Source organism: Gymnodraco acuticeps, unplaced genomic scaffold, assembly GCF_902827175.1.
Source record: "Gymnodraco acuticeps unplaced genomic scaffold, fGymAcu1.1, whole genome shotgun sequence".
Classification (NCBI taxonomy): Eukaryota; Metazoa; Chordata; class Actinopteri; order Perciformes; family Bathydraconidae; genus Gymnodraco; species Gymnodraco acuticeps.
Genome location: NW_022992126.1, coordinates 1,910,351 through 1,974,381, shown reverse-complemented (window position 1 = coordinate 1,974,381; position 64,031 = coordinate 1,910,351). Strand labels below are relative to the sequence as shown.

The window sequence follows — 64,031 nt, the reverse complement described above, 5'->3', positions numbered from 1 at the left end:
CTGCATCAAAATGTGCCTGCGGAGTGACTTGAGGTTACTTCACACACAGAACAACTGTGTCTGAATCTTGTCTGCCCACATACATATTCCATAGTGGTTGAATACACAGTATTAGGAAACACTTTATACTTACTGGACATGTTATACTCATTACACTGTATATAAAATATGACCAAGAATGTGAGACAACTTTATAGAAATTCATATCACATCTGTTACTGATGCCATTTGTCATACTTTGTTAAACTCACAAATAATAAAGTTCCATAACTTCAGTTGGGAACAAAGACCACACCTTATCTCCCCAAGGCAATTTCCCATCCAATAGGTGTGCTATATAGGTGTGTATAACCCTTTCTCCTGTCTGTTTATCCCTCTTTCAGATCAAGAACCAGAGGGGGATTCAATGGAGCCTGAATACCTGCACTGAGACCCTCACCCTGCACCCTGAGTCTCAACTCTGTGTTTTTCAAGCCTTTCCCTGTTTTTTTGTATTAACAAAACATTAAGCTTTCCCAATGGTGTGGTTTTCGTTTTTGTGAAAAAGTGCAAATGCAGTGTTTGTATATAATTACCTCACATCTTTTTTTTGCTGTTGGTCGTGAAATTGCTCCTGCTGACTTGAGCCAGCCATTTTTTCCTCCGCTCTGTGTCAGTGGGGAAGCCGTACATTCATACTCCTTTCTCGGAGCGATTTGAGCATCCCCAGGCAGTACAGCAAACCATGGTGGCGACTAGGAGGCAGCACAGCAAACCAGGACAACACGGAGGAAAAGGCACAGACAAACTGCATGATATGCTATTCAATGTTTATTGAATTCCATGTATTTGCAATGGATGTTCCTAAAACAACACATTTAACATCATCATCATCATGCTGCTGCTGCTAGTCCTTTGATAGTCACCTGTCGGTCTCCTGTCCTTTCTGAAAGCCATAAAGATGGCATTAGTCATTTAGATAACTTGTGTCCTCAATTACCATGGGATTACTGAAACTACCATGAATTTAAGAAAATGGTAGACATGAATCTAATCTGAATTTTAAAGCATTACTTTAGATCCCCTCCCTCTAAATATATCAATAAACATTAGAAAGTGATGCTCCTGACTACCATACAAGTTTAAGAAGATAATATTGGTTTTAAAGAATTCAAAGCTATAAATAAACAGCAACAGGCTCTTTAACCAAGGCACTGTTAGCCTAACATGTAAACTAGTTGTTCACACTAATCCTAATATTATCACTTAATATTAGCAAATTCTATTTTATTTTTTAAAACATATTGATGTTGTGAGAGAATATTTTAATCCGATCTTGATTGTATAGTTTCTCAGCTTTTCTGAGAATCTGTGTTATTGCAAACATGCTTTTCGTTAAAGTCATATGATCCTCTCTGTAAATTGAGGTCACAGTTCAAGAAGCTTCTCTGCTTTTCCTGTGGGGGAGGGTTTCCTGTCCCCATGCATTTGCGAGACAAACAGACCTTTGTCCCGACATCTGGCATTGATTAGGTAAAGCGCGGGTTTCTGTGGTTCCGCCTCTTCTCATGTTGGTTCGCTGTGTCTCCCCTTTGTGTTCAGAGATGGCTTGGTGGCTGCACGGAAACTGTGAAACCATGTAATCTCTCCGGCTGTATTTTCGTACTCTTTAATAAACTCTCAGTGCTTTGGCTAACGACGACCCAGACTCCATCATTTCACCTCAACATTGCTACACAGAAGTTTTCCTCACAGATGTAAATACATACACATATCGATTTGTTGTATAGATATTGCAAATCAAAACCTTTATTCACTAATAATTACCAAAAATCGTAGTTCTATCTCCTGTTATCAATGCATTCACATTGCCCGCCATGAACTTCCGGGGAACGATCCTTGTCTACATGAACCACGTGACGATAACCGTTTTTGGACTTCCGTTGTCGTAACTCTTCTATTATATGGCTCTGCTCTGAGTGAAACGTCACGGGGTTAAGGGATAGTGGATAGGAGAATACAAAAGGATTTAGGAGAAGAGACTGCGGTGCTTTAGAGAATCCGATTGCACTTTCACTATCCGACGTGTTTATGATGCGCCAGCGGACGTCATTTTGTGCGTCTGCTGCTGTGGGGAAACTATGGAAACTACAGTTTTCTATACAGCGGATTACAACATGGATGTTTAATAAGAACGAGGGACTACTGTAAACTCATCTCGAGACTCTGCACCGTGCTCTGATGCTGTTGTGTTATGCTTTATGAACGTGGACAACAGAGAAACATATTCTTCATGACCAAAGTTGGAATTGAAATAAAAAAGGAAAGTGAAACTTATGCTCGTCTGTCACCCTCTCCCTCCGGTCTACATTAATTAAAAAAATTATCCCAGTATGATTGTATGAACTATGAAAATATCTTAAAATCAATACAAATGTATTTATTATAAACGTTAGTCTTTAACACCTATCACTGTGTACATCACCATTCAAACATCTTTTAAAAGTTGAACAAACCCCACACAGCTCAGTGAAATGTTGACTTTATTTGATCATTTCAGTAAAAACTAACGTTCATATTTCTCTTTTTGATTATGATACTGATGAACGTTCAAAACAAAGCACTTTGGCAACTTACCACATACATTTTAAAAAGCTTAATAAGCACCGTAACTTTCATGATATCATTACTCCGTCATAATCGATTGTTTCCGTGAACGGCCGACTGTTGTGTGACGTCAAATGCTGCGGCTGCAAGGCATTGTGGGGCAGCATTTTCTCCTCTCCTTTCGGTTAGGGAGGTCCAGTGGTTCCTAAGCTAAAGGAGGTTATAAAGAAAGTTTGAAACCTCCTTTCCTATCATTCTAGAGAATTCGAACGGCACTTATCATGGCTGCCGGGTCATTTCACTCCGTTAGGAAGGTTCCTAAGCTAAATGGACTATTCGACTACAGCCCCGGAGACAGGGGAATTTAAGCACAGGGTGACAAGACACAGGTGGGACCAATCAGGGGCAGGGCTGACACTGATGAGCACAGGAGACACAGGATGGATGACAGGTGCAAACAATCAAGAAGCCTGGAATGAGAGAAAGCAAACAAACAACATGAACCTCTCTAGCATTTCTGTCGGTGCACAACAGTACCCCCCTCCTCTAGGGCCAACTCCTGATGGCCAAGGCTGATTGTAAAAGTCGTGGATAAGAGTCTTGTCTACGATAAATTAAGCAGCTACCCAGCTTCTAGCTTCAGGACCATAACCCTTCCAGTCTACCAGGAATTGCTTCCCCCTCCCCCTATTACAGACCTCCAGTAGCTTACGGACCTTGTAAACCTCACCCCCTTCAAAGAACTGGGGCGGTGGAGGGGGCTTGGAGGCGGGGAACAAGTGTGCTCTCACACACACCGGCTTGATTTTACTGACGTGAAATGTTGGATGCACTCTCATAGTCCTGGGGAGTTGCAAGCGTACAGAGACCGGGTTGATGACTCTGGACACCGGAAAAGGACCCACAAATCTCGGAGCCAGTTTCTTTGAGGCGACATGGAGTGGTAAGTCCTTAGTGGAAAGCCAAACCTTTTTGGCCTGGACTGTAGGAGTGAGCGACCCTGCGATGGACATCTGCAACAGTCTTCATCCGAGCTGAACTTCGGAGAAGAGACTGGCGAGCACCAGCCCAAACTCGGCGACAACGTCTGATCATGGCATGAGCCGATGGAACCATCACCTCTTCCTCGTTGTTAGGGAAAAGCGGAGGCTGGAAACCATTGACACAATGGAATGGAGAGAGACCTGTGGCTGCCGTAGGAAGAGTATTGTGGGCAAACTCGACCCAGGTGGTCTGGTTCCGGGAAACGAGACAATGTAGCGTAGTCTCTAGTTCTTGGTTCAGACACTCCAACTGTCCATTTGACTGAGGGTGATATCCTGATGACAAGCTGACGGTGGCACCTATGAGTCGACAAAACTCCTTCCAGAAAACGGAAATGAATTGTGGACCCCTGTCGGAAACAATGTCATCAGGGAATCCATGGATCCTGAATACGTTATTCATCATGACCTCTGCGGTGACTTTGGCAGAGGGAAGCTTGGTCAATGGGATGAAGTGAGCCATTTTTGAAAACCGATCCACCACTGTTAGGACCGTAGTCTTGCCTCTGGATGAAGGAAATCCTGTCACAAAATCCATCGAAATGTGTGACTAACGACGTTGGGGAATCGGCAGCGGCTGGAGCAAGCCCATCTTGACTTGAGATGAGGTCTTATTACACGCACACACCGGACAAGCTGCTACGTACTCCGCCACATCCTTCCTCATGGCTGGCCACCAGAAACGTTGTTGAATCCTGAACATTGTCCTTATTACTCCCGGATGGCACGAAAGCACAGATGAGTGAGCCCAGTGGATGACCTTGGAGCGAAGAGCCTCAGGAACAAACAGCAGATTGTTGGGACACTCGCTCGGTGCTGGATTCATGCCATTCGCCTTTTTAACGTCCGACTCCACTTGCCAGTAAAAGGCTCCGATCACACGGTTAAGTGGAAGGATGGTCTTGGGCTCTACCGCAAGTGGTTCTGGATCGTAAAGACGAGACAAAGCATCAGGTTTTTGATTCTGAGACCCGGGACGAAAGGAGAGTATGAAGTTGAACCTACTAAAGAATAGTGTCCACCTGGCCTGACGGGAGTTGAGTCGTTTAGCCTTTCTTATATATTCCAGATTCTTGTGATCTGTCCAGACTAAAAACGGCTGCTCTGCACCCTCTAGCCAGTGTCAGTGTCATTCCTCGAGGGCAGCTTTTACAGCTAACAGTTCCTTGTTTCCCACGTCATAATTCCGCTCTGCCGTTGTCAACTTCCGCGATAGGTAAGCACATGGATGCATTTTGTTGTCTTCTGCAGAACGTTGAGACAGTACTCCTCCAATTCCCTCATTGGAAGCATCAACCTCGACCATAAACTGGCGCTGGGGATCTGGAATGGTGAGTATTACATTACATTACATTGCATTTAGCAATGGGAGTATGGGAGCTGATGTGAATCTCTCTCTGAGGCGTTGGAAAGCGAAGTCCGCCTGGGGAGTCCACTTGAAGGGAACCTTAGGAGAAGTCAGAACATGCAGAGGGGCAGCAACAGAACTGAAATTCCTAATAAACTTCCTATAGAAGTTAGCAAACCCTAAAAACTGCTGAACCTTCTTCCTGGAGTCTGGCATGGGCCACTGCACTGATTTTAGCAGGTCCATTTGCATATGATTAGGTGAGATTATGTATCCTAAGAAAGACACCTCTTCTGTGTGGAACTCACACTTCTCTGCCTTAACATATAGCTGATTCTCCAGCAGTTTCTGCAAAACCTGGCGGACATGGTTAACATGAGATTTTGCATCTGGGGAGAAAATCAGAATATCATCCAGATACACAAACACTGAAATATTCAAAAATTCCCGCAGAACTTCCTTCGCAAAAGCTTGAAACACAGCCGGTGCATTGCATAGTCCAAAAGGCATTACTAGGAACTGATAGTGACCACTCTGAGTGTTGAATCCTGTCTTCCACTCATCCCCTTTTCTTATTCTAACCAAGTGATATGCATTTCTTAAATCTAACTTGGTGAATATCTTGGCAGTTTGAAGCAGTTCAAAAGCAGATGACATGAGTGGCAGAGGATAGCGGTTCTTCACCGTAATGTCATTTAGTGGACTGTAGTCTATGCAAGGTCTCAGAGAGCCGTCTTTCTTTCCCACAAAGAAAAATCCCGCTCCGGCTGGAGAAGATGAAGGACGGATAATCCCTGATTTGAGTGAAGAGGAGATGTATTTGTCCATTGCTGCTCTCTCAGGTCTCGAAATCGAGTAAAGTCTCCCCTTGGGAATGGGGGCTCCCGGTAAGAGATCAATGGGACAGTCAAAATCTTGGTGAGGAGGTAGCGACAGGGCTTTGGACTTGTTAAAGGCTTCCTTTAAATCATGGTAACAGGGAGGTACCTTCTGCAGATCAGGATAGTCAGAGTGATCTGTAATGATTCTACTAGAGTCTGTTGGTGCATTAACAGGTTCCGAAAGTTTACACCTGCCCATACAATCCTCTCCCCATTCCTTAATTTTCCCTGAACGCCAGTCAATGTGAGGATTGTGGGTCTTCAGCCATGGAAACCCCAAAATAATCGGGTGCTGAGCCGACTCAAAAATATGAAATTGCATGCTCTCGGTATGGTCCTTGTTCACAGTAATCTGAATGGGCTCAGTACAATGGGTAACTGTGAAGAACAAGCGGCCGTCTAAGGCACTGGCATTAATAGGATGAGATAGCGGAACAGTCTTTATTTCTAGCTGATTTACTAAGCCCCAGTCCATAAGGCTTTCGTCAGCCCCTGAGTCTATTAACACACCCTGGTCAATGGTCTGATTGTTAATACAAATGTTTACCTGAGTAACAGGTCGAGGAGGGAAGTCTGCGGGAAACTTGCTCACCAGCTCCCTTCTTTTGACTGGTGAGCACGATCTTTTCCCGGGCATGAAGCGAGTTGATGATCCGGTTGGCCGCAGTAGAAACAACAACCCTCCCGCAGACGGCGCTGTCTCTCCTCCAGAGAAAGCCTGGTTCTTCCCAGCTGCATGGGTTCACCGGAGTCATTCGGAAGTGTCCTCTGACGGTCCGGTAACATGGGCTGGAAATCCTCAGCTGGCGGCGTGACCCTCCGAGACGAATTCTGGAAGCTGGGAATAACATCTCGGTTGCGTCGACGCTCCCTCTCTCTTTCCCGAAGACGGTTATCGATCCGGATGGCCACAGCGATGAGGGATTCCAGATCCCGGGGTGTCTCCAGTGGAGCCAGCTGGTCCTTTATCGGTTCCGAAAGTCCCGTCATGAAGGCGTCACGAAGAGCCAGAACATTCTAGCTGTACGAAACTCGATGGCATAATCAACCACCTGATGGTTGAGCTGACGTATTTGAAACAGTCTTCTGCTGGCCTCTGTAGCAGGCGATGAGTGGTCAAAAATGCGACTCATAGTCTCTATGAAATCGGCCAATGAGTAACATAGTTCGGTGTCTCTAGACCATTCTGCAGTAGCCCAGGCTGCAGCTCTTCCCATTAAATGTGACACAATAAATGCCACTTTACCATGGTCAGATGAAAAAGCTCCTGGGTTGTGTTGAAAATGCAGATCGCACTGCACCAGAAAGGCTCTGCAATTCGAGGAATCTCCGGAAAATCTCTCCGGAAGAGCCAACCGTAAAGGGGAAGAAACAGCCTGACTTGGGTAGTCAGCTGGAGTATTGACAGGCAACCTCTCAGCTGTGGATGACGTCACCGGAGGAGCAGTCTGTTCGTGAGTGAAAAAATGATTCATTTGGGCAACCAGTTGTTGCATCTGTGTAGATAAGTCTTCCTGAATCCCGGCCTGGCGTCCTCTCAGCTCTTGCATTTCCTGGCTGACTATGCCTAGCTGTTCCTCGTAATGAAAAATCTTCACGCCATGTGCTGACAGAGCGGCGTGAAGCTTTCTTGGGTCGGCTGGGTCAATAATGGTCAGTTCGTTCTGTTACGAACTCAGACACTTAGGATGTAGGACCCAATTGCACGACCCGGGAGACAGAGGTCAAGTATTTGTAAGATACTTTATTTTCCAATACAGCAGTGAACAACAAAAAGGGTAACTATCAATCTCTAGCCGAGATGACAAAAATAGCAAACAAAAAATGAAAGCGCTCACGTAGTGAGGAATGGAACTTTTCACGAGCACAAGAAACATCGACCTGACCATAGCATAAGACAATACGAACTGACAAAGAACACTGGGGTTGCGTTCGGATAGTTTAAAAATCAGCTCCTAAATTCTAACCCTATCTCCTATTCCTTGACCTCTGAGTCAGAGCCATATAATAGAAGAGTTACGACATCTCCGTTCACTCCAATGGACCACTTTTTTACAGCAATGGCGGATCGTGGAGCCTCTCAATCGTTCCCCAGAAGTTAGCGAACAAAAAATGAAAGCGCTCACGTAGTGAGGAATGAAACTTTTCACGAGCACAAGAAACATCGACCTGACCATAGCATAAGACAATACGAACTGACAAAGAACACTGGGAGACAGGGGAATTTAAGCACAGGGTGACAAGACACAGGTGGGACCAATCAGGGGCAGGGCTGACACTGATGAGCACAGGAGACACAGGATGGATGACAGGTGCAAACAATCAAGAAGCCTGGAATGAGAGAAAGCAAACATAAACAACATGAACCTCTCTAGCATTTCTGTCGGTGCACAACAACTAGCTACATTTCAAAAGCTTGTTTTTTGTTGCTAAAGGTAAGATTCAAGCCATTTCAGAATTATAATGCTTACATAACATTTCCTTTATTACATTTAACCTGTTTTGAAAAAAATATTTGATCATATTGATATGAAACAAATAAGATAAATAAATGAACCTCACAGTTTCTCAGAAAATCTGGAGTGACATATATGCATAATTAGAAATATGATTATGATCTGCTCAGTTCATTTAGCTGATTCAATTATATGTAATTAATATATTCTTTATTCTTCAATTCAAAGAATGTTAAAACAAATGTAAACTAAAAAAGCATCTTCATTAATTAAGTTATAAACAAGAGTTACTTTACCATTAAAGCCCAATGTGACATATATGTCACATTTCAGATCATTGACACTAGGGGGGGTTACTTGTCAGAAATGGGTTCTGCATGATCTATTTTGTCTAAATTAGGTTCCCCATAATTTCCCCAAAAGTAGAAATGGGTCCAGTTTCTTATGGGTATCAAAATGTTTCAAAATTTAAAAAATGATAAAAGTCAACTCACCATAAAGGACGTTTATTATTCACAATTAATGTGAAATTAAAGACTTACACAAAATGATATCAACATTTCAATTTCTTTAGCATTCTGAGTTCATTGATAGGTGTCGAAAAAATATAGTAACACCTGTCAGTATATTTCTGTATAATGAAATACAATTTAACCTCCCCACAAATGACCAAAAACTGATCAACATTATATCATCATCATCATCAGCTTTTATTTGAAGAGACTCTTGGTCCATTATTAAAAGACATACAACACTCAAATATAAATTAAAAAAGGCAGTTATACCAATGTTTCCACAGAGGTGACTGGTATCGTACAGTACTGAGTCACGGATTTGAAAGCAGCATAATGACAGTTATGAGAAACATTCAATCGACAGATGAATTTGTACATCAGATTTCTCAAGAGAGCATGGAACGTGTTGACTCGTGCATTACAAAACATTTCACTTGCACTGCACCACCTTGGTTTTCCAAGCAGTATACGCAGACAGTCATTATATGCAACCTGGAGCTTCTTGAGGCTCGCCTTCTTAAACTTGACCCACAAGGGGGCAGTATAGAGAGGAGTACAATAAGCTCTAAAGAGGTTCACCTTAACCTTATCCGAACACCAAGAGAATTTTCTAGCCAACATGTTAGCTTGTATAATATAAGACACGCCGCTGTCTATACATGTCATCATCAATGATATATATCGATACTTTCCGATGTGTTGATACAGTTTTGAGACCATAATTCATAGTGTTATAAAGCACATCATATTTAAACGCTTGTTGTCACGCTTGTGACCAACAGTCTTCATATTTGCGTGTGGACAGACCAAGCTTTTCCTGCACAACAAAGATGGATACATGTTTCATTGTCTTAATCATGGATGGCCTTAATGCACAATACGTGCACATGGGAAAGTAATGATATGAAAGGAATACATTCAGACAATAAGGTAAAAAGGGGAACATAAGAACACTATTCATCATACTTTGCAAAAATGTACCCTATGCTTTTTAAAATGTTATCTAACACAAGGTGTTGAACAACATGCGAGTTTGTTACAATACTATAAATGCGTTTATTGTAGTCCACCTGTGCAACAACATGTTGTAAGGATGTCTGTCCAATAGATGGCAGGATTGAGATGAATTCAGATTCTCATTAGCTGACTTTCACTTTCATTTGAAATCTTAAACAAATGTTTATATCATAAAGTTTGATATATATTGTATTCATTCAAATTGTATCATATTATACATTATTTAAAACCACATACTGTAAGTACAATAGTTGATTCAGTCAATTTTGATTACAAAAAAAGTCAGAAAGTGCAGGTTTGAAAGTTACAGAGTAACTCATTGCATGCCGATGATCAATTATCTGTTACAAGAACATGATGATAATGGTTTTGATTCCTTCATTTATTTTAAATGTTCAATAGAAAGTGAAATGAAAGAGGAACAAGGAAATAACGCTGGGAACGGCTCTTGTATACCTCTCTGTAGCCAAATGAGCTCATCAAGAAACCATGTTATATCCGGAGATTTAAATGTGTTGCATACACAGCCAACGTAACTTGAAAATCCCCCTAGGAATAACCAGAAAGTGATTTTGGTTTCTATGTCCGTACACATTTGAGAGAAATCCTTCAAAAATAAATGCTATGTCTGAAATATAATCTACAAGTCCATGGCAAAAGTTAACACAATAAAATAATTCACATTCAATATCTTTTTCAATTTGACTTTTATTGCATGTAAAAAAATCACAACAGCAGTTAAAGGTTAGTCCTATCATTGTTTTGACTGAATGAAGTAATATTGACAGTGCTTTCCTATGGCATAATGTATGAGGTTGTGGAAAAACAAATTAACACACAGACACACAGAATTACAATATTCACAGATGGATCAAAACAGTATTCACACAGTGCTCAAAAAAGCGTTACATTTTTAAGTTGAATTGTTCATGTTAGAGTTTCAAATAAAAAAAACTTCAAACTTTAATAACGACGTTTTTTTCCTATCAAACACAAAATGATTAACGCCGATATCTACAATTAGAACAAAGCTTTTACGTACAATAGTGAGCTGCTCCATACAGAGCAGGGCTCAGAACAAAAACCACGTTCCCTGAAAATATTGTTGCATCAAAGAAAGCCAGTATCAGATTGAAGAATGAAACCAAAAACAGGCCTGAGAGGATTAAGATAAGTGTCCACTGTGAAAAAACGTCCGCACATTGCTGCCAAAAGTTACACAACATCCTCATGACCGACAATAAAGAGGAACACATTTTTGGTTTATAAACACAACACACTTTTGTATAGAGTAAATAAGTGATACGTGGAAATCATGTGACATGGGGAAGCGCCACCAAAATTGTTCTAGAGATCTTTGTTCCTGGTTAGAATAAGGATATGAAATTAGCTGGGCCTGAATGTTCCGCAGCAGCAAGGGCTAAAATCGGATTTAAAGATAAGTCAAGGTCGCGATAACTGAGATCGCCTGGCACATTTCTGCTTTTGAATGGTTCATATTTACCGTAAGAAACATACAGTATATTTTCTAACACACTCTTGTACTTCACACATGTTACGCTACTTATCAAGTCATGATCGTAGAAAAATAAAAATCTTTACCTTCAGACATTGCCTGCTTTTCGTTGGGCACACACACACACACACACACACACACACACACACACACACACACACACACACACACACACACACCACACACACACACACACACACACACACACACACACACACACACACACACACACAGACACACACCATTCCTAGAAATATAATTCAACGTTTTTCTTTGTAACGTTGACATAATTTGACAAATAACAGAGAGAGAACAAGGGTCAAAGCTGCCAAAAGCTACATTCACTGCGTGGGCACAATTTAGAAAAATGTCCCTCCAATAACCAAACTCCATCAGAGACTTATGGCGCGTTTCCACTGCAGCGGGGTAGCCCCGTTTAAGCGTCCCTAAGCGTCCTCGCTCAGGCCTCGGGCTGCCTCGCTGGCCGGCCCAGGCCGTGGCGCATTTCCATTACAGTTTAGGACCTGGGGTAGTAACGCAGTGTAGGCGGGGCGATCAGCTTTGTTTTTGTTCACATTTCTCGTTGTTCCGTCGAGCTCCCGCTGGATTTTATCATCCCCAATGAGATGAAGGAACGTCGTCACCTCCTCGGTCGACCACGGTGTGCTTTTCTTAGAAGTAGCCATTTTTGTAGCTCCTCCGTTTACAAAATGCTGTGTATAAAAATGCTGCAAGCTTGCTTCTAGATATATATGCGACGCTAGGGATGAACTCGCACGCAATCTTGTGACGATTCTCTCTGACCAATCAGCAGTCGAGAGTGTTGACGTCACTAGTTCAGCCCTGGCTGAGGGAACCACGATTTTATGAGGCCGGAAAAAGAGGGAAAAAGTACCCGCTGGCCGGTACTAGGCTATATGGAAACGCCACCAAAAACCGGCCTGGCCGCTTGAGGACGGTTAAGGACGCTTAAACGGGGCTACCCGCTGCAGTGGAAACGCGCCATAAGTCCTCATTAGTTATTATTTCCTGGTGATTCTACACATCCTCAGATCCTCATGGGGTTTTACAGGTCACAGGGCCTTACGTGACCCCATGCCTTTTAGTTGTCCGTCACTGATTCAAAAATATATCCTGATCTTTCTTTAGATTTAGACTTGATTTTGGAGTGTTCACCTATTTAGCTAAGGTAAATAAAGCTCAAACAAATCCTCTGAGAACATCACAGTAGTACAAGTTAATTCTGGTTATAGTTGTTTGCAGTAAGGAAAACAGTGAGATTAGCAAACAAGGAAGTGTTGATTTCAAAGGTTGCCAGTGCATTTCCACATGTCATGTGACAGGCACTATCTTCTGCAGAGAGAGGGGGGAGGGAGAGAGTGGAAGAGCTATTAGATTATGTAATATTGTTTTGTAGGAACTAATCTTCTTTATTAGGATGTTTGGAGCATTATAATTACCTCAGGCCGGACTGTCTGGGCATGATTGATCCTCTCCTGAAGATAAACAGCAAAAATATTTAATATCGAAGCCGGGATGAAATCTCATAGAGTGCATTCAAAATAAAAGTTGTATAATACACTGTTTTAGAGTCAAAATACTGTAATTTAGACATACCTTGCTCAACAGGTGAGTCACATGTGTCAACCGGCTGATGGTCACCTGGAAAAAATAAAAACATTTAACTGTGAGTTACATTGGGGTGGGTGTAAAACCATAATAAGAGTGTTGTTGACGTAAGCATAGGCAGATTCCCAGCAGTGAGTTTCCAAACATGAGTCAGGTTTTATCATGAGTGGAAAAACTGATTGGTACCCAAGCTGAGTTTAGCACAAACCATGGAAAACCTACTAAATACATGTATTTACGTATATACATTATATAAATACATTACACATCTGAAAGCCAGAGGAAAGCAAGAGAGTGAATTAGACATGAAAATACAAAGTTCATGCAGAGACAGGAAACGTTCTTGGTTACTGATAAACATGTCCTCAAGCAGAACAATGAGCAAGGTTAAAAGCTCAGCGGGAGACAACCTTCCCTAGCTTGGAATTTGACCGGTCTGTGGTGGTGAGTGACTTTGGTTTGATGTTTGGCTCAAAATATGCAGTCCAGGAGGCTACTGAACACTTATTAATCAGATAAATATAATAAATACAAACCAAGGTCATTTAAAAACAATGTTTAATATATTTTAGCTCACTAAACCACTCACTTATCTGTCTGAATTTCTGTTGCAGATATTTAGTGATTCAGGCAGCTCAAATATGCTGATAGATAGAAAAATCAACAGAGATGATTAGAACCTCTAAAGTAAGTCAAGATAAGTATACCCATAATAAGGGGTCGTGTAGAGAACCTCCGGACCACTGTCAAGGAAATGATGAATGAATTAAAATCAGATCTATTTGAATCACAACACTTACGCAAGACCCTTTAGTACAATGTGAACAATGGAAAATACTCGACCAGTTTAGACTAATGACAGGTTTGCAGTTGCTACACAGTTGGATTCAAGCCAACAATAAAAGAGTGTACTTTCCCATCCTGATTAACTTGTCTACTTTTACAGGTTTTTCCACCTCCAACCATTGTGGCGTTAACTTTCATATATTTTAAGACTATTTCCTGTCAGCTCTTTATTGTTTACAGAAAGCCACTGAGGAAATCTGACCCAACATTACAGAATGGTAGCATTATATGGTCACATTGAAAATATAAATATATACCTCGATCAAATATCACAGTAAAGGGGCTGGAGTGTTTGTATAGTCTCTATCAGTAATACTGCAACTACTCACACCTGCTTATCACAAATTAAAGGACATTCTGAATGATAAAGCAAGCAAAACGATCAATGTTCAATCGTTATCCAAATTGATCACCAGTTAATCGTTTTATTTCCATAGTGTTAGATAACGTTATATACTTTTAGGGATGCACGGTATGTTCTTTCAGCTGACAAGGATTTCTTAATGATACATACTTATACGAATGTACTACTTTTGGTCAACACTTATCATACATCTGTAATACATTTAGCAGACACTTTGTTCAAAGTGGCTTACACTACGTAGTGCATACTTCTGTATTATTTGTGGCTGTCTCGTGTAGACTAACATGGGATGTGGTACATTTGTTTGCTTCTTGTTTTATTAAAGGAAGCAGGAAATCCTACATTTAACTGGCAAGGTTTGTTTGTCTACCCTGTACTTTTTCATATGCGTCATGTTAATCCTCAATAATGGTTCATATTAACCGAAAGACAAGCAAGTGCCTGTGACTGTACTCACGTTGAGATCGCCTTTTGTAAAGCAGCAGCATCAGCAGCAGCAACCCTACGATCAGGGATCCGATGACCACCAGAGGAGCGACTACTTTGGTGGTGCCATCCATCTTATTCCCCTGGGCACGTCCTGAATAAAACCAAGAAAGATTAAATGTGTTAATACTTTAACTCATGAACAAAAACAGTGAGCTTCTATTGGTAAAATCAGACTGGTTGGATGTTCACCCTATATTACTCTTGCAAACTACTTTCACTTGCACTTTAATTTCCAATGCGGTCTGCACAATTTGGCCATAGGAAAATGACGTCAGCTCTTTTGAAAGGGTTTTCAGTTAATGATAATAAATAAAACTGAAGAAAAGCTGTAGTTCAACAACACAAAAAGCATTAACCGGTAGCCTGGACTGTCAAGCATAGCTTTCTTTGTTTGTGAGGAGCAATATTTTGGAGTTTTCCGTAACATGACAGTTCAAAAACAACTGAAGCAGAGATGTGTTGTCATAAATAAATACAACTGTATGACCTGCCAATAACAAGCCTATTAAAACTACATTTGACACGTTTTGTTGCTGTGGGATAATTCAGTCCTCTGTCACGCTCTGCAGCAAAACAAATAAGATAAGATAAGATGGACCTTTATTAATCCCCGTGGGGAAATTCAGTAGTTTAAGAGCAACAGGTAGGATTGAAAACAGGACAGCACAGATTCACACAATTAAGGATAGAATCAAAGATACAAATGATAAAATAACTATAAAATAAGAAATGAATTAAAATGAACATATATACATATTGGTCATGTGTACATAATATTTACGTGTGTGTGAAAACAGTATGTATTTTATGTTATTAAATAATGCACCAAGTTGGCTTGGGGTTCAAAGTCTTTTTTAGTTGTGCAATCAATAATGAAGGTCTGTTTATGCAACTCCAGTTATAGTCATTGCTTTCAGACTTCAAGTAAATCGAGACCTCAGATGTAACAGTGGCTGAAATGTTTGTATGGCATTTCCTTGTGTGAAGAACAAGTGAACCAAAAGGCCTAAAAGTTATCAAGCGAAGTAATCAGCAACAAATACCTGTCTTTTCTGGCTCTTGTACTGTATATGTGGCCTCTTCCTCGTTTCCTCCACTGACATTAAACACTTTGCAAGTGTAGCTGGAGAAAGTAGATCCGTCCATCAAAGTCAGCTTACTGGAGAGGTTAAACAGACCACTTTCAGTCTTCTTCGCCTCCATTTGAGAGCTTTTGGTCCACTCTGTGCCGAACTCATCAAACCAGCAAAGTTGACCTTCTGGATAGCCACTGTCGGAATCGCACATCAGGGTACTTGTCTGAGGGTCTAATTTTATAGCTGGTTTGTTGTACTTGGCTGTAAAGGATAGAGGGAGGAAAAACATGACCATAAAGCCGAACCTTGCCCCATCATAAAATGACACAAATGAAATATCAAGAAAATGTTTGTTGATCCTTATATTCTAAAAGAAGTATAAAGTGCAATATGTGGTAAGCAGCAATGCATAACTGACTTATGTAACATTGAAACTGAAAGTAACTAAACACAGCAAGGGGAATACCAATCAGATAAGCAAGGAAAATCCCCTGGATCTCTGAATTGTCTCAAGTATCAAGACAGCAATTACGTATTATAAATGCATGTTCAGTTAGCAAGCAGAATAAACAAATGTTTAGAGAAACAACTGTACTTGCAGTGAAGATATTAAATTAGTTAGCAGAATAGCATTTGACTCAAAATGGTCACCTATTGTTGTGACAAATAGTTCCAGTGCAGTGGTCAACCACGGCTGGAGGGTCTCACCTGTTACTCTAAGCCGGGTGTTTTTGAATCCATCTCCACTTTCTGTCATCACGTTACATGTATATTCTCCCTGGTCCTTTACAGAAGTGCTGGTAATGAGCAGGGAGACGTTCCTGTTTGTGGTGTTCCAGGACGGCTCAGCAAATGAATAGCCTGACTCTGCTGTAGTGCTACCTTTGTGAAAAGACAGTAATGCTTCTTCAACTCCCTCTTTTTTCCACTCGACCCAGACGAGTTTTCCACCCTCTGCTTCTGGTGAGTGTATGTAAACACATTCCAGCAATGACTGCTGGCCATATTTTCCCACATTTTCAGCACGGACTTCCAGATCTACAAAAGCTGTAGCAGAAAATATTTTGTTATAGAGACACAAAGCTACATCAGTAGCAAACAGCATTTCATACGTGAAATTCTAAGATTACAGCAAAATGTACCTGTATGTCCAATGCTGAGATGGATGAAAGTGAACAAAAGAAGGACACCATTTGAGGCCATGTTGATTTATCTGAAATGACAAAACAAACACATACTCGTTTTAATATCTAAAGTACAAAAGGGTAGTCAAGTTCGCTATGCACCAAGTTAACAACTCCTACACTTCTCGCCCTTGTGACATCACTATTGTTAAACTTATTTACACAATGATAACCAATGATGTTCTGCTGCATTGTTCTTCTGAAAGCACTCTTTTCATTATACCCTGAACAATGACACATGGAAGCACAAAGAGCAATATGCAGCTCATCAAAATGAATTGGTCAGTTCTTTTTTTTTTACATTAACATTGTTTAGCAACACTTTGAAGATGGTTCTAGTTGTGTCACAAGGGACTATTTGTTCTCTCTTGAAGCATGCACTCATAGCAGTTAGTGTTTTAATGTGAACTTGCTAAAGACCAACATTCTCAGAGTTCAGGTACTACACAGCGTGTATTGACTGCCAAACCATGGCGGTTCCTTTGGATATTTTCTTCTGCCCTCCAGCTATTTGGAAAATATATCTCACGATCTGATTTCAATTTAGGTTTGCACGTTTGTTCCTTAGTTGCCATAGATACCTTGCATTCATGGGCTCTTTGGTTGAATACACCTGGCAGACAAAAAGAGCTTAAAATGGGGGGCGTTGGGGATGAGATGATAGAATGTGTTACTCCGTTATTAAGTTATAAATTGAGTTTATTGTTGCTTGCCTAAGTTCTCCCAATAGCATAGTATACATGCATGCCTAGACACAGGTGTTCCTAAACAGACCAAAGACAGGTCAGCATGTCTGTTTGTGTGTGTTTGTGTGTATTTGTGTGTGTCTCTCCCCTCTTCCCCTGATTGTCTCTCTGTACCTACATAAAAGGCCTGAGGAAAGCTACAGTCTCTCTCTTACACTTCCCCTCCACACATGGCCCTGTTTTTGTGTGCCCAAGTTTTCTTTGTTGAAGAAAAAAGAAACGCAGGGTTAGAGTGAATAAACTACAGATTTGATTACGGGATGGGGATCACCTGAAGGAGAGGCGGCACCTGCAGGGAGACAATCAGGGAAAGAAGGGAGAGACACACCCAAACACACCCAAGCAGACAAACTGACATGTAACACAGGTAAAAGGAAGCAAGATAATTCATTTTCTCTACATATTCATTCATATTTATAGAAACAGATACATGAGCCTTAGATTGCCAAAGCCTGCTAATTTGCAATACTTGTCCTTTAAGGGCCTAAAAACTGTAGAAAAAAACACGGAAAGAACTCAGTTTAAACTTGGGTTTGAAATGATTCTGGTTTCTGTTTGAACCGTCTACTTTTGATTTATAAAGAATGTGCCAACAGCGAGATCTTATTAGCGACGCCATCTTCTGTAAAATGTTTGTTCACAGGCTACACATTTTTCAAGAAGGTTGGGTATTAGATTCAGACCTGCACAGTACCATAAATGCAACCAAAGCAGTTGCTCGATGGTAAATGGGTATCTTAAAGGTGACATGTCATGCTTTTCCGGTTAGTACCCGTCCCCTTGTGTGTTATGAAGGTTTTTATGCATGTAAACGGTGTGCAGAGTCAAAACCCTCAAAGTACACCATGTAGGGAGTACAACTCTAAGAAAATAGTAATACCTCCCCAAAACGCCTCGTTGGAGATACGTCACTGTCCATTTGATTCTTCCGAGGACATCATGATGTCATGTGGGAGGCGTGTGGCGCAGTGGATAGAGCCTTGGTGTTGGGTTCAGGGGGTCACAGGTTCGAACCCCACTGCAGTCAGCATGTCGTTGTGTCCCTGGGCAAGACACTTCACCCCAAATTTCTCCTGTAGGGATTGCCCACAGTATTGAGTATGGAAGTCGCTTTGGATAAAAGCGTCTAACAAGTGACATGTAATGTAATAATAATGTCGTCCCCGGAACGAAATGGACCAATCCGTGGAGCCGTTACGTTACGTCACGTCCGCGGAGCCGTTACGTTAAGCCCCCGCTGATTGGTCCAAATTGACCAATCCACGGACTTCCTCACACACTCAGTGCAGGCAGCTATCTCTCCTCCCTGGCTGCAGGCTGATAACAGACAGTTGGGATCGCGGCGAAATTCTCTCAGCAGACCCATTCTCACAGCGTTTATCAACCTTTTTCTTACTCAATATCAAGCCACACTTATTGTTTTTACTTCGGCTGTTACTTTGTGTGTGCTCAGGGTGAGTTTGGCTGTGTTTCGCTGTTTATCGCTAAACAAGGAAATCACACCTCCACGGAGCTCAGCGCGATTCACAACGTCCCGACCAATCGGAGCACACTGGGCTCGCAGTGGCGTTTTCTCCCGGAGGCCAAGGGAAGCCAGGCTTCCCTTGTTTTTTCGGATTGTAGTTATAATTTAAATAAATAAATAAAAACACTTTGTTTTGTTTCGATAATTCTCCTTTGCTGTGTGTTGCTGCCGGCCCGTCGCTCCCCCATTCTCATTGAGTATTTTACAAAGAGTGAAACAAACAGCGCCCCTCTAGATGTTATGGTGAAACAGTAGATTGCACTCTCTGTTGTGAGAGGAGGCCAGCCGAATCTAGCTTCCCTTGGTGAAAAAAAATGGAGGGATTGACCAATCAGATGAGGCCCACGTGATGCCCCTGCCAACCTGTGATTGGTCAAGGCCATGCCAAGGGAAGCCAGCCGCCTCTTGCTTCCCTTCAGAGGCGGCTGGCGGCTGGCGATTTGATTGGACACTGCCATCCAATCAAATCACATCAACATCAGTTTTAATACTGTAACTGTCATCACCGCCGTCAGAAATTATCAAGCAAATGAAGCATTATGGAGGGTGGAGATTTGGCGTACTTAATCAAACATAACTTTACTAAACTTCTGCTACAGCAGCAACTGAAAATTAAATCAGATGACAGGCCAATGCCCGCACTCGAGCTGTGTGTACACAGAGGAAAAAGGGAGAGAATCGGACGTTCAATGAGGACAATTATGTCCGCACGGAGTGGCTAACTGGAAGCGCTAAACTTCAGCGTCTATTTTGCTGGCCATGTCTTCTTTTTGACAAGGATTCGTGCTCCCTGAACAATCCTTGGGCAACTTCAGGATTCATCGACCTTGCCAACCTGTCACGGGCAATTGAGAGGCACGGTAAATCCAAAAATCACATAGATTGTGTTATTGTCTGCATACATTAATAAGTAAAATGCTTAAATTAATAAGGAGAGTTTCAGCTGGAGAGTGCGTGCGGACCTTTCGGTTAGATAACAGGCGAGTGCAAGTCCTGCATCTGTGTGATACAAATGTGTGTAAAATGATACCGGGTGCTGTAATCACTCATCTGGTTACGTTATTGACCACCCCCCCCGACCCAAAAAATGGGCTTCCCCTACATTTTTCCCCACGCCACGCTACTGAGGGAGGGGGGGGGGGGCAAGAGCTGCAACGAGCCGTTTAGTGGAGAGAGTGAATACACGTAGTTTACAGAGATGCTGTATGCGAAACCAATGTGAATTTGGAAGATTGCACAGTATACATCTATTCTAGTAGACCTCAACAATGGAATTTTGATCAGTGGAAATGGCCATGACATGTGACCTTTAATGTATTTAATGTATATTTTGTTTTTGCAATACTGCTCTTTGTTCCTAGACGTTTCTCATATTGTAACTGGATATTGAACATCAAACACCTGCTTGACCAGCTTTCCACTTTCACTTTTTCAGTGTTTGTATTTACTTTCACTTGAACTGCCACTTAACTCTGCAAGAAATAAAACAGGGGAGAAAAAAGCGAAGTGATAGTGAAAGAGATATCCACTTTAAAATGAAAAACTTGAAAGCTCAAGAGTTGACACATATTAAGCAATTTCTTCTTCACTTCAGAGAGCTGAGGAACACATTTCTGTGATAATCCCTGTGCTCTTTTTTTATTTGCTTTCATAAAGTTAAGTGTTAGACCCAAGGATTGTAGCTCACTCTGTCTCTCTGCACTTGCAACAAAATTGACAAAATGTACTTTATTTTGAACTCACTCAAGTTTGAGACTTCCCACCTTGTGCCCAAACCATCCTTAAAAGGCATAGGAATACATTGTGCTGTTTTGTTGGACTCAGGTACAGCTTGTTCATCCACATGATCAAAACGGAACAGGCTTTTGCAAAAAGAAATGTGTCTATTTCCCATAACACAAAGGTGCAGGGGCAGCCTCCCATCACCAAAGCAACTTTTTTGTATATTTTAACTCAGTCAGTCAGAGAATTCTTACTCAATCACAGCGCAAAAAAAACACAAAAGAAATATCCTAACCAAAAGCATAATTAACTGCAGCTGTTATGTGGCGGAAGCCTTTCTAAAAATCTTGGACAGGGTGAATAAACATCTGCATTCCCACACAACCGCTTGAGGATTGAATCCAAGAATGTATCCTCTGATTGATACACACAGGTCACATACAGCACATCCCATATGTCAGTCCAACACTGAGTTATGGATATGCACTGCATGTGGGTTAACATCTAGCACATTGTGGTTTTCAACAGCAATACAGTTTATGACAGAGTGTTCTCCTGGGAGTACTGTCATAATTGTTTTCCTTATTTAAAAACATGGATAATATGACCCGAGTGGCCTGGCCTTTTTATTCACTTCCTATTTGGACACTGTGTCAACGTCCTGAAGGCGTTGACCTGAAGGCAAGAGAACTTGAAATGATACACACCTGAACCGTTTTCTATTCTAAACAATGGTATATGATCCTAAGTTTAAAAAAAACAAGAGGTAACCATGAAGTTGTTCAAATCAGTATGACAATATTAATAATAATACTTTTTATTATTATCAGGGGAAAGACAGGGCTGTGAAAACAATATGGTTATATGTTCTATGCCTTAGCCATGTACCAGAACAGATCCAATATTCAGAATGTTGACCTCTTAATAAAAAAGTATATTTTCCTATTCCATCAACAACCCCTCTTCTTACTGAAGAGCGTTTTAAAGTCAGGAAATATTTATAAACAGTGATCTAGAATTCAGTTCTCACTTTCATCATTTCCTGAATGTGTGCAACGTTACCTCTGTCAAAACAGCAAAAACCATGGTGATGATCACTTTTGATGACTTTTTGATAGCCCATGCAACACTCACTTCAACTTTTAAAAAAAATGGGAATTGAAAGTCCCACTAGTTAGTAACATTTATTCCAACATAAACTAACATACATAAAAAGAGAGTGGCCGTTAGTATTACATATAAACATGATATAAACACATGCAATACTGCACTATTCTACTAGTATCTAACAGCAAAGGTGTCTGATGTAGCCCAGTTTTAATTCTGCAAGGCTTCTCTACCTAAACGTTTACCACTGTGTTAATTATGGCAAAAACGTTTTTTAAATAACAAAAACAATTGTGTGATTGTTATTATTATTATTTTAGTACAAACAGACTTCATATATCTCAAAGTGATAGAATACTTGTATTGTTTAATTTAATGTGACATAAACATATTGTGTGGAAATCAAAGGCTACAAGCAACTTCATTGTGCATTGCTTATTTAAGTCTAAGTTAACAACGTCTATGGCAGTTTAGGCACTGTTGTGACGCTTGTGCTGTGTATGCAAATATTGTAACTTGTCGGACGTGTCTGTTCCGTATTAGTTATCTATTCTAGAGAATACAAGAGGAAGCACTGTAAAACATTCATAACTTTGGTATTTTATAAAGGTTTTAGGCGTAGAAGAGTTTTGGGTCATGTTAAGTATCCTACCAGTGGAGCTATAGGCTACTGTATTTGGAGCGAGGTTGAGCTCACGAGGGCATTGAGTAGATCGACTTTCCCCGTAAACATAGAAACAATTAACACATAATTCCAGAAATATATCATACATACACTATCGTTTCCGTACGTTACAAATACAGTATTTAAAGGACACTGTCGAAAAACATCAAAGAAAATCCTAATGGAGGTTGACTTAGCTACATTATGTAGGAACACTTTGCCTACATAACACATTATGATCCATGATGTCGCCAATATAACACAAAATGCCACGTCAAACTCACCGCACACGCTCCTCTAGAAGTCGACTTCTCTTGTCGGTGGATCCCTCGTTTATCTGAAATCTACTCGACTGTTTGCATGCTTCAAACAAGCTTACTTTCACTTTCATTCTGAATAGAGCGGCGGGCTAGGGTATAGGCTGGCTTGTAGGTGCTTTCGCGCAGTTGTGACACTGAACACATTTAAGAAAATAATGAAAAAGTTATTTGAACAACATTTTGGTCCATTCATTTCCTTTAATTCGAATTGCTTAAAAAAAGGCTTGCCAATATAGCCTTCATTTTACAATGGTTATCCTTTATGGATGATTCACAACTTTTCCCTGTCAACTTTATCATACATCTAAATGTTAACCTTATCTTTTTAGTTCATAACATTTTAGCTGGAGGGTAAAACTACAAAGAGCTGCAGTAAAACAACCATAATTTCTACATTGTAATCATTTAAAAAAGGTACAACAAACACAGAAAACATGGTCAAAATTGTTATTTAATGTTCTTTAACACTTGTGCCATTTCTTAATTTCAATTTTCTGCAGTGACTTACATCCAGCAACAGGAACTGATATAAGATGCAAACAGAGATAACTTGCATCATAACAGACGTTAAAAATAGACACCACAGAAATTACATTTCATGTACCTGAAATGTAGGTCGTCTGCCATGACGGCAGGTTGATACGGCAGTCACACACGTGACTCAACAAGACAGAAGCAGGAGGGAGTTTGAATTTTGGTTAAATAATGCGACAATGAAATGTACAAAAATATTTTTTCTATAATTCCATTGAGAAGAATAATAGACAAAATAAAAGTAGTGTTGAACATAGAAAAAAGGCAGAGCTTTCATAAGGTCACTTTTCAAATCTAGGATGGGTTTACAAGAAACACTTCATGACCAACAACATTCCATCGACCCACAATGGAAAACCTAGGCCTTGTTGATACACGTCGGATGCAAATCTTGAAACCCAACCTTGTTTGATGCTGTAGCCTAACACACAAAACAGGCACACTTTGTTGTAGAGTAAAATCACCTATAAAAACATGGGGCACTCAAAACCGGCACTGGGGTTACAGTTATCTAGGCCTAGTGACTACAATATAAAAAGGGCTTATTCCAATTCAGTTACCTGACATGGGACCTACAGTACTCATCTGAAGACTAATGTTTGCATCCTTCAGATCACAATAACAGTAATTTATGTGACTCCTATTTGGCTCCTTAGTGGATGATAATATAATCAGTAGAACGATTCCAACTTCATGCAACAACAATACAACAATTATTCCACAGAAAAATAAACAGGTTAAATCAATAAAAAATCTTCAGTTACGTTTCTTCTCACATTCATACTTTACAGACTAGACGTGCATGCAAGATGGATCAAAACTGAACACAGTGCAAAAGTGACAGCTTTTGAAGTTGCTTGTGTTCTGGAAACTGCTTGTATAATTACGTACAGCTCATGCTGTCTTAAATAATCAGGGGGAGATGAATTCATAATTTGTTGATAAGAGAAATATGATCCTTGTACCCTGTCTGCCATGTCTAATGCGTAACAGGGGCAAAGGCAGACTATTTGAAACATGTCCATAGAAATACATAAAGTGCTTCTGTCAAAACAAACAAACAATAAAAAACAGTACAAAACGACCTTAATAAAAGAAGTATCAAAACAATGCACTTGGGGGTGTGAAGGTAACTGGTGTCTGTTGGACATCAGAAACAATTACTGCAGTACAGGCAAATGGGACGGTATTCCTTGTTAAAAAATAAATAATTAAAATAGAGACAAGTTCAGAGATGAGTAGATGAAGGGGGTACGGGGGGGTCATTAGGGATTTATCCTAGGATGAGGCTGGACTTTCCGCCAGGGGGATTTCTACGGCCAGAGGGATTTACCCCGGCAGTATCGTCTGCTGGAGGACTCTCTTCCTTCTGTTCTGCAACCGCTTCAGGCTCCGGGGCACTGTTGTCTAAACATATGCAGGGAAATAGGCGACAATTTATTCCAATTCAAAACATTAACAGTGGAAAATTCACCATGGACTTGTCACAAAAATAGATGTGTTTGCGTGTGGTTATATGTATGTGTTTATGCACAGGCAATGACTGTATGTATGTGTACAGGTACCATAGAAATAGAATTTGACTATCACTACTGTAACATCTATTTCTATGACACGTATAAACAATGTATGCGTGTTGTATTTGAGATATTTATCCAAATGTTGTATGTAATATCGGACCCTGTTTTACAGTCTATAAAACCAGAGGTAAAACTGTGTGATGTGACCAGAAAATAACAGTTGCTTACCATAATCAAATTGATAATTTTCACCGTCCTAAAAAAGAAAGAAAGTCAGAAATGAATACACAAGTGGCCTTTGTGGGACAATAAGGGAAGATGAAGACAGACAAATATACATTCTTCTTCTTTTGCTTCCCTATATGTTTGCTTGCCCTAAGGTTTCACTTCATTTTTAACTACCAAAGCTCATGATCTCATGCGTGATCTTACGGGATTGTCTGCGGAGGGGCTGCTGCCCTGGTTCCCTCCTCTCCTCCGGGGGGCTGACGGTTCTCCACAAAGCACACCTGTGGGCTTCCCACCTGGAAGAACAAGGACACATGATTGCTCAGATTAAAATGCCATTACACAGTAGGTGCAAAGATTAAATGTAATACATTCTCAATTATTTTACACAGACAAATGTACTGATCTGATCATTGTACTGTATGATACATTTCCTCAACCAAATAGGTTTGGCTAAACTGAGTAAATTACCATTGGCAAGTACAATACTTTTTGTTGATGAAAACCATTATAGCTATCAGAAACAATGCGTTGTTACTAGAGCATATAACATTTCCTTTAATTTGATATTACTCGTAAAATAATTACAATGTTCCTGATCTAAGGGCAGTGTATCAACTAAAAATCATACATTGCTCTAATGCAGGGGTGTCCAAACTTTTTTCACCGAGTGCCACATACAGAAAAATATAGGAAGGGCTGGGCCAGTCACTAGATGTACATTGCCTCATAAGTTAAGTTATACGTCAGGAAAATTGATCAAATGTAGGTAAATTATGCTTGATACTTGAAAATGCCTTGAGAAAAAAACAGCCTATATCACAGCTCTCCATAGGGTTTCATTTATCTTGTTGGTAGCTCATCCCTCAGTTTGCTTATAATAAGGGGAAATATGTAGAAAATGTTTCCAACTTTAATTGACTGAATTTATTTGAAAAGTGGGCTTATTAACACATGAATACTACTGTGTAATATATTTGTGTAGAGGAAACTTCTGTGTAGCTATGCAGTGGGAGTCACCGACTCAGGAAGGAGACACGGGAAGAGCAGTAGCTTTGATGTCAAACACATGATGGTTTATTTGGAGTTAACGGCCGGAGGATTCACATCACAAGTCCAAGAGTCAGAGGTTCTGACTTCACGGTAGAGTTGCCACGTCAATTCTGAAGAACTCTACCCCAGACCCCTGTATTTAGCTAGTTCAGAGAGCATCATCAACATGCTGCATAACAAGATAGAATGATAACACCTCTATCAGCTGACGCCAACAGACAGGAACAGGGAGACAAAACACTGAGAGCACAGCAGCCAAGGTTACAGGTGCCTGTGCTCAGTCAGGACAGTTTGAACTGATACACTGGGTCAAAGTTATGGGCCTTGGAAAATATTTCCACAACAATTTGTACATATATATTTAAGAAGTACAATATAACACAAGCACAAGTTTCATTTGTGGGCCGTATTACATTATACTTTTAGAATTTGCTGAGGGCCGATTCAAAATGGTCCGCGGGCCGCATTTGGCCCCCGGGTAGTAGTTTGGACACCCCTGCTCTAATGGCTGGTGAATATGCAACATTTACATTGAAGCTTAAAGGTGGGGTAGGTAAGTTTCAGAAACCGGCTCGAGTGCACTAAAATTTGAAAGTACACAGCCGAAAAGAATCCGCCCCTTCCTTCAGACTTCCTTACAGAGCACCTCCTCCAACACACATGAACGCGCACATGACGTCAGCAGACTGGTGAAAGTGGCCGCCTGTTGCTGGCGAGTCATCGAAGTACTGCTGCAATGCACGCCCAATGACGGCACGCCCAATGAGGGCACGAGATACATTTGTGCGTGCACGAGATGGAAGGCTGACAGACCGGTCGGCAATCCAATCCGTTTAGCCGACCAGTATTACGGGTTCCACAGATGACATTTTTTAATGGATTTTTTGTCAAAGCACTTCAGATATTCATTGCTACCGGGATGTTAAGAGCATTCCATGGAATATAACAAAAAGTGTATCTCGAGCCGGTTTCTCAAACGTACCTACCCCACCTTTAAGCTCCATTAGCAGGGCATTTGTTTTGGTTATCAAATGATCGCAGGAAATAAAGCTGTTTCTACAATTTTTTCAAAAGAGTAAACAAAAAGCACTAAAATGTCAAAATGAAATGCAAGAGCATTGCCTTCCATGGTATGAGGTATTTCCCAGAAACGATTAAAACACAACTGGGGATATTGTTTGTGGGACAAATGCATTCCACTGACCTAATGGGATGACCCACATTATGCTGGACATTTCCTCGTACGCAAGTACCTCCTACATTTACTCCATTGTCTTTTTGTCCTTTCGATTTTGGAGGTTCCACTTTCTTATTAAATGGGTTTCTGACAATAACTCACATGGTCTAATAAAAAAAAAAGAATTCAATTTCCTTTCCTGCTGCTTTTTCTTCATGTCTGTTTTGGCTTAGTTTTTGATCCTAGGCTTATTTCCGGTCCTTATCTAAACAAGGCCAGCCAATGTTAGTGTTTCCCTGATATAAACCACACATGGACCACCTAGGTATATTAATTGCCTCCCAAGTATATTTGGAGATCCATTTTAACTTATTTTTCTTATCCGCACAGCATGTAGGATTATCCCGCAATAAACTACTGAGTACTGCGTCACCGCTTAATGGACTGAGGCGTATTGCCCACAAAAGGTCAAATCGTTTTTGGAGCACATTTTTCTCATGAGCTGAGAATTTGGAATTAATATAATGCAATCTTTATTTCTTGGTGGGATCCATTCCCTTGACACTGTTTCTATTGTAAATGCATCTGGGTCACACTTGTATACTGAATTGGTAGATCAGATCATACCATTTATATGTCGCCTTTTGATATTTTTGAAATGTCATTCCATCGACACACAACATTTTTCAAGTAGGTCCTGCTGACAGACTTTGACTTTGGTTTAAAAGTAAGCTATATTATATTTACATTTGATGCTCAAATCAAACGTTCTGGTCTGCAGGAACTTTGTTTTTATTGTCAACAGTGAAGTTAATGGAGGTTAAAAGTAAATAAGTACATTAACCCAAGTGCTGTTCTTAAAATCTGTTTTTAAATACTGATTTTAACATTAGCAATTCCTTTTTTATTATTTTACAGGAAAATACGGTATATTTTTGTTCACTACTTTCCGCATACAGCGTTTGTTTGAACAGTAGATGAAGGCCTCATTTGTGTGAGAATGTGTTTATAAAGTGAAAATAAAAGCAATATTAGAAGGTTTCGTATTGTGTTTGAGGAAATTGGTTGGTTAAAAAAAGAAAAACTATGATCCTAGTCGTAAAATACTTAATTACAGTCAGGACAAAAGCTCATTGATGTAATGTATTGCGAGGGAAGTAAGGAGGAAGAAGGAAATGTCAGGGGGAATGTAAGGAAGCTTCAGTAGGCGTTCAGCCTGTTACCATGTAGAGTTTCAATAAATATCCTCTGTAGGAGTTTAAGACTTAGAAGAAAAACATACTTTTACTGTTAGAGAATATTTCTTCCTTATTCCTAAGTGTCAAAGAATAATTCTTCCTTACTCCTAAGATATTTAACCTTATTGCCTGTTGACGTTTACGACCAAACCCTGGCTCTGTTATCTCTCTTAAGGAATGGGAGGCTCCAGCTATCTTGATAAACCAGTTCAACTCTCGGTCAAATGGTTTACGGCTGTGGGAACGCTGGCTTTCTAAGCTCCACAGATGTTTACGCCTCCCTCAATATGCTCATTAACTCTCTGTAAACTAGTTAAAAGGGCTATCGAGAGATAGGCTGATCAGAATTGACATGACAACCCACCCGTGCAGTCAGAACCTTTTGCTGCTGTGACTTGTGATATGAATTCTCCGGCCGTATCCTTGCAATAAACTATCATTGTTTGACATCAAAGCTCCAACTCTCCTCGTGTCTCTCTTGCCCCTTTCACACCAGCGCTTTTTCAGCTCCGGCTCGGAGCTGGAGCCTGAAAAGCGCCGGTTTTTTCCTGTTCACACCGCAGCGGCGCCGGCTCTTAGCTCCGGAATCGGGTTCACTTCCAGCTCCAAAAAATTGTCGGTCTAGAGGCAAGAGCTTCGGAGCTAAGAGGTGGCGTCGCTTACGTCTCTCTTACGTCGAGGCGTGCAGGAAACTAAACCCTCCTCTCCTGAACATGGGTCGACTGTCATGCCTGCCTACAAGCAGTAGTGCTTATAAACACACTTTATAAAGTCAGGCAACACTAACCAGGCTTCGTGTGATTCTGTTTATTTGTATCTTACTTTGACCATCCGTTCATTGTTATTGATCATTGTGGAGAGAGGCAGACGTTTTGTTTTGTATTATAGCAGCTATCGGATGGAATCAATACATGGGCTGCACAGGTTGTCGTGTCCGACTATCACAAGTAGAATCATAATAAAAATACGCCGGTAAAATGTGCCTGTAGAAAACGGTTTATGCCACAATAGGATAGCAATAGCAAGTAGTCAGTTTAGCTTCGGTTGCTATGCTAACATCACCCATTTTATACCAGAGAAACTTTCATAACAGCGTTGTGATCCCAAACAGCGTCAATTCAGACTGACACACATTCACTTAGGCTAAGGGGAACTGGGGATATGTATAAGCTGCTTGTGTGAGTCGGACAGTGAATACTTTACAGCGGCCGCTGCAGTGTGAGCTAACCGGGAGCTAACGGGGGAGAATAAACTCCCGTGGAAGAGCAGCCAACACTGCAGCGGTCGGTAAATGCTGCAGAAACACATTAATAAACAATGAACCACGGCACTCTGGAGCAAAGTATAAGGTTGGAGAAGTCGTTATTCAATTTAATCTGGCTTCGTGTGATTAAAAGCAACACGATCATCGACCCGACGCAGTTCCCCGTTGTTGTGAGCGCCGTAATGCCGTTGGGGAGCAAATCAGCGATGTAAACGGTGACGTCATGACGCAGCAGCGGCAGCACCAGTCGGGTGCTGGGCGGTGTGAACAGAGCGGGAGCAGAAAAGGGAAACCGGAGCTGAACCAGAAAAGCTCTAGCTCGGAGCTAGAAAGGGAAAAGCACTGGTGTGAAAGCCGCATCTGAGTCCTGACTCTCCATTGCTGCAGAAGTTTCCCTTACATTTACTATTACATTTACAAAAATATCTGCCCCCTCCATGTAATACTTTGATGTTGGATTTTACAGCAATAAATACATAGGCAATACCCACTGTTCTGAGTGCATAGAAAAGTCAACCTTTATAACTCAGAAGATTGTATGCATCAGGGTTCATACACTTTTTCACCAATGGTTTTCAATGACTTTTCCATGACTTCTCCATGACCTTTACCTAATTTTCCATGACCAAAAGAATTACTCTTTCTCAGCGGAACCACTGAAAATGGTTTATTTGAACATGGAACAGGAAAATAAGGTCTGCATATGAAACATGTTGTGCCTATCTAAAACAAATCAAATGGTAGGCTTACTAGCTTCTACACGCTAAAGCAACTAAAATCTCTCACCAGCAAAACACATCGTCAGTTAAATGCCTTTTACGTTTCATTATTACGATACAGTATTTATTATCATTATAGTATTACTATTTCGGCGATTAGATAAAATATAAATTATATTTGATGCAACTTTAGTTAAACTTCCATGACTTTTCCAAAACTTTGGGAAAGATATTGTTTTCCATAACTTTTCCAGAGCCTGGAATTCGCATTTTGAATTTCCATGACTTTTCCAGGTTTTTAATGACCGTAAGAACCCTGATGCATGTTGCGGTCTTATTTTTACTTTGACATTACTTTTGACTCTTTTTAAAACATTTACATTTGATTTAAAAAATGAAATGAGTGCCTTGCTTGCAGTAATTTATTGAATCACAACAACTGATTCGAGATATTTATTTATTCTTGCCATCACACAGCCCTAGTAAATATGGCCGTAGACAGATGTTGGGATTAATGGAGAACCACCATTGACTGAATATCTACTGATTGAAAGAGAAATCAACTCATCATGTGAGCACCTAACACATGTAATGTTAAGAAGCAGCACTGGGCACAGCAAATGTTATTCCTATGTATTCAGCTGTCTCAGGTTTTGACTAGCAGAGAATCAGTTTGGTTCTGCAGCAAGAGAACACCTTGTATCTCCTTTGAAGGCAAAACAATATTCTCTACTTTGTTTGTCATCGCCATTGGGTGTGTGTGTTCTGCTTTAGTTTTTTAGTCACACCATCCGTAAATGTTTTGATAACTCGTCAAAATAAAAAGGGGAACTGAAAATTACTAAATAAGCTTTAATATTTAGAGAAGAGAGACATTGTACCTGGTGGGTTGTTCCTCCGATTAGCATAGAGGTCCTCTGGCTCAGCGAAAACACTGGAGGCCATCTTGTTTTTCCGGACGGGAGGCTTATCCCCATCTGGACCAAGTGAAATGTTCGAGGCACCGCCAGGAGGGCGCAAGATCCTGCAAAGAGAGAGATGGTCAGAACTGTTCCGGAAAGCTGGATCACACTGGCTGATTGTTCTGGAGAGTCTTTTCCCAGATCCTAAATGAATGTAAAATGTTTGAACCTGCTGCTGTGGTTTAGACTAATGATGTGCAGAATTAATCAGTGAGAAATACTTTTTTTGTTTACACCTGTACACTTGTGTCAATAAACAAAGGTTAACATTTTTGTTAAGCAACATTTAACAACCTGCTACCCTAGGTCAAATGTAATGACTTAATTTGTCTATCAGATGTTTCAACTCATCAGAGTGGATGTCGAGTATCTTTGTCTCGACAGCCAGACTCAAGTGGCGAGGAAAGACCAGTTGGTCACTGCCAAAATAAAAAGGTCACATCAAACACGTCATTAATGTTTCAAATTTAAGTTTAAGTGACTAAAGGAATACAAAAGCATTTCCTATAATGTGTCTATGTGTGTTTTGAATGTGGGCTACAGCTGTTCCCCTGAAAATATGAATTATGTAAACAATGAAATGTGATTATTAATGCAGCGGTTTTGGATACTTTGTAAGACCAATTTATATCAGCAAAGGTAGAATTATATATGTTTTAAACTTATTAGTATAATGCAACACAGTCAACACCACCCAAACCAGAGCCTTGAAAATCTTTACTAGGTAAATGCAGCAATATTGCATTATACCCCTGAACTTGGTGTGCCTGATAAACTAAGACAAGACAACTAAGTATTGGCTATATACTTTAAGGTGGCAATTTTACTGTTCACATCGTTATATGTATATCAATATTGATAATTTAATAAATAATTGTAAAAAGTAAGACAAAATAGTAATTGCATACTGTAACATTAGCCTAGTGTATCCTTTAACAATGTGACTGTCTAGATATGATTGAAAATGCACCTTCTTAACCTCATACATCACTACAATCTCAATCGTTCATTTATTTATCCTGACAGTTTTTCGTCTTCGAGATATCACCGGATGTGGGATTAATTTCACTGCATCTCTATGATGAAACATATATATGTGGCCGGGTTATTGTCAGGTGTAGCCAGCTGTAACATGGCCCTCGCCTCAATGCGGCCACATGCAGGGAAACCTGAAAGATGTCTTATTGTACTTCACTGGTCTCCTCGATCACTGATATGAAAACCACGGGGGCCCCACCCAAACGGAATGACACCCCATACATATTTAGTTTCAGACAATAAAAACGTAAAATAGAAATATATCATTATTAAATTGAGCTGTCCATTAAACAAACGTGTTAGCGTTGCCTAGTCTGCACTAGCTAGCTAAGAAGCTTCTCTACAAAAGAGAGGGCACATGTGTGCTATGTTGCTAACGTTAAAAAATGGTCCATCCCGACAGACACAACGGGAAGGTGTGGTACTAAGATTTTTCCTAGCATCGCCGCCCCATGCTTAGTTTCGAGCATTTCGCGTTGGAAAAGCAATAATTACAGGAAGGGTTCGGGAAATTAAAAGTCTTCCTTTTGAGGTTAACCCATGTTACGTTAGCGTTGATGATAACGTCAGAGGATGCTGGACTTGTTGGCATCATGTTGGCTAACGGGTAACTGTCTGAACGTCGTCTTTTACCTGGAACTGCTTTTAGAACCAGGCTCCATCCCTTGATATATTTTCGTCGTCGTCATTATGTTGCACTAGGAGTCGTTAAATATGTATAAATCTGAAAAGATACACGCGAATTACACTTTCATTAGCTGCACTTCACCGCCTCATCATTGTCTATCCTAGCCAGTGGTTCCAAATAATCACCCTGCTTCCAGTCTGAGAGCACCAGTGTCCAAGTGACCAGAAGGAGGTGGTTCACTTCCGCTCCAATTTTCAGAATAAAACATATTGGCCTGTTAAATAAAAGGTTAGGGCGTTTGTTTATCATCATATCAAATGTGTAATGCATTTAATTACGCAGTGCATCATTGGAGATTGATAGCTATTTCTCTACTATTCCGTACTTTTGTGAAGTGACGCATTTTGATGACAAACACATCGCGTATCCGGTCTGTCGGTGCTCATTTCTGGCTAATTCTTCTTAGTATATCCAAAGATGCTTTGGTACCCTGTGTTTGGTACTAGGGATGCAGTAAAATAATCCATGGGTTTGATATTTGGTTTGACACAGAAGTTACTGTGTTTAAAATGGCATTTCGACAGAAGTTACTGTGTTTAAATGGCATTTCTAATCTTCAACCTACGTACCTCCAACACGTGATAAACTACGCTATGATTGGATCCGGGTAAATTAATTAAACAAAGGCATACTTTTGGATTATTCTCCTGTCTGGCGGCCACATTAATTTGATAACTGGGGAACAAACAAATTCTACTCATTTACCACAAGGATTATTGATAACTACCATGGGATTACACTCTTCATTGGAAGCAGGTCCTCCTTTCTGGCTCAGTTTTATTTCGCAGGAGTGATAAATAACAGGCACTGAAACGTTGACAGGCCTGTTTGCAGTTAACAAGAAGTGCTGACTTGCAGGGCTTACTGTATTATAGTAAAAGTAGAAAACAATAATCAAACTTCACCCCCTATACTACATATGACATTAAAACTACCTTAGTTTGACCCTGAACATTACACTTTTACACAATCTCTGGTAAAGCGGTTAATGGTTTCTGATCATTTGCATTCTATATGTAAAAAGGTGCTTAAACATATCCATAAAAAAAACGGTGACACTTGTTTAAAAAAAAACTCAATTTATTCCAATAACACATTTTCATAACAACAGATGTGAATTTTAACTGCAGGCTTTAATTGAGAACATAATTAAATGCCACCTGAATCAGAAACCCAATGACATAAGTATAAAAACAAAAAAGGGCCAAGGAGTTTTCTTTAAAACCTCCAGAAATAAAATCAACATGGCAAGCTTTTAAAATCTGCAGCACATTAATCTCACTGCAAAGTTCAGACATAAGAATGACATTATGGATGAATCTATTAACTGTGCCGCTGCCTTGGAGCATTTTGTAAAAGTATTCCACTGGATGGTATCAACACTGGTCATGAAGAGTTGAAGATTTGAAGATTGGGCATAACAAAGATGTTCAGGGATGAAAAGGGGAGGTAGGGATGTTTGTAGGAAACAGTCTTTAAAGAGAAAAGCCACCAGTTTGCTGTTGGAACACATCAATCGTATCTTCATCCTCCATTTCTAGCTGCAAGACAAGGTTCAAAGGTCAGTTAATAGTCTGTAAGTATTCAAATCAAAAGACAAAAAAAACAAATAATTCAAGTGCTTCTACTTAACTGACTTAGCGTGGAACAATATATTTCGTGAGTATTACATACTTGACACATTAATGCCTTATTAAAGCATTTGACAGAAGTAGCTCAAACATGACAGCCGCTGTGTTAGTGCTGCTGTCAACTCAGTTTGTTTTATTTTTTCCCTCCATTAGTTGGACTCTGATCTTGTTTATCTGAACTGTAACACATTACATATGTTTGGAAAGGGATGACGCAAAAGTAGGAAAACTCTCAGGACAGTCTCACTATAAAAAGTAGCTTTACAGCAGGTGTTCAGAGGACTTTGTTTACTTTTGTATTCTGCATTTAAGAATGACGTTATTTGGTTTTCAGAAGGACCTTTAGACCTTTTAAATCCTGTTGCCTCACCACATGCTTTTCTTGAAATACTTATTTATTTACTGGAAAGAATAGCTATAACAAAGAAAACAGTCAGAACATTTCCAAAGTAGCAGTCCTGTGAGTTAGTAGGGTGAAAAGCAGTGAAACCTTACCTGCGAGGGTGTGTCTGTTTCATTGATGGGCTGACCGTCAAATCGAAATCGTATCTGCCTCATTGACAGCCCCTATGTGGACAGAAAGATAAATGTTATGTTTAAAATATTGAAAGGAAACATTATGGGCACCCTAGTGACTTAAGTGCAGATCATGAGCTGCAAAATGAAAGTTAATGTTGCAAAGCTATCATGTCTTAGTTCTTTGAGAGCCCCACTTTCATTGTTGTTACACGTTTATGCAACAAATATAGAAAAATTAGCAAGCGAAACCGCAAAGTACCATAAATGCAATAACAGAATTGACTTTGCAATGTTTTGTTTACATCATTTTTTTTATTCAATTTAATTAATACAGACAATAGAAATATGAATTACAATAAACTGATATGCACATTTGAGAACAATGGAGTCTAGTGAATACTTGTTATGAGCATTAATGGAAAAAAAACCACATAAGCAACTATGTTCTATTGTCCTTGGTCTCCAGTTTAAAACCACCATTCACGCTACAAGCAATGCAAAGTTAAATATGACATATTTGGAGGAGTTGTAGTAATTGTTTGTAGTCTCACCTGCCGTTCACAATAAGCTTTCATCAGTTTACTGAGAGGAGTGTGCCTTTTGATCTTGAATTGCACCACTGAGCCATCCTGCCCTGCCACCTTCAGGTTGATGTGCTCATTGTTCTCAGTCTTCACTCCCTCCTAAAAAAAACAGAAACAGAAGTTTAACGTTAGGTTGATTGAAGTGATTTAAGGAAATTACAAGATGCTTTGTCAACTGTGGACTCCAACATGTGCAATGAGACCCCCTAACCAAAACATATCCCCCCTGGTCAGACACTATTTAAGATTGATGTACATTATGTACCTCAATTAATTGAGCCAAATGTATGTATAAAGTTATCCTATTATGTGTGTGATTTACATTTGTACCACAGTTTAAGTTACATTAGCTTTGACTGGACTGGGGATTAGCTAGCACTGAAAAAGGAGCAACATTACAACTTCAATGTTAGCATTTAGCATTAGCATTAAACAAGTAAATTGTATGGCCATTTTTAATGGCCTACAATGTATAACAATGCTTAATGGAATAGTCAGAGAAGTCAATAACAAATTACACGTATTAACAACCCTGTAATCCGGACACACTCGGGCGCTTGCTGGTGATGATTATGAACATTTCATACGAGATCCGCTGATAGTTAACGGTTTGTATCAAACAATTGATTTAGGCCCGGTGCTGCTGTGCACTGCTCCCCAACGTTACTCACTTTTCTTCGGTTCTTGCAAAGGTTACCTGGGCATGTAGTGACTATATCACAAGTGGCATTTAAGATGTATTGGTTACATTGTATTAAAAAGCTCTGGCAACTATTTTACATTTCGAACAGCCTGAGTCTCAGGCACATTAGCCATGTTAGCCTATTATGCTAACTTCGCCCGCTTGCTAGCTAGCTGCTAGCTAACGCGGTTGCTCTGGTTTGTGCTTTAATTATGCGAGCGTTGACAAATTCGCCTCAGATGTGGCATTTCAGTGAACGGTCTACAACTATGGCATATGGATTGCTGTAAATAAAAGCCGGTAGAAAATCCGCTCCTCACCTTAGGTTTTTCGTCTGCCATGGCTTCTGCTGTTGCCGAGTCTGTCTGCCTGCGCCTGTTATGCTGCGGCTGCGCTGTTTGTCCGGCGCGCCACTTTGCTTGGGTTGGTGCGCACAGCCAAAACAACTGAGCGCACTTTTAATATAATGTATTAAAGATGTATTTCCTCTGCATGGACCCTGTGTTCAAATCTTGGCAGAAATTAAATAGGAGGCTACTTGAGGAATAAAAGTATATCCCACTGCTTTGAACTAAATTGATTTGATGGACATAGTTATTTGTTGCTTGTCAGATTTACATTTAAAATAACAAGACTAATATGACCAAATACCAACAAGTAATGAAATACTGACAATTAGCTAAAACTTGACCAGCAATAATATCAACATTGTAGATGTTAATGCATCATCAATACCAATCCAGGATTTTGATAAAGAATATAATAATGACAGGGATCATTCTGCTACATGTAGATCTTTTTTAAATTGTTTACCTGTAATAGTTAAAGTATTATATAAGTAAAAATACACCTCAACAACATTATGGGACATGAGCTACTGCATTAATATTCGTCCCTGCACACAATTAAAACAAGCAACACAATGAAAGCAAGTAATTGTTTTGTAATCAGGTCCTTTTAACTTCACTTATTTTGGGTTTACAACCATTTTTAAATACATTTTCAAATAAACGAAAAAAATAAAATGTGGACACTGAAAAATTACACAAAAATACATGCTAATTTAATACAAACATATTTATTTCATTCTTTATTTTCCCATGCACAGAACGTTTTTCAAAAAATATGCCATGACAAGTTCATTATGACAATAAAAAACAAATAAATCGTTTTATAAGAAATATGCAGACTCTCCTGTCTAGCACTAAAATCCCCAAACTCACAAAAATAAAGGAGTCACAGTTTTTGATGAACACATGGTAACCACAATGCTTTAATTAACCATCAAGGTTTAACTATTGATACACAGTATTTTTATCATCGCTTACGTAAATATAGAAATATATTCCTAGTTTGATATAGGAAACCCCCACAAAAGCTAAACATTTACAGTTGACCAAGAGCAAATACCCCAGCTCTTTAGTTTGGTTTCCGCTATGGTCTAACAGCAGAAGCAAGGGCGAAGCTTTGCAGAGCACTCAGTTAACGTCAAGCAATATTTGTTTGTCTCCAGCAATTGATTTGTTAATTGGTCAGCACTTCCTAAAGCTTGTCCACTTAAAGTATATAATTGATCCCTCTTCCTATTATCTCTTGTTGCACCCAATAGGTAAAAGGGGCAAATGTGTCTGGCACAAGCTTGCCAATTGAAAAAATACATTCTTATATTAAAATGCTATCCAGACTGGACAGCCGTGACATGTTACGTAATTCCTTCTGTAACATATTTTGTCTGAATATTTGGTAACATCAGAGCCTCTTTAGATAGCCCACTACTGATCTGTGCCTTTCATACTGCAATACTGAAAGTGTTCTTCATAAGATGTGTATGCAGAAGGAATACAGCTGTCAATTGCAATACCGTACGGGACAGTAACAGATTTGACAATTTCCTCCCAAACTAAAATAAATAATACATTCATGTCAATAAATACTTAAAGACAAAAAAACACAACAAGTCTAAGCTAGGAGTTAGTATAGACCTCAGAAGACAAGTAAAAGTATTCAGTAGTTACTGTGAGGCATATTGAAGAAAGTCAACTAAGATGAACAATTCCTAATGAGTCAATCAGGGAGGGCTTCTCATTTAGCAACAGAGGGGCTCGTGTCTGCTTCAGTCCAATGTCTCCAGTGTGAAACCATGTTATCATACACAGACAGCAGCAAATCATGTGTAATGCAGGTTGTGATCACATGTTTGTATCACCCTGGTTACAATATCCTTCAACATGTGCTTTTGCTATATATCAAGACTGTCTGGCAGGGAAATAGGAACATTTAATGAGAGAAAGAAAAGTATATTAATACATGTAAAATCCTAAAGGATAAAGTTTAGCAATATTTACCTTATCAATGTTTTTCACAATTAAACATCCTCCATGTTTAACTGCTTCAAAACATTTGTTACTGCACCACATCAACTACCTCTGGCCATGTTGTCGCGTTTTAGTTGGATATTTGTGTATGCTACAGGCCTGGCTACTTCAGTGGGCCATCCCAAGCGAAATATCTCTTTCAAGGTCCATTGAACTTTGCAGTAATATGTTGTATTTCTCCAATTCTCCCTAAAAACAATTTTCCAATACCGCCCTTCTCTTGAACTTTGAGCTGCACTGACAAACTAAATAGCTAAAAAACCTGTAGTGTCGGTAGGCCGAGTTATAGAGCCCCCCATCTGTCAGCCGGTGGAAACTCATTCACCTCCCCCACTTCTGAGTGTGGCTGCTCTCCCAGCGTGAATGTCAGTTTGTATCTCATCCGAACCTTTTCCTGCAAAACACACACACACACACACACACACACACACACACGTGGACACACTTAGCTTTGCAGGTTTCGTTTGCTTGCTGGAGCACACAAGAGTAAGTGTAGAGTTAATGTCAGTGGTCTTTATATCCTCAGTATACTGTTTGGCATGTAAGACTGTTAGAAAATGGTAAAAGTATGATATCAAGCTTAACACCGGACCAGACCGGAATACCGAATTTCACCACTAGGTGTCACACTCGACTCAGCAGCCACCTGTGACTTCTGTTCCTGCAGTGTTAACACGTTGCCTCGTCTGTCTCAATGTGATAGATCGAGACCCTTCTGAAGTAAGACAGTGTTCTTTGAAATAAGTATAAAACATACAAATAGCTCCAGGCTAAGATTTACCTTGAGAGGATTTGCAAGCAGCATGACCTGAGTGATGGCAGCAGGTGGAAGGATCGGGTTAAAAGAAGCCAGCTCTGTCCCTGAGGGTGATTGCAGTCTCACTTTCATCGTCTGGTGGTAGCAGAACAGATTTCCATATTCATTAGAAAGATGTAGCCACCCACAATCATTTCATTTTAGGTCAAATATTGAGTTTATGAGTCAAACATCTGCCAATGTGAATGTTTTATATATAAATGCACACAGCGTAGCTTGATATGCAGAAACATTTTTATCACAGAGGCACAGAATGGTTTACCTTGGGTACAGCAGCCTGCAGAGCAATGTTCCTCACTGGCAGAGGGGCGGTGTTAAGCATGGAGGCCACCATCACCAGTACATCAGGTCTACCTGCTGGACTGTCAGTGGCGAAATGCAGCAGAACACGGACCCCGCTTTTGTCATATGCTGTAACGGGACACATTTGACCTAAAAAAACAGCACACAAAATGTGATTATTACAACAATTGTACCAAGCTTAGAGTCTTTATAAATAAACAAGCTCCTACATTTACCATCTCACTAAAGGTAGGTTCTGACGCAGGTCTTTCATTTTGCACCTGATATAATAAATGCTTTCAGACCCTAATAAACATGTTTTCTAGTTTCACAAAGTTGCCAATGTCATCCCCAAGGGGCATTATTGGCTACAGCTCAATTTTCCATCCATCAAATGTTCTCAAAAAGCAGAGGGTTTTTACTTTCTATTGCCTTTTTTCTGATATTCAGAGTTTATCAAATTACCTCTACTATATTCATATGAACTTTTCCTTCAAGCCTTTTCAATCTCTTTACCCTCTCCACAGGGTATTCTATCAGGTCTGGGAGACCGGCCAAAGATGTTCCTTTAAGACTAACAACCAATTCCAATAAGTATTTTGGTACCCCAGTAATGCATTTTTATACAGCTTTAAAGATTGTAAAGCCTATTGCAAATGTACGACTGGGCGGTCCACCTGTTTGAACACTACAATCTGCGGACAGATTCATATTTGTTTTTTTCGCCAAGGAAATAAAATGTGCACTGAAGTGTGTCTGCCCTGTCCAATGCAAACCTTATTCTCTCTCTACCTCTGAAACATTGTGAAAAATATTTGGCCATTTCAGTGAAAATGTAATTTTCAGATATAATATCCCCCAACACATCTGAGTTGTTTTTTTTACACACACACACACACACACACACACACACACACACACACACACACACACACACACACACACACACACACACACACACACACACACACACACACACACACACACACACACACACACACACACACACACACACACACACACACACACACACACACACACACACACACACACACACACACACACACACACACACACACACACACACAGCTGAAAAAGCAATTTCCTCTCAAACGCTTGTCCGTCAGCCTTATCCTAAGTATTGTGCTGAAGAACATCAAAATCCACTGGCACACACACAAAAACAAACGCGCTTATTATATGGTACTCACTTGGCTTGATGGCCTCCAAAGGGACAAAGACATTGGCCAGGGACACCTCTTGGCTCAGAGGGAGGACGGGGGACAGCGAGCGTAACAGAGGGCTGTCATCTGCCTGACTCTTGGCCGGGGGGGGAATGGACCCTCCTTGCATCACTTCTATGAGGGACGTGCTGGAGAGACTGGAAGAGGGGAGAGCAGGAACGAGCAGATCCTCGCTCCTGACCAGAGAGCTGCCAACGTCCATCACCCCCGATGTGCTGTGTGGATAATTCAAGTCTTGGTCAAAGATATTACAGGTCCCATAATGCCTCAACATATACTGTCAGACAAACATTGGTAAAAAAAACAAGATAAAGATAAGCAAAACAAACACTTTGCAACCAGGTTTTTTTTAGACATTGGTGGAATGCAAAAACATTTGATTTTACTCAAATGGAAAACACATTGTTTTGAACACAATGGCACTTAAACACTCAACAGTATTCTTCAATACTTTCACAATTCTCCGCTCTGCAGAGAAGGTGATCGGCTGCAATCTGCCATCCCTCCACGACCTGCACGCCTCCAGGACCCTGAGGAGGGCAGGGAAGATAGTGACCGACCCCTCCCACCCTGGACACAAACTGTTCACCCCCCTCCCCTCTGGCAGGAGGCTGCGCTCCATCGGGACCAGAACCTCTCGCCACCTGAACAGTTTCTTCCCCTCCGCTACCGGCCTCTTAAACAAGGCCCGGCCCCCCCGCTGCCACTTTACCTCTGCTCTGCCACATCATAGACTATATGCATTACATTAATGCACACAATGTCATACTCCTTTCTACACATATTCTGATTTCACATTTCATATGCAAAAATTAATTCATAGCATTCTATTTCCATGTAAATTCCTGCTTTATTTTTATTGTATTGCTATTTAACTGTATTTTATTCGGTGTAAAATATTTTGTGTTTTATATTAGATTTCTTGTTTTTTTATATTTGATGTCTGCACCATGACATCAAGTCAAATTCCTAGTATGTGCGAACCTACCTGGCAATAAACCTGTTTCTGATACTGAATTTACTATCTGCTCTCAGCCATTTTTACAATACTGCTTATTTAGTGGAGGCAATGGAGTCCTGCCAATCACTCTGCCTTTTGGAAACTTATGATTGAAAGCAGTTGAAATGTCAAACTGTTGAGCATCTCAATAGACAAAAAAGTGCCTTTAAAATGTAGACCCCCATGCAGGCATCAGACTAAATATAATCCAGCATCCAATATATTATGAGTGACAGATAGACAGATTGCTGCTGACCTATGTTCCCGCAGGAAGACCTTTCAGACTGCCACAACATAAAATATGTCAACAACAAAGGATATGTCCCAAGCGCAGTTAAACTGTTAAATCAATAGATACGGATGGGGGGGCCACACCCTTGCAGAATTTAAACATTTATCTTCAGAATTTGCACTGAACTGTATTTAATTGCATGTGATCGAACTTCAAACTCTACAAATGTGTCTACTGTTTCTTACTTTTGCAAATCATGTTTTTGGTTTTTAACCATTTCCACCCTAGTTTTTCCTCATGACACACGCATTACTCACATTTTAGGAATGCCCAGATCCAGAAAGCCAAAGTCTTGCAGATTGTTAATAAGAGAAGTTGAAGTGGTGTGGGACGCTCCAGTGGAGTCCCATTGTGGAGAGACAGTAGTGGCGCAGGAAGCAGGCGGGGCCATGATGAAGGACTGAGGAAGAGCAGCAGCCGGTGCTGTGGTGGTCAACACTGAGCTGAGAGGCTGTGGGAATATGATTGATGTTGTTGAGACAGATGCCGTAGAAACAGGAGGAGTGGAGAAAACAGCACCAGGGAAGCTTAAGGCAGAGGCTTTTGTAGAAGACTTGGCTGAGATTCCTGCAACGGTCACAGAAAGAACGTCTGGATAAAGTGAAGATGTAGAGAACGAAGGATTGGAAGGCAAAGTGGTGTCAAAGAAATCCAAATCTTGACTGGAATCCTGGAAAACACAGCAATAAAAAAACACTGCTATTACCATTAAGATAATAGTCGAAAGTACATTTCAAAAGGTTGCTAGTCAAATTGAACTGTGCCTGTGGGTATGTATGTATTATTATGTACAACTCTTTGTATTTTTCTTATGATAGCTAAAATTGGATGACCATTTTAGTTTTCACTTCATATAGCACTGTAAATAGCATGAAATGATGAGCAGTTTTGTTTTGTTTTTGTTTTATGTATGTTTTGTGTGTGTGAGGACACAATAGACAATGCTAGTGCTAATGGGGATCCTAATAAAGAATAAGTCAACATTAGTCCAAATTATTGCAATTAGTTTAAATACCTGTAAAAATGACAAATCATTCCCCAGGTTTACTTGCGTTGATTTACTTGGAACAGGAGCGGGATCATTCAGGCCTGTAAATGAACACAAAAAAGGTTATTTGTGAATCTAAACAGTTAATGTCTAACGCTGCCATGTAGAAAAAACATGATATTGCACGTTACCTAAAGATAGTAGCTCTTCATCCAGCAGAGAGAGGGCTGCAGAGGGGGCACTGGGCCTGGGGGACTGAGGGTCTGTAACAGCAGACCCACACAGCAGGTCAGCCGGAAGAGAGAGAGATGACGTGGGGGGGTGCTGCTCTGGTAGAGAGACGCTGTGTGTGTCCAGACCCACCAGGTCAATCAGAATCTCCGACTGGTTCGTGCCACCTGAGTATGTCCGGTAGACAAAACATGGGGAGTGAGAAGAAAACAAAGATGTAGTCAATTTAAGGTAGATCATCGCCAATTTGAGATGCTGAGCCTCGCGTTGCCATGCATCCTTTTAAATAATAATTCAAAAATAAAAAGCAATATTGTGTGTGTCCACCCATCTGGTACACACACACTTTTTTTTACCATGGTGAACTTATCCGTTTACTTATTGTGTTTTTATTATTAATAACGTGTGCCTACTTTTTTTAACGTAATATGTAACTCTACTCTTTTTAACTAATATGCTGTTGAATACATTACATTTCCCCGTTGCAGGACTAAGGATTCAGATTCTGACATACAGTATGTAAACTAACATACAGTATGTAAACTAACAACATGTATCCCTCATCCCTCAAGTTATTTAGACATGCAGATTTATTTCGGGCATTTTTCTTTAGCGAGGGTTGAGATCCTTTTTTTCTGATCCAACTGACTTCAAAAAGTGTGTATGCTAAATGTTTACTTTAAAAAGTTCAAAATACATGTTTGTTTCCTGAACAATGCTCTAGTTGTCAGCATAATAACAGACTCATGAAAAACTCTCGTAGAGAACAATGGATTTTATTTGCAGTTTCTTACAAGAAACTATTTCAACCTTACTTACTGAGAAAACGGTTACCACAATATGCGATTTCTATTTAACATTCATTTCTATTAAACTAGCTTAATATAAACTAATTTGAAATTCTGAAAGACTTAAAATCAATCTGCTAAATATCAAACATTCTAAAGGGAACATAAATATCACCAATTTCATTTGTAGCTTTCTTCCAACTTAGAGCTGAGTGATTTCATATTGTGCTCATTCAGTAGGACATCTATAACGATTCCTAGATACATAATTATCGAACCATGAATTGTTCACTGTATAACTTCAACAGACGCATGAAAAAAATAAAGTTTTTACATGAACTGTACTTAGTTGACACTGGTTTGACAAACGATAATAGTAATAGGCAATATATTTTCAAACATGGTCTATGCCATGTTTGTCTCACCATTTGCTTTAATCATTTACATGAACGCCTATTGATCATTAATCAGTTGTAAAACACATATACTAGAAGCTTCTCTTAAGAAATGCCAGAAAGGGAATGGCCAAAGGCTTGTTATAATGCTGTAAACATACAAAGAGGACATACAAATCCCTGGTCAGACTAATTAAATGTACCTTGTCTGACTGATAATTGTGTTTGTTGTGCTTCTGCGGTCTCTCCATTGATGATCTGTCCGTCCACAATCCTCTTATAGGAATTAATGACATGTGAGAGGTCATCACTGGCCTGCAGGATGTCTCCTGAGAAGAGCATTTCAAAGGTTGGACAGCAGTTTACAACCGATAAACAACTATTTAAAAAAATCCACAGTGTTTCCTAAATGAAGAATCAGTGTGAGCAAAATGACGAGTGGCCGTTCTGGTCTGACAGGTTTTGGCCTTACATCCGCATGATCATTCATTAATCAAACCTTTCAAACTTAAATTAGGATAGCGAGAGCAGTTCATCAGACTCTCTACGGCAGGGGTGGGGAACCTCCAGCCCCCGGGCCATATACGGCCCGCGAGACCATTTGGTATGGCCAAATATGGTATGGTATTAATTTATAAACACACGCAAAAAAAAATAATTAAACAAATATAGACCGCAAAAAAATTAAACAAGCGAGTACCTGTTTTTCCTGGCCAAGGTCAGGGTCCTTGAACACAACACGAGCCTAACGTGTCATCACGTGGTATATGTCTCGTCTGACAGGGGTGCAGTTCTGACGGAGAGCACCAGAACGTCACTCCGGCACTTCCAAAAATTGCAGTACCCATAAGGAGCCGTACACATGCTGCAGTTTTTGCGTGGCTGTGTCTTTAGTTGAAAGCCCAGTGGCCATCTGTTCATCTGTCATACAGTCAATAACTTTGTTGTTATTAGCATCTGGTTAGCTAACGAATATAAGAAGCTTTTTCTCCATCCAGTGAGGTAGAGGCACATCTTTATATGATCATTATAGTTATAAAACAATAAGAGAATAAAGTAGACAGGTATAAAATACTATATGACAGTAAAAAAAGTTGTTATTAATAAACAAGAATACAGTTTGAAAGGGGAGTGATTTGTAAAATATCCATAAAGAAAAAGAAAATCTGCTTACAGTTCTGTTTCATATGGATGTTGAGAGATGTATCCATAGATCTCTTAATGTTGCTCTCAAAGTGCACCAGATTGATGCTTTTAACTTCAATATAAAAAATCTTCCCGGGGGAGCATGCCCCTGGACCCCTCTAGAGGAGGTTGGGCCCCCCCCCCACACTTAAATCATGTTCACATGGATAGGAAACTAAATACATTTGCGCACATCTTGTGTCTATATCTTTCTATTTTGGTGGTCATGCCACAACCGTGCACGTGCATGCATGCACGAGTCATGGTAAGATATCTGGATTAAGAGGTTGCTTTTTCTTTGCACAGCATGAAAGAAAGGTGAAATGAACGGGCTGTGATTTGAGTATTTTTAAGCAGAGGTCAATCATTTGTACGGCCCTCTGAGGATGTTGAAAAAATTGAAATGGCCCTTGAGAGGAAAAAGGTTCCCCACCCCTGCTCTACGGGCAAAATGACAGGATTTCTTACCCAAGCTGCTGTCATTATCTTCCGTCTCAGTAGCGAGCTGAAACACGGCTTGCCTGAGCTTGTCGCAATCAGCATACAGCTCCTAGGAGAGAATTAGAAATCACAGTATATTCATACCTTGAATCTCATTTCAGAAACTGCTGTGTCTTAGGATATGAAAAGAAAAGTGTTTCTCTTAAATAAAATATGTCAACTAAGACTTTATTTAGTGTGTTATTATTTACTATGAAAATGTATTATATATTTGTAATTACTTAGGGCAGTTTACTTTATATTTTACATGTATTCACTTGAATCATTCTTAAACAAATCTGGCAATTCAAGCTAGCTTGGTTAATATTAATTTTCACTCTTAACATACAGACAGCAATCAATATAAAAAAAGAAGTGACCAATATGGTAGCTCTGGCACCACACTGTCCACTATTACACTAGATTAAGCAACTTTTGCACCAATGCTGCCAGCTACTTTTAATGAAAGACTTGACAACACTAGGCTGGGCTTTGGTTAGATAATTAAAAAAAAAGCTTATTCTTGCTGACTTCTTCAATGTTACCTACCCACTTTTAACGAAGAGTCTCAGAATTATGCCGTTTTCATTTACTGCTGCAAGTTTAGATGTAGTAGCACTAAATGCCTTTGGACTGCTTTGGGGCTGCACAGCCAAGTTTTTACATGTTTCTAAAAGGTCATTTTTGAACAAACCCTAATGAGCTCCTTGTCTCCATCCGTGGAGTCGTTCGGGCTGAAGTGAGCAAGCATCTCGTTAAGGAGTTTGACGCTGGTATTTACGGCCTCCAGTGTGCCTTTCTGCTTCGTCACTTTCTGTGTTCTGACTTCGTCCTGGGGAAAGGAGCACTTGTTAATAGCACTCATTAAATGTGTCTGACATTAAATTCCAATTTTTCCATAAGAAAGCCTCAGAAAATGAATTAAAAACAGCAATTTTTAAATAATAAATAATAAATAATATTTTTATAGCGCCTTTCAGGAAACCCAAGGTCGCTTTACAAGTCGGGTAGGGGGGGGGGGGGAGTAGGGGAAAAAAGGCAGACAGGTTAAGGGGGTGGGGGGGGGAAGTAACCATCATCATCAATCATTTGATACTGACACACCTCCTTAACCATGTTCTTGATGAGCCGATTGGCCTCTTGCAGATCCTCAGGTTTTTTGCTCTTCAGCAGCTCAGCTAATCTCTGCAGAGAAAAAAACTCTCAAAACTCATTTCCCACAGTTTGTCCAGACACGAACAGCAAAGCCATACAACCTCTCAGATCTGAAAAAACAAAATTAACTCATAAATCAACTGCAGTCAACATTCAGTCGTGACCTGTTTCGCTGTGACGTAACCAGTGAGGTATTAGAGCAATAAGAAAAACATGAGCTCTTTTTAGTGTCGTGTATACACATTAAATATGATGTATCTTTTTTTCTGTGGAAAGCCACAATCTTCAATAAGTAATAAAACAAGCTATAGAAGTCAATAAAGAAACAACTTTTGATCCTTTAAAGCCTCTCAGTGGACAGTATTTTGTGAGAAATTCCTGGCATAACAACTCTCATAAAAAAATGAACAAAACATGAAAGTATATCGCTATGAAAGTTTGCTGGTAGATTACGCACATTTTTTAAGGATTACAATTCTCATAAAATGGTCTTTCCAAAAATGTCAAACTATTTTGCATTACTGATGATTTTAGAGATACGGCAAAAATACGCAGGCGCCTTGAACCTTCAACTACAGAGGAACATTATCTACACTGGGCCAATAAACACTGCATTAAAACTATGCATCTATAAAATAGATAAAACAAGAGAGAGTCATGAACAGTGAGCGAGTTGCAGTGTTCACATCCCAAAATAATAACTCTTACCTTGCTCTTCGTCTCGTCATCAAACACAGGATTCTTGGGTCGTGGAGAAGGAGACGGTATTAATGTAGCATCGAGAGGGATTTCTGGGTCAGTTAAGACAATACCTAAAGTAAACATGACAACAAACACATCAAAGCAGGGTGTATTATTTTTGGATGTCACTGTTATGCAATCATATTGTGTCCAAATCCTCACCAGCATATTTTAACAATTTAAAAAGAGTCTCACCCTGTGACTTCAGCATTTCATACGCTTCAAAGACCTTTGTTTCATCTGGTAGAGACAGGGTCCAACTGTACAGCATCTCGATCACTTTAGTCTTCACTCTCTCTGATACTTTATCTCCTAGATACTGAGAAATGAACATTCACAGCTTTAGAATGACACCAAACTTCAGTTCAAGAAAACATATCACCATTACATTGACATCTATGATACTTACTTTGGGTGAAACCACCTTAATTAATTCATTTAAAAATCTAAATTTCCCAACTTCATTGTGAAAACGTCTCCCGCAGTTTTTCATACAAGCCTCGAGAACCTAGAAAAGAAAAACAACCAGAGATAAATATATTTTCTCCCCTATGAAGAGTTTGTTTTTGAATTCAAGTGAAGTTATTTTACTACAGACCGTTAATGCTTGTATCGCCTCCCATTCCTGAGGCGACTGAATCTTGTGAGCCAGCAGTCTAACGGATATTTGAGGGCTATAAAATGAAGAACAAAAACTCATTAATACAAACCACTTAAAGTCTGCACTAACTGTTGCTAACGCATATTAGCAACATTAGATGGACGTGACTCCACATTAGGGGGGAGATTGTGATTGGTTAATGACCATACCCTTCCAGTTCCTTATTGATTTGGTCACAGAATCCCATTATAAACTCCCAGTCTTCCTGTCTGTTGGAAGGGCCGGTGGCTTTATCTGGGGAAAAAATAAAATAATATGATCTCTCATGCTCTTACAGTACATTAGCAATATGTGTATCTATCTACAGGTTCACAACACAGGCAGGAGCTTTGTGATACAAAATTAAACTCGCTCAATAAGCAACCCAGACTGTTTTTTATCCACCGTGTTCTGGTATTCTTACATACATTGTTGAAAGACCTGTTTGCACTTAGATAAGCTAAAGCCTGGAGGTGTTTACAACAGCCCTAGGTAAGCCAATGCAAAGCCGTGTGTGGTTCACCAGCATAATAACTTAATTTGTGCCAGCATTACAACATACCGACTACAAATCCAGCAGTATAAAGCAAACATCCAAGCTGAGTTTGGCTAGCTACATCCATCAGGTACTACCAGCAGTGTGTTAGCCACTTTCTGACAACACAGACGAATTAGCACTATACTCTTGAGTTTCAGCGATGTCATGTGAGTCAAACTACTGTGTCGGACACCAGCGGCAGCACAGTACATGAGTGCACATCTCTATGTGAATAAACGAGATTAAATAAGAGTTTAACAGTGTACTTACTAAGCCAGGACTCCAGCGATTCTCCATCCTCCGCCATGTTTGCTCTCTGTGAGGCAAACAACGCGTGACTCGCGCTGCCTTCAAGTCGCGTCGGACAAATGGGAGCTGCTGATACTGCTTGCTAAGTAATTGCAAGAATTTCGTTCAAGTTAATAATAATGTTTTGTTTACGACAATATAATATTGTTCTTTTCACGAACACACAATAACATGCACATTGGAAATACATTTTACCAAACTGCTTCACAAATTATCGTTTATTTTGTGTTTGATTTCAACGTCTAAATACTTGTTTCTCATTAGTCTGGATAGAGTAGTAGAGATTTAATACGTAGCCTAATAATATAATAGCAGAGGTAGGAGAAGTACTCAGATATTGTAAAAGTAGAAGTACCACAGTGTATGAATACTTTGTTACAATTAAAATACTTGCATTAAAAATGTTAACTAAGTAAAAGTATAAAAGTATTAGCATCGAAATATACTAAAAGTACCAAAAGTAAAAGTAGGCTACTCATTATGCAAATTCAGCCATTTTAGAATGGTAGGCTATATTATACGTTTTGATTATAATTATTGATGCATAAATGTGTTTATCAAAGCTGGTAAACGTGCAATCGGCAAAGTAACTAAGTAGTGGAGTAAAAGTAGACGATTTACCTCTGAATTGTAGTCGGTAGAAGTACAAAACGGGAAATAGTCAAGTAAAGTACAAGTCTCTCAAAATTGTACTCAAGTAGCCTACTGTAGCTACTTGAGTAAAAGTGACTTTACACCACAGATGATGGAGATACAGACAGTGAATACAACATAATAATATATATATAATATAACATTTATAAATGGTGAATATTGGATATTTACATCAACGCAACATGTTCAGCTTTTAAATCTGTATTTTACCATTGCTAGCCTCTTGAACACTCCTCACATTATCTTTCTCTTTGTTCTATCAACACTCTCCTCACTTATGTTTGCATACATGTTTGCAAGGTCAATAATATACCAAGGCTATATCTGCCTTTCTGGTTTCAGGATGAATGTTGAACTCTAAGATTGGTCTACCAGCTTCAGTTAAGAAATAAAATACATGAAACAACATTGTTTTACGACAACAGTTAGTATAAGAAAATCCGAGCATCATTTGGAGAATGTCCAAGGTTTCTGCTATAAATTGTGGCATGTTTATTTGTTCTGTCTGTCTATTTACCATAGAGACAACATCTGACCCTGTGAAGCTAAAGGCACGTTATGAACTGACATTGAATCCATATGTTCAGCAATCACTCCTCCCCTACCATAGTGCAAATTACCACACTCCTCCACGAATAGAATAGAGTAGTCTGCTCCCTTCTCCACTAGATGTGACTGCATGAGCAACATACTTGACCTCATGATGCCATTGTGGCTCCAGCTCAAATATGACGTGTGTAACAATGCTACAGCCTAACAGGTGGCTTCACATGCCTCTGTTGATCTACTGAGGAAGCGCATATAGTTGCAAAATAGTTCCGAGAACAAGTGCCAGGGTTGGGCTGGCAAGATAACCACTATCTCTCGCCAGATCTCTTATATTACTACGAGTAGCAGCATCTCTTTGCCTTTGTTAAGTATTTGTGGAGAGTCCTTACCCCCTGCTCTCCCTCCTGGCTTTGAAGCACACAAGCGCGTTAAGACTTCAGACATCTCATTTCTGATTCTCACACTGCTTTACTCAAGCCAGCACCTGTGGGTTTCACCCTTGAAAGGGAATGTTTGGAGAGGTTGGAGTAACCTCGTCTTGGTATAGTTTCATCCTCTGTTTGGCTTTATATGCTGCTGTGAGGATAAGTGCTTTCTTATGTAGGACTATGAAAAAAGGTAGTGGACAAAGATCAATCTTTTATCTTTTCATTGTTATTTTTTTTTGTTTTTCTAAATGCTCCCTATACGAGTCAGGACTGTCATAAACATGAATGATTTTGAGGATGCATGTTTCTGCCTTTAACCCCATTTTAATAACTGTGCATTGAAGCCTTTCTGTATGGCTGTAGGCTAAAGTCATGTCGTCAGTCAGCATCTTTCAATTTTTTTATTTTTGCGTTGTCCCGCACAGCTGGCACTTACTGGCCCTGTAATGGAGAGTTATTTTACATCACACAGGTGCATAATGTACATGCTACTGGGCCCTGGTTTGAGTCTTCGTGGCATGGTTTCCACATGTTCTTTGATGTGGGTTTGGTGTGTCAGGGCCTTTAAGCTATCACTAACTTTTTTTACAGGTTGTTGCACACTCTTGGCTTTAAACCACCTTTTGAAGCAACAGGCAGCTTTCACAGAAGTCTTTTTGAATTGTCACATAGTCATAGTGTTTATAGCAATACATGCTTTTTCTATAAGTCCAATGCCTGTTGTGAAAAAAGTTCTGGAGCTCCATTCCTCTTTCTTCTATGTGAGTCATTGAGGGTGGGTGTCCTTCAAACGTAGTTCTATTGCAAATATAATTTGAGTAGTTTGGTCTTTAACTCTCTTTAGTGATGAACTCAGAGAGCAGCACATGCCTGAGGGGGAATCAAAATGTTTGATGTCACTGTTTAAAATGGCCATGTACATTTTGTAATGCATTTCATACATCACATTGTGGCATGAGACTGAATCTGCCCACCGCCGATGATCCTCCCTTTCCAGCTGCAGTCCGCTTCTCAAGTCTTCACTCACAGGACCACCGGCCTGCATGCAATTGATCTAATTAATGTTGAATACATTTAAAATCTTTATCTCAGAGCTTCTTATACTGTATGGCCATGTGGTGGCACTAACAGCTCAGAGAGGACTTAAGGTGTGTATTTAATGTGTAGTAATGTTAAGAAGTGGAATAAAGCAGCATTTGGTGTGACACAATCTTAAACATTGGTCCCCAGGACTATCTTTTGAATTGTATGGCTGGTGTGGTGAGGACTGACGCATGGAGTTTGTTTATACCAAGTATTAACTGTGACAGACAAGAAGGATGAGGCTTTTTCTCCCTTATCTCCACTTTGAGAAATGTGGATTCACACTGAGCTTTTAACTGCTGCTGCACTTATTTTGAGTAGAAATTAAGAAGTGGAAATAGGGCCTCAGGAAATGCCCATTAAGTCGGACAAATAAGCAACATGAAGATAAAAGGTTTATCTACCAACATTAATTTAAAAAAGTGGTTTCTGCCTCAGCGTCTCTGTTTCTGTGTGAGAAATTCCTCCTTTTCTTATTTTTTGTTCTTGAATACAGCTTCGAGCTGCATGTCAGAAGCCAGTCCATGAAGCTGTGAAGGGCTTACGATTCACTACGGCAACCTTGAAATAAAGAGCAACAGTTTATTTATGGTCATGTGGGTCATGTGGGTGGAAGAATAGTGCATTTGCTTACCCATGTACACATAGTTGTGTGTTCTTTGCCAGTAAACCACAAACCCTAGCTCTATGAATCCTATGCAATATGTGAGTCAATGGCAGGACCATGTTATGAACTATAACACAATGAATTGCTATGTATAAATCAAAGATATTAATACGGAAGACTGACAGGAAATAAAATGAGATTGTCGGCAACGATTGAGGCTAGTGATTAGGGTTTGGAATTAGTTTAGTGACTGGCTGTAGATCAATTCATACAGTAACTAATTGACTTAACACTGCATGTGACTGAGAAAATTAATGGCTTCAAATATAGATAGCTCACAACCTCCGCTTAATCATCTTTCCCCCAGACCAGACACAGCTTTATTAAACAACATCTCTGCATTACATTTTCTTTTTCAATTCAAAATTAGCTTCATTAGCATGACCATGGCACGACATCTCTGCATTATACAACATAACGATCCTGTTATAGTATCATATAGAGAGATACTCTTTGCTTTGTGAGAAATGATTGGGGTGATGAAACACGAGGTTGGCAAATGATCAATCATTAAAATGAGGAAGTGTTTTGGATCACACTCCACAGGGCCCACACACACAATTCAAATTCATATGCACGTATTAATCAAGTATTACCGTGGAGACAAATACTTTGCCTTGAAGCAAATCATCAGTTAAAAAAACAACAATCATTCTTACAGGTTACTGATGTAATTAAAAAGTGTCACCTTCAGGACGACAAATATACCGTCCATGATTAAGCTATAATTCATTAGATCCAGTCTAATTATCTCTGAATATTGCATCATTTCATATCTTGAAAAGTGATTCAGAAACATGGGCAGTGACTTGCCTTTTTATTAGTTTGTTATTTCAGGCAACAATGAAATCTGTATACAAGGAGTAGCATACACTCCTTACATGCTACATCCAGTCAGATTACTGCATACACATCTTTGCTGACTTTTCACTTGTTTTTCAGTTGCTCATCAAATTTGACATTTGACACTTGCACATTTAAGTGCAAGAGAAAACATTTTCTTTACACTGTGTGCCATCTAAAATTAGATGTATAATCAAAAAGCATAGTCTTTCCTGTCAAAAAACTGTGCTTAACACTACCAGATGGATTCAAATTCAAAATACAAAACACCATTATTGAAAACATTCAGCATACAACACATTATACGTGTACACATGGTTTAAAAATAACTCTTATCCAGCATCCCATAGCAGGATTAATGAGAACAAATTACTCTAATATTTGTAAATAATATCTTCTTATTGATTTGTTTTCAGCAAAGTGGAAAACACAGCAGCACCAAATTCAATCAGCAGTATTATTATCTTTCTTTCATGAATTTGAGAAGATTTCAGCAATAGCAGGCTGCCTGATCAAAATTCAATGCATCCTTCTTTTGCTTTCCATTTCATCGAGCTTGGTTACTGTCCACAGTTGACTGGTGCAGCATAATTGTTGGGTAACATGCCGATCTGTCCGTTGCACAATCCTTTCCACCGGTTTGCATCAAACTGTTCCAGGACCTGAATGATATCTCCCGCTTAAAGCTCAGCTCACCTTCTTCCTAAGCCTCAAGTCGTCTTGATGCGCATACAAATAGAGTAGATTTTCTTTCTGTTGGCACATATTCCTTTTTAAATATCCAAAAATCAGATTAAGTTTTAGAGAGAAAAATCTATGATGAATGAATAATTCTCAAAATCCCCTCTGGATGATCCATTTCTTTATTAACTTAAAATGTTGTTGGAAAAAAATTAAAACCTGTTAAGCCCTGGAGCCCCCCAACGTTTTTTTTCGAGACTGTGTCTCAGGGCTTCTTAACATTTATGAAACTATTAATGTGTAGCACCAGATTAACGGGAAGAATCTCAGCTAACTGAAGATATGAACAATTTTTACCAAAACAAAACACAAGTCTCATAAGAAGCGTCTAAAGGACCCCTGAGCGAAAAAATGCAAACTGACTTTGGCACAGAACTCAAGATAAAGATACCCTTATTACTTATCGTAACTGCACATACAATATATCCGATTAAAGCTGAGACTCCACAGATTATATAGGTAGGCCTATAGTATCATCACTGAGCGATCCGATCTCGCGACAGGGGAAGCAAACACAGACATCACAACACATACCTTTACGGAGCTTTTACAGGAGACGTGTACTGTTCAATGGCATTAAAACGAGAAAAAACGCGGCTGAATCGGTTAATCCATAGGTTAATAATGTGTCTGTCGCTTTGAAACAATTATTTATAATCCATAATTCCATTTGTATGTAAAAATCTGAGAAAAAAAGTTAGCTGCTAATGGTAGCTACCAGAGTGTATGCAGCTTCCGGTTTTGGCTATGCGTCACTCTCACTCCTTATTTGGTAACGTGTTTGTGTATGTGGGAGTTCCCCTCGATTCCATTGGCTCTAGCGGTTATAAAGAGATTTCATTCGTCAAAATCGACCAAGGGGGGCCAGAGATATGGAAAATCCACCCAAATGACCCCAGAAGCGGGTTTTTTTTGGCTAAATCTCTCTAAAAATGTCACATTTAACTTGTTTTGCATCAATCTTGATACAGGGTACTTATTATATGTTGTACTTTGGATTCCTAAAGCTTTTAGTCTACTAACCCATCATCCAAGGGTAGTTTTCACTATAAGTAAAAAATAGTTTTTGGACGGACACTATAATTTACAGTTTTTTACTATGTTCAATCTGAATTTTCTTTAAAATAAAAAACATCTATATTGATTCTGACTTTTCTACATCCAAATCACAGGTCAATAATTCCTTTGAGAACAAAGATTATTAATGTAACCCTTTTAGAAGGGAAGATATGGTCATTTGTTCTGGGAATGTCATTTTCGAGCCTGAGACCTGAAAAACAGGCTCAGGGTGGAACAGGTTAAAAGTGAATAAAATCTATGTTGTTTTGCTTCCCATACTATAAGTAAGGGATAATGTGCAGCGACGCGGTCATTATGGGGAAAAGAACACCGACAGGATCTGCATGAATAATGTAACATGTAATAATGTAGTTTATTTTGTTGTGTGACATCAATTAAAAACATTGTTTTGATTTGTGACGCAGTTTTCTCTTTGTTTTATTTTCTCAATGCTTCTAATAATGTACACCAAGACAGCTATTAAATGAGATCCAAAACAAGTGTGCATGCAGCTCTTGTTGTCTCACAGAAACATCTAAAACTCAAGAGGTTAATCATTTCCTGTCAGGTATAGCAGATGCTTTTAGAGCTAATGTCGGTACGGGTTGCCATATGTTGAACGATGGTATATATATATATATATACCATATATAGGGTACTTTACTGTGAGCTTGGATGAAGGGTTTTCAGCAACGTCCATGATTATTTTACTGTGATGCTTCCTGTGGTCAAGGTTTTGTGTAACCACTTGAATGTGTGGCTCAAGAACACCATCCGCTTAAACTAGCAAAGCAGAAGTAAGTTAAATATCTCAAAAGGGAAAGACATAATAGATTTCTCTACAAAAGCTTTCTTATGTTTGAAGCTAAAAAGTGAAAAGGGCAACTTTAATAACCCAAGGCCAACATGATTTTGGATACATTTAAAGCAACACAGAACATCACAGATTTTTGACTTTTATATTACCCTTTGGGTGTGACAGATGATTCACAGTAGGAAAATAATAAAATATGTGAAGTGTTACAATTCAATCATCAGTTGTTATTTCACTGAGATTCAAATGGGAAAAAATTGCAACCTTAAAAAATGAATAAAATCTAATCCAATGTTTTGATTCCCGAATTATGATATCGTTTATTTTGTCATTTGTGTCATAATTTACAAATAATGTTGTGCCACTTGAACATTATAATAAAAAGATGAATCCTTATTTAAAATCCAAATTAAAATGAAACATATTTGGGGTAACCTCAGTACATATAAACATTTATAAACAGATGAGGAAAGATGGCTTAACGATTAGGGAGACAGTGAAAACGAAGCCCATGTGTCTTTCATCAAATTGCATCAGTGACAGTGAGACCAAGCAAGGCCAGAGCTCAAATACATTTATTTTTATATTTTGTCATAGAACACATGCAGGAGAAACTGTAAGCTGGCTTTGACAAAATGTTAAAAGATCAGTGATCAAGCTGTCAGCTTGAAAAAGACAAGTCTCCTTGGAAAAGGCAGTTGGGTCACAAAACAAACCTTTCTCTAGACTGTAATATGTGCACTTAATATACACATGATGCTGCATTTGTTGTTTTAACCTGTATCTAGTGCATTATTTCTGCATTGTTGATAAACATTTCCTTTATTTCCCCTTTGACCCAGTACAGGAAGACATTTTGACAGAATATGTGACACAGGTACACATTATAAAATGAATGATGCTTCAGTTTTAAGGTTCTGCTATGCTGGCTCACTGTCACACTGTCATGAATAACTGGAACAATATATAAAAAGAGGCCACATTCATAATATTAGTAACACCAGTGTTTTTCCCACTACAACACGTCAACATGTCTTCAGTTTCAAGCCTGTGTGGTCTTGCCCAGGGGCTTTATAGACAGCTACATCACTTTCCTGTTAAGTTGTGTCTACTGGATTTCAACCTGGTGAAATGTACTCATCTTGTATGTTTGAATATGGACATTTGGACACGATGGGGGGCAGCTTGTTGCATTGCGGGGAAACATGTGGCAGCAGGTGTTAAGTTGAAACAGTAGGTAGTAAAGATGCTTTGGTCAATTTAAAATTGATCTTTTAACATTTATTTAGTGTTGGTAGAGACAGTACAGAAACTGTCTGGTCTCCTGTTAGTCCCTTTTGGATTGATCCATTAAGTCATCTGAAATATGGGGAGTGAAATTATATTAGTTGAAGTCATTTCCAGCATATCAATCGCATTATGGCTGGTAATGCTGCCATGAGGAGGAGTAGGTTGTAAGGTTCAAAGTCTCTGATACTCTCAAAGAGAACATAGTGAATTCTGGGAAATGCTGGTTTTGGCATCAAAAGACATGAAAGGCTGGCTGGACCTGCACTAATGAGACCCTGGAGACCCTAACAAAGGTTTCCCTCAAAGGGATATGGGTTATCAAACTGAGTTCCACAATATCTTGACATTTATGGAAAAAAGTGTTCCATGAAAGTTCACAGAATGGCATTTGCTTTTCATGGTCTGGCTTCTATTATTTGGGCTATGTTTACTTTTTGTTGGCCCAATCCCATCTTCCACCATTAAACCTCAAGCCCTGAACCCGTAAGGATTTAACTGACATCTACTGGTAAATGCCCTTTGAGTGTGAGAGGCTGAAAGGGCTTGAAATAGTATCAACCCGTATATTTATTTGTGGGGATTTATTTTACGTTCTTTTACTTACTGATTAGAATGTTTTCCAATCTCTTGCCTAACACGAGCAGAGGTAATTGCCTAATTTGTAATTTCTGTAATCTGAATACATTTTTGTGTGAAAACAGCATCATTGTAAATTGTGTAACTTTTTATTTTATTATATGTTTTATTATATTATCCATCCATCCATCCATCTTCTCCCGCTTATCCGTGGTCGGGTCGCGGGGGTAGCAGTTCCAGCAGAGAGCCCCAAACTTTCTTTTCCCTGGCGACATCAACCAGCTCTGACTGGGGGATCCCAAGGCGCTCCCAGGCCAGCGAAGAGATATAATCCCTCCACCTGGTCCTAGGTCTACCCCTTGGTCTCTTCCCAGCTGGACGTGCCTGGAACACCTCCCTAGGGAGGCGCCCAGGTGGCATCCTAACTAGGTGCCCGAACCACCTCAACTGGCTCCTTTCGACACGAAGGAGGAGCGGCTCAACTCCGAGTCCCTCCCTGATGACCGAACTTCTCACCTTATCCCTAAGGGAGACACCAGCCACCCTGCGGAGAAAACCCATCTCGGCCGCTTGTATCCGCGATCTCGTTCTTTCGGTCATGACCCATCCTTCATGACCATAGGTGAGGGTAGGAACGAAAATGGCCCGGAAGACCGAGAGCTTTGCCTTCTGGCTCAGCTCCCTTTTCGTCACAACGGTGCGGTAAAGCGACTGCAGTACCGCTCCCGCTGCTCCGATTCTCCGGCCCATCTCACGCTCCATTGTTCCCTCACTCGAGAACAAGACCCCGAAATACTTGAACTCCTTCACTTGGGGTAAGGACTCATTCCCTACCTGGAGTGGACAGTCCATCGGTTTCCTGCTGAGAACCATGGCCTCAGATTTGGAGGTGCTGATCCTCATCCCAGCCGCTTCACACTCGGTTGCGAACCGATCCAGTGAGTGCTGAAGGTCGCAGACCGATGAAGCCATTAGAACCACATCATCTGCAAAAAGCAGTGGTGCAATCCTTAGTCCACCGAACTGCAGACCCCCTCCCCCCATGACTACGCCTCGAAATCCGATCCATGTATATTACAAACAGGATTGGTGACAAAGCGCAGCCCTGGCGGAGGCCAACCCTCACCGGAAATGGGTCCGACTTACTGCCGAGGACCCGGACACAGCTCTCGCTTTGGGAGTACAGAGATTGGATGGCCCTGAGTAGAGACCCCCTCACCCCATACTCCCGCAGCACCTCCCACAGTAACTCCCTGGGAACTCGGTCATACGCCTTCTCCAAGTCTACAAAACACATGTAGACCGGATAAGCGTACTCCCAGGCCCCCTCCAGGATCCTTGCGAGAGTAAAAAGCTGATCCGTCGTTCCACGACCAGGACGGAATCCGCATTGTTCCTCCTCAATCTGAGGTTCGACAATCGGCCTGACCCTCCTTTCGAGTACCTTAGAGTAAACTTTCCCGGGGAGGCTGAGTAGTGTGATGCCTCTGTAATTGGCACACACCCTCTGATCCCCCTTTTTAAAAAGGGGAACCACCACCCCGGTCTGCCACTCCTTCGGTACCGTTTCCGACTTCCACGCAACATTGATGAGACGTGTCAACCATGACAGTCCCTCAACACCCAGAGCCTTCAGCATTTCCGGGCGGATCTCATCCACCCCCGGGGCTTTGCCACTGTGGAGTTGTTTGACGACCTCAGTGACCTCCCCCCGGGAGATTGGTGTTGATCCCCCGTCATACTCCAGCTCTGCCTCTAACATAGAGGGCGGAGTTGTCGGGTTCAGGAGTTCCTCAAAGTGTTCCTTCCAACGCCCTAACACTCCATCAGTTGAGGTCAACAACGTCCCATCCTTACTGTACACAGCTTGGATGGTTCCCTGCTTCCCCCTCCTGAGGTGTCGGACAGTTTTCCAGAACAACTTTGGTGCCGCCCGAAAGTCCTTCTCCATGTCTTCTCCGAACTTCTCCCACACCCGCTGCTTTGCCTCGGCCACGGATGAGGCTGCTGCCCTTCGGGCCTGTCGGTACCTTGCAACTGCCTCGGGAGTCCCCCGGGATAACAAATCCCTGAAGGCCTCCTTCTTCAGTCGGACGGCTTCCCTGACCACCGGTGTCCACCAGGAGGTTCGAGGGTTACCGCCCCTTGAGGCACCTAGGACCTTGAGACCACAGCTCCCCGCCGCGGCTTCGGCAATAGAGGCTTTGAACACCGACCACTCTGGTTCAATGTCCCCAACCTCCACAAGAATGCCCGAAAAGCTCCGCCGGAGGTGTGAGTTGAAGGCCTCCTGAACTTGGGCCTCCTCCAGACGTTCCCAGTTCACCCGAACTACACGTTTGGGCTTACCAGGTCTATCCAGAGGCTTCCCCCGCCACTCGACCCAACTCACCACCAGATGGTGATCAGTTGACAACTCCGCCCCTCTCTTTACCCGAGTGTCCAAAACATACGGCCTCAGGTCCGATGATACGATAACGAAATCGATCATGGACCTTCTGCCTAGGGTGCTCTGGTACCACGTACACTTATGAGCATCCTTATGTTCGAACATGGTGTTTGTTATGGCCAATCCATGACTAGCACAGAAGTCCAGTAACAAACCACCACTCCGGTTCAGATCAGGGGGGCCGTTCCTCCCAATCACGCCCCTCCAAGTGTCTCCATCATTGCCCACATGTGCGTTGAAGTCTCCCAGCAAGATTAAAGAGTCCCCTTCAGGAGCCCCATACAGGACTCTTTCCAGGGTCTCCAAGAAGGCCGTATACTCTGAACTGCTGTTGGGTGCATAAGCACACACAACAGTCAGAGTTTTCCCCCCCATAACCCGCAGGCGTAGGGAGGCGACCCTCTCGTCCACTGGGGTAAACTCCAACAACGAAGCACCTAACCGGGGACTTGTGAGTATCCCCACACCCGCCCGGCGCCTCACACCTTGAGCAACTCCGGAGAAGAATAGAGTCCAACCCCTATCCAGAAGTAAGGTTCCAGAGCCGACGCTGTGCGTAGAGGTGAGCCCAACCAGATCCAACTGGTAACGCTCCACCTCCCGCACAAGCTCCGGCTCCTTCCCCCCCAGAGAGGTGACGTTCCACGTCCCCAAAGCCAGCTTCTGTCGCCCGGGTCTGGTCCGTCGAGACCCTCCGCTTTCACTGCCACCCTTCTGGCAGCGCACCCGACCCCATTGATGTTTCCCGTAGGTGGTGGGCCCGCGGGACGGAGAAGCGGAGGTGTTGCCCACGTTGCCTTTTCGGGCTGGGCCCGGCCGGGCTCCGTGGCAAGCCCGGCCACCAGACGCTCGCCGACGAGTCCTCCTTCTGGGCCTGGCTCCAGAAGGGGACCCCGGGCTTCCTCCGGGCCGGGTATCCTCACTTCTTGTATCGTCTTTCATGAGGTCTTTTGAACCAATCTTAGTCTGGCCCCTTGCCTGAGACCAATTTGCCATGGGAAACCCTACCAGGAACACAAGGTTCCAGACAACACAGCCCCCAGGTTCATCAGGGCACACAAACCTCTCTACCACGGTAAGGTGCTGGTTCTTCAGAGAGGTTCATCAGGGCACACAAACCTCTCTACCACGGTAAGGTGCTGGTTCTTCAGAGAGGTTATTATTATATTATAACTTTTTTTAAACTTGAATACTTTTGTATGCATATAACACATGTAACATTAAGCCGTCTGTGGCTCTTTTTCTGCTGTAACAATGTAAATGTTCCCTCTGTGGGACTAATAAAAGTATTCTGATTAATCAAAAGAAAAAAAAACTTTTTGTAAATATGACGACAATGGCGGACTCTAAAGAGGTTAGAGTAGATGCTGCATTGGCTGTATCAGAGGTAGAGAGTATTCTTTCTTTGAATAGAGAAAAATGCACGGCAAAAAAAGCTTTTCTCGATTGGAAAAGCTATTCCCCCGACAGGCCGCGGTGACCGTGATCGATGGTATTGAGCAGATGGCCCGTCGAAACAACTGCCAAGCATCTTTTGAAAGTGCCTGCTCTTTCCCAACAGTTTCCAATAACCGCTTCTCAGATTGTTAAACTCAACCAACTACATTGAACAAAAATATAAATGCAACACTTTTGTTTTTGCTCCCATTTTTCATGAGATGAACTCAAATATCTAAAACATTTTCTATTACACAAAATAACCATTTCTCTCAAATATTGTTCACAAATCTGAAAAAATCTGTGATGGTGAGCACTTCTCCTTTGCCGAGATAATCCATCCCACCACACAGGTGTGGCATATCAAGATGCTGATTAGACAGCATGATTATTGCACAGGTGTGCCTTAGGCTGGCCACAATAAAAGGCCACTCTAAAAATGTTCAGTTTTATCACACAGCACAATGTCACAGATGTCGCAAGTTTTGAGGGAGCGTGCAATTGGCATGCTGACAGCAGGAATGTCCACCAGAGCTGTTGCCCGTGAATTGAATGTTCATTTCTCTACCAGCCGTCTCCAAAGGCGTTTCAGAGAATTTGGCAGTACATCCAACCGGCCTCACAACCGCAGACCACGTGTAACCACACCAGCCCAGGACCTCCACATCCAGCATGTTATAGGGTTCCAACAGTTTTTTTACTTAGCTATTAATGTTGCGATTACTTTCTGTTGTTTATTAAGCCTGTCCCTTCACCTTCAAGATATTCATTTGGTGCACCACACATCCTGAGTGCTTTTTGTTTAAGTGTCCCTAGAGTTTCGATAGTTTAAGTGCCTCATTTGACAAGAATTCTACAGGTTTTGTTTTCAGATCAGCATTACCTTCTGCAATAACCACTCCAAATGTCATGTATTTAGAGTCATATTTCATCACCACACACTTTGGAGCTGGTGCAATGTTGTCTCCCACATATATTTTTTCAAATCTGCATTCAAGAGAAAGTTAATAGTTTTCTAGCTACAAAACCAAAAGTCTCCAAGTGATGATGTGGCGAGATTGGCTTGGTGATATTGAATATAAACTAGTCATTGAAATTATGCATTTCAAG

The 64,031-nt window shown here is 40.5% G+C and overlaps 4 protein-coding genes across 6 annotated transcripts; all 4 read right to left on the bottom strand.

Moving 5' to 3' along the window:
- Positions 1-12,506: 12,506 nt before the first annotated feature.
- zgc:174863 (uncharacterized protein LOC100136852 homolog) lies at positions 12,507-23,163 on the bottom strand. Of its 3 annotated transcripts, none has more exons than XM_034203529.1 (9): positions 22,999-23,163; positions 16,909-16,979; positions 16,475-16,813; positions 15,734-16,027; positions 14,659-14,781; positions 13,699-13,734; positions 12,980-13,024; positions 12,823-12,858; positions 12,507-12,715 (listed from the first exon to the last, which is right to left on the bottom strand). In XM_034203529.1, the coding sequence occupies exons 2-8, from the start codon at positions 16,967-16,969 to the stop codon at positions 12,824-12,826; spliced, it is 933 nt and encodes a 310-aa protein (XP_034059420.1). In that variant the 5' UTR covers positions 16,970-16,979; positions 22,999-23,163; the 3' UTR covers positions 12,507-12,715; position 12,823. The 3 variants fall into 3 exon arrangements, with proteins under 3 accessions (XP_034059420.1, XP_034059421.1, XP_034059422.1); XM_034203530.1 differs by lacking the exon at positions 22,999-23,163 and adding an exon at positions 18,577-18,667; XM_034203531.1 differs by lacking the exon at positions 13,699-13,734.
- A 302-nt stretch (positions 23,164-23,465) lies between these two features.
- jpt1a (Jupiter microtubule associated homolog 1a) lies at positions 23,466-33,605 on the bottom strand. Its single transcript, XM_034203276.1, has 5 exons — positions 33,401-33,605; positions 31,649-31,791; positions 25,521-25,612; positions 25,317-25,344; positions 23,466-24,975 (listed from the first exon to the last, which is right to left on the bottom strand). Exons 1-5 carry the CDS (start codon positions 33,454-33,456, stop codon positions 24,842-24,844), a joined length of 453 nt encoding a protein of 150 aa, XP_034059167.1. The 5' UTR covers positions 33,457-33,605; the 3' UTR covers positions 23,466-24,841.
- Positions 33,606-34,517: 912 nt separating this feature from the next.
- Positions 34,518-37,312, bottom strand: sumo2a (small ubiquitin like modifier 2a). Its single transcript, XM_034203587.1, has 4 exons — positions 37,192-37,312; positions 36,157-36,288; positions 35,582-35,653; positions 34,518-34,996 (listed from the first exon to the last, which is right to left on the bottom strand). The coding sequence occupies exons 1-4, from the start codon at positions 37,210-37,212 to the stop codon at positions 34,931-34,933; spliced, it is 291 nt and encodes a 96-aa protein (XP_034059478.1). The 5' UTR covers positions 37,213-37,312; the 3' UTR covers positions 34,518-34,930.
- Positions 37,313-37,930: 618 nt separating this feature from the next.
- gga3a (golgi associated, gamma adaptin ear containing, ARF binding protein 3a) lies at positions 37,931-50,547 on the bottom strand. Its single transcript, XM_034203517.1, has 17 exons — positions 50,293-50,547; positions 49,655-49,739; positions 49,443-49,518; positions 49,254-49,352; positions 49,040-49,163; positions 48,812-48,915; positions 48,053-48,133; positions 47,643-47,780; positions 46,937-47,018; positions 45,487-45,612; positions 44,061-44,267; positions 43,897-43,970; positions 43,139-43,551; positions 41,557-41,804; positions 40,326-40,495; positions 40,028-40,138; positions 37,931-39,640 (listed from the first exon to the last, which is right to left on the bottom strand). Exons 1-17 carry the CDS (start codon positions 50,327-50,329, stop codon positions 39,530-39,532), a joined length of 2,286 nt encoding a protein of 761 aa, XP_034059408.1. The 5' UTR covers positions 50,330-50,547; the 3' UTR covers positions 37,931-39,529.
- Between the last annotated feature and the right edge of the window lie 13,484 nt (positions 50,548-64,031).

What these genes read in the sequence shown, in the direction of transcription:
- zgc:174863 (XM_034203529.1), bottom strand. Translation starts at nt 16,969, where the DNA reads ATGGCCTCAAATGGTGTCCTTCTTTTGTTCACTTTCATCCATCTCAGC. An exon ending in CACCCGGCTTAGAGTAACAG is followed by an intron (nt 16,028 to 16,474) that starts GTGAGACCCTCC and finishes TATCCTTTACAG; the next exon opens with CCAAGTACAACAAACCAGCT. An exon ending in TGACTCACCTGTTGAGCAAG is followed by an intron (nt 12,859 to 12,979) that starts GTATGTCTAAAT and finishes GTTTATCTTCAG; the next exon opens with GAGAGGATCAATCATGCCCA.
- sumo2a (XM_034203587.1), bottom strand. Translation starts at nt 37,212, where the DNA reads ATGGCAGACGAAAAACCTAAG. An exon ending in TGGCAGACGAAAAACCTAAG is followed by an intron (nt 36,289 to 37,191) that starts GTGAGGAGCGGA and finishes TGTTTTTTTTAG; the next exon opens with GAGGGAGTGAAGACTGAGAA. An exon ending in AAGCTTATTGTGAACGGCAG is followed by an intron (nt 35,654 to 36,156) that starts GTGAGACTACAA and finishes CTGTCCACATAG; the next exon opens with GGGCTGTCAATGAGGCAGAT.
- jpt1a (XM_034203276.1), bottom strand. Translation starts at nt 33,456, where the DNA reads ATGACGACGACGAAAATATATCAAGGGATGGAGCCTGGTTCTAAAAGC. An exon ending in GCCCCTCCGCAGACAATCCC is followed by an intron (nt 25,345 to 25,520) that starts GTAAGATCACGC and finishes TTTCTTTTTTAG; the next exon opens with GACGGTGAAAATTATCAATT. An exon ending in AAATTATCAATTTGATTATG is followed by an intron (nt 24,976 to 25,316) that starts GTAAGCAACTGT and finishes GCATATGTTTAG; the next exon opens with ACAACAGTGCCCCGGAGCCT.
- gga3a (XM_034203517.1), bottom strand. Translation starts at nt 50,329, where the DNA reads ATGGCGGAGGATGGAGAATCGCTGGAGTCCTGGCTTA. An exon ending in ATCAATAAGGAACTGGAAGG is followed by an intron (nt 49,519 to 49,654) that starts GTATGGTCATTA and finishes TTCATTTTATAG; the next exon opens with CCCTCAAATATCCGTTAGAC. An exon ending in GATCTGGGCATTCCTAAAAT is followed by an intron (nt 41,805 to 43,138) that starts GTGAGTAATGCG and finishes TTATCCACACAG; the next exon opens with CACATCGGGGGTGATGGACG.